The sequence below is a fragment of the Schistocerca cancellata genome, chromosome 12 (genome assembly GCF_023864275.1).
Source record: "Schistocerca cancellata isolate TAMUIC-IGC-003103 chromosome 12, iqSchCanc2.1, whole genome shotgun sequence".
Taxonomy (NCBI): domain Eukaryota; kingdom Metazoa; phylum Arthropoda; class Insecta; order Orthoptera; family Acrididae; genus Schistocerca; species Schistocerca cancellata.
Window position 1 is genome coordinate 149,017,734 of NC_064637.1, and position 72,089 is coordinate 149,089,822.

General features: G+C 46.3%; 3 protein-coding genes across 3 annotated transcripts in view; 1 reads left to right on the top strand and 2 right to left on the bottom strand.

The window, feature by feature from the left end:
• Window positions 1-366: 366 nt before the first annotated feature.
• Window positions 367-5,764, top strand: LOC126109538 (uncharacterized). The gene is made up of 2 exons (XM_049914556.1): window positions 367-436; window positions 5,439-5,764. The coding sequence occupies exons 1-2, from the start codon at window positions 367-369 to the stop codon at window positions 5,762-5,764; spliced, it is 396 nt and encodes a 131-aa protein (XP_049770513.1).
• A 10,665-nt stretch (window positions 5,765-16,429) lies between these two features.
• Window positions 16,430-30,046, bottom strand: LOC126109748 (epidermal growth factor-like protein). The gene is made up of 3 exons (XM_049914800.1): window positions 29,893-30,046; window positions 20,722-20,841; window positions 16,430-16,832 (listed from the first exon to the last, which is right to left on the bottom strand). Exons 1-3 carry the CDS (start codon window positions 30,012-30,014, stop codon window positions 16,664-16,666), a joined length of 411 nt encoding a protein of 136 aa, XP_049770757.1. The 5' UTR covers window positions 30,015-30,046; the 3' UTR covers window positions 16,430-16,663.
• Window positions 30,047-71,783: 41,737 nt separating this feature from the next.
• LOC126109742 (epidermal growth factor-like protein) overlaps window positions 71,784-72,089 on the bottom strand; it is a 16,448-nt gene continuing 16,142 nt past the window's right edge. The window contains exon 3 of the mRNA XM_049914797.1: window positions 71,784-72,089. This exon is cut by the window's right edge and continues 99 nt beyond it. Within this exon, the coding sequence (XP_049770754.1) occupies window positions 72,005-72,089 (85 nt within the window). The 3' untranslated portion in view covers window positions 71,784-72,004.

Genomic DNA, 72,089 nt, shown 5'->3' on the forward strand with positions numbered 1-72,089 from the left:
GGCCTTTTGTCTGTCATCCTCTGTTTCAGTACCATTTTGGTCACAGAGTGTCTGGACATTTTGTTTTGATCCACCTACCGCTTTGACATAAGACCAAAATTTCTTAGGATTTTCTGCCAAGTCTGCAAAGGGCTTTTCCGATGTAACTATCTTCAAAATCTACATGTGTCATCCACCTACAACTACTTACTATCTATCAGGTGTCGGAGTCCGAACAACAACAACAACAACAACTTACCAGCTGTCAGGTGCTGGAATCTGAACTACGAGCAGTGATGTCGTATGAAGAAGAAAGAAAGGAGAGGCTCAGGCTACTCAATCAGAATTCAGAGTCGAAAGTTTAGGTAGGCAACAGCACCTACTGACATGTTTCCAGACTACATGTACAGGCAGTTGGCACATGCTACACTGCACGACTCACCAAACATACAGACAGGTAAGTATGGTGAACTTTTCTAGCAGTGTGCATGCACCAATAAGCGTGCCTGCTGTATTCCCCACACAATGTGTGTCATGTATAAACATGGAGGCGTCCCTACAATCCTGAAGCTGTAGTGCAAGGCCTCAGGTATCTCCAATTTTCTTCCCTTGTGAACATTGAAGATCACCAGAGATGACTGAAGACGTGAGCAATATCTAAGGTTTTGCAAATGCATATTTTTGTGGTGTTTCTGAAACTATTCTGATTGCTGTGTTCATAGCGTCATAGATTGATTTTTCCTTCATGAAAGCCAAATTGACGCAGGCTAAAGCCCCAAAGGATTCTGTCTGACTACAAGGGATCGCACAGAAGCCTCTTCTAGACCTTAGCTAATGCATCTACAACACAAATCGGTATGCAAAATTATAGCTCGGAGGAGTCCCTGTACGCGGATTTTCTTGTTATTACTGTATTGGCTGTCTTCCGAACTGTCGGTACTCTGCAGCATTCTTCTTTGAATGAGGAAGCCCCTTCGGTACCCAATTCTCTTCAGAACTTAACGAAATGCCATTTCGTTCATCACAGTCGATGTTTTCTGAAAGCCTGAAACTGTGCTATTCATTTTCTGCTTAACACGGCGCATTTCGAGAATTTATTCTCATTATCCAGAGTATATATTTACTTAGATATTTTATGTCATGTTTGTGTTACTGCAGTCGGGCAGATTTCTTTTGTCCAACTTTTCGAAACATCGAATAAATTACCCATGTAACTTGCATTTGTTTGTAACAATAAATTATCGGAATGTATCGTGCTGACCATGAAAAATACATAACTGGTGCAGTGTTTTATTATTTAAATCATGAATGCAATTCCCGCTAAAGATCGTCTCAACGACAGACGAAAGCTGTTCCAGCATGCAATGTAGTACTCGAATCCCACAATACAGCATCTCATGTATTATTCCAAAAACATTAGAACCAATACATACATTACTTACGGAGGTATTCATGAAGATTACGTTATTTAGAGTACAAATAAGTACATCTATTTCGGTTATGTGCCGTTTATCGTCAGAAGCATCATGGCTTAGGATGCGAACAAAATCAAAAATCTCAGAAAATGCCACAAGAGTCTGGAGAGAATATTTTATCTTTCCTTCGCTTTACTATTCAATATCGAAAGAAAACCAGTATGTAACTAAGCCAAATAGAGAATATGGACGAAACTCCTCTTGATGTGCCGAGTAAAAGACCTTTTCCCATTAAGGGTGCTAAAACTGTAACTATAAAAACAAGTGGACATGAAAAAATGCACTACACCGTTGTCCTCTCCTGTTGTGTTGACGGTACTATAAACTTAATCCAACGATTATTTTCAAATGAAAAACAGTGCCAAAACCTTCTGTAATGCCGCCAGGTGGTGGTGTTCGCGTACATGACGAAGGTTGGATGGACGAGGGTGGTGTGAAGTTATGGATTAACAGTGTGTGGGAGAGAAAGAAAGGTGCTTTATTGAGGAAACGTTCTCTTCTTGTGATAGATCACTTCAGTAGTCATTTGAAAAATCCTGTGAAAAAGAAATTGAGTCAGGGAAATACAGAACTTGCTGTTATTCTGGGAGGACTCACTTCATAATTGCAACCTCTTGTTGTGTCGATACATAAACCACTGAAGTGTATATGAGGGAGGAATTGAACAAATGGATGATGGATGAAACTCAACATGAATTCACGTTGAAGGGAGCTTTAAAATGGCCTACGATCAAACAAATGTGTCAGTGCACAAAAAAAAAACAACTGTGGCTTAGAGTGAGAGAAGACATAATTGTTAAATCTTTGAAGAAGTGCGGCGTAAATAACGCTCTTAATGGCAGTGAAGACCATTTTATACACTGGAGAGCCAAATAAACTGGTACACCTGCCTAACATCGTGTACGGCCCCCGCCAGCATGCAGAAGTGTCGCAACACGACGTGGTATGGACTATGCTAATGTCTGAAGTAGTGTTGGAGGGAACTTACACCATGAATCCTGCAGGGCAGTCCATAAATACGTAAGAGGGGTGGCGATGTCTTCCGAACAGCACGTTGCAAGGCATCCCAGATATGCTCAATAATGTTCATGTCTGGGCAGTTTGGTGGCCAGTGGAAGTGTTTAAACTCAGAAGAGTATTCCTGGAGCCACTCTGTAGCAATTCCGGACGTGTGGGGTGTCGCATTGTCCTGCTGGAATTGCCCAAGTCTGTCGGAATGCACAATGGACATGAATGGATGCAAGAGATCAGACGAGATTCTTACGAACGTGTCGCTAGTCAGTGTCTTATCTAGGCGTTGAAGGGCGGTCCCACATCACGCCAACTGCATGCACCCCACACCATTACAGAGACTCTACCAGCTCAAACAGTCCTCTGATGACAGGCAGGGTCATGGATTCATGTGGTTGTCTCCATACCCGTACACGTCCATCCGCTCGATACAATTTGAAACGAGACCAGGCAGCTTGTTTCCAGTCACCAACAGTCCAATGTCAGTCCTGACGGGCCCAGGCGAGGTGTAAAGCTTTGTGTCATGCAGTCATCAAGGGTGCACGAGTGAGCCTCCGGCTCTGAAAGCCCATATCGATGACGTTTCGTTGAATTTTTCATACGCTGACACTTATTGATTTCCCAGCATTGAAATCTGCAGCAATTTGTGGAAGGGTTGCACTTCTGTCACACTGAATGTTTCTCTTGTGTCATCGCTAGTTCTGTTCTTGCAGGTACTTTTTCCGGCAGCAGCTGTTGTTCTTCGGACTAGGTCCTACCTCTGCGCCTAATTTTCCTTCCAGACAAATTGGATTAATTGTGAGTACTGTTACTTTTCTGGTATTTTTGTTTGTGGCATCTGCACATCTTTCAAATGTGGTAAGGGAACATCGGTTAATTGCGTGAGCTGCTTTTTTGTTTGTCTGTTTTTTCATTCACCCATTCGGCCTGTTCAAATGGTTGAAATGGCTCTGAGCACTATGCGACTTAACTTCTGAGGTCATCGGTCGCCTAGAACTTGGAACTAATATAACCCAACTCACCTAAGGACGTCACACACATCGATGCCCGAGGCAGGATTCGAACCTGCGTCCGTAGCGGTCGCTCGGCTCCAAACTGTAGCGCCTAGAACAGCACGGCCACTCCGCCCGGTGATCTGGCCTGTCTTTGAGCTTTGGCCGTTATAGATTGGCAGCAGAGCATCCCCGTGCCTATCTTTAAGAAGAAGGGAAATCCCGCTGAGTGCTCCAGCTACCGTCCAATTCGACTTCTCTGCCATGCCACGAAAATCTTTGAGCGTGTTCTGGACCAAAGGATCCGGGAGATCACAAGGAGTTCCAGCAACCAAGCTGGATTTGTGAAGAACTGCGGCACAACTGATGCGATTCATGCTGCAGGACTCTTAGTCGAGGAACAGTATGAGAAAGCCAAGCCGCTGCATCCAGCATTCCTGGATCTCGAAAAGGCCATTGGTCGGGTGTCACACAGTATCATCTGGCTAGCACATCGACAGCATGATGTGCTGGAGCAGCATATTAATTGGGTGCAGTTACTTTATGCACAACCGAAAAGTTACACTAGTGGCCATTAAAATTGCTACACCACGAAGATGACGTGCTACGGACGCGAAATTTAACCGACAGGAAGAAGATCCTGTGATATGCAAATGATTAGCTTTTCAGAGCATTCACACAAGGTTGGCGCCGGTGGCGGCACCTACAACGTGCTGACATGAGGGAAGTTTCCAACCGATTTCTCAAACACAAGCAGCAGTTGACCGGCGTTGCCTGGTGAAACGTTGTTGTGATGCCTCGTGTAAGGAGGAGAAACGCGTACCATCACGTTTCCGACTTTGATAAAGGTCGGATTGTAGCCTATCGCGATTGCGGTTTATCGTATCGCGACATTGCTGCTCGCGTTGGTCGAGACCCAATGACTGTTAGCAGAATATGGAGTCGGTGGGTTCGGGAGGGTAATACGGAACGCCGTGCTGGATCCCAGCGGCCTCGTATCACTACCAGTCGAGATGACTGGCATCTTATCCGCAAGGCTGTAACGGATCGTGCAGCCAAGTCTCGATCCCGGAGTCACGAGACGTTTGCAAGACAACAGCATCTGTGCGAACAGTTCGACGACGTTTGCAGGAGTATGGACTATCAGCTCGGAGACCACGGCTGCGGTTACCCTTGACCCTGCATCACAGACAGGAGCGTCTGCGATGGTGTACTCAACGACGAACCTGGGTGCACGAATGGCAAAATGTTATTTTTTCGGTCAATCCAGGATCCGTTTACAGCATCACGATGGTTCGCATCCGTGTTTGGCGACATCGCGGTGAACGCACATTGGAAGCGTGTATTCGTCATCGCCATACTGGAGTATCAGCCGGCGTGATGGTGTGGGGTGCCATTGGTTACACGTCTCGGTCACCTCTTGTTCGCATTGACGGCATTTTGAACAGTGGACGCTAAATTTCAGATGTGTTACGACCCGTGGCTCTACCCTTCATTCGATCCCTGCGAAACCCTACATTTCAGCAGGATAATTTACGACCGCATGTTGCCGGTCCTGTACGGGCCTTTCTGGATACGGAAAATGTTCGACTGCTGCTCTGGCCAGGATATTCTCCAGATCTCTCACTAATTGAAAACATCTTGTCAATGGTGGCCGAGCAACTGGCTCGTCACAATACGCCAGTCACTACTCTTGATGAACTGTGGTATCGTGTTGAAGCTGCATGGGGAGCTGTACCTGTACACGCCATCCAAGATCAGTTTGACGCAATGCCCAGGCATACCAAGGCTGTTATTACGGCCAGAGGTGGTTGTCCTGGGTACTGATTTCTCAGGATCTATGCACCCAAATTGCGTGAAAATGTAATGACATGTCAGTTCTAGTATATTTGTCCAATAAATACCCATTTATCATCTGCATTTCTTCTTGGCGCATCAATTTTAATGGCCAGTAGTGTAGTGTACGTCCGTACAACCTCAGGACTATCGAAGGACTTCCCCATCACAGTCGGCGTCCATCAAGGTTCTGCATTATCACCACTTCTGTTCATTCTCGTAGTGGGCACCATGACAGCTGACCCGCGGCTGCCATTACCACGGACCCTACTTTGTGCTGACGACGTGCTGCTGGCAGCAGAAAACGGGCTTGATCTGCAGAGCCTAACTCAAGAGTGGAGTGACCAGTTGGCGCAGCATGGTTTACGCCTTAATTTGAAGAACACGGAGTACATGACATCAGACACACACAAAATGGGAACCATCACGATTAATGGTGAAGATCTGACTCGTGTGAGGAAGTTTAAGTAACTTGGTTCCGCGGTCACCGTTGGTGGCTGACTGGCCGGCTACAGTCGAGACAGTGCGCCGCCTAAGTGCAATGGAAACGAAGATGGTAAGGCGGACAGCGGTCCTCACTAACTTAGAGTCGTCTTCGATCGTTTGGGCATGTTTTACGGTAGAGTGCTGCAACGCTCCATGTTTGACCGGTCACGGCTCGCCTGTTGACGTGGGGACCGAGCAGCTCGTGTCCGGCCCCATACGACTCGGCTCGGTCACGTACTCGCCCCATGTCTGATGTCCGGATTCCGGACACGCGGATAACGGAGCATGACCGGTCACCGCTGACGCCTCACCTCGCCTCGCCCCGGATCGCTGCTCTGTACTTTACTGTACAAATCCAACGCCCCTCTCTCTCTCTCTCTCTTTTAATACAAAAGTAACGTTTCCAAGAACGGGTACGTTACACAGCTAAATCCATAGAGCACTTTCTTTTATAATATTTACTCCCGTCTTCCTAACGTCCAGGAATTTTGTTGTAAATAAAACATTGATCACAAGAGACCAATCTGTGTTAATGTAATGAGATGTAAGCGTCAAATAGTGCACCTGATTATGCGAATCAGTCCACATATCAACTGTCGCAGCACATGTGTTATTAATAACTTCCGCAATAGCAGAAGGCATTATACTGTTTCGTATTGCATCAGCTTGTTCTTTGACATGTCTGCTTGTAGTAGAGGGATGTGGCATCGCATCTCCCACCTTAACTTTTCCATAATGCGCACCTAGATGTATTAATTCTTGGCCTAGTTCTCTGAAACCTTCACCGCAAACAGCATTAAAAGGTCTCACATCTTTAGCACACATTGCAACACACTTTGCTGTAATACTATTTTTTATTACTGCCGGTATTCCTGAAGGAGCTGTATCTTTGTGAGGTTTCTTGCAACTGTGTTTCTTTAAAAGAGTGGTTCAAGATTGGAAACACAATAATGTGGAGCAGTTTATGCACGATACGTACCCAGTAGACGCACTGTTTTCGTCTACAACCACCAAAAATATGCTCCGTACTTGGCTTTTTAGACCTTCCCGTCTCTTCAACGTGTAAACATTGATTTCAATCTTACGTCTTACTGCACTGGTTTCCTCGCACTGCATGATTGCAGAGAGAGAGAGAGAGAGAGACACCACAAATGAGAAGCCCGTACTGGCTGCAGTCTCACACGGATAATGACACGTGTAATGTGTTTGAAGTTGCGTGCTACGTATTCGGTCACGGCTTCTATGCTCGGTCACGAGAACTAGTGCGGGCAGCCTATCCAGTTAGGGTGTGCTCGCCCCATCTCGTATTTTGTGCTCGCTTACTCGGTCATGCAGGACTCTATTTTACGGGCTGGTGATGACTCTATTGCCAAGTCGGGTTACACACTTGAAGTCGTCGGCAGTAGACCAAAAGGACGAACTAGGGAACGTTGGGCTGATACAATTTGTAAAGACCTTGAATGCGTGAACATCCACCCAGATGCAGCCCGTGATTATATATATACCGGGTGATCAAAAAGTCAATATAAATTTGAAAACTGAATAAATCATGGAATAATGTAGATAGAGAGGTACAAATTGGCACACATGCTTGGAATGACATAAGGTTTTATTAGAACCAATAAAATACAAAAGTTCAAAACATGTCCGACAGATGGCGCTTCAACTGATCAGAATAGCAATAATTAGCATAACAAGGTAAGACAAATCAAAGGTGATGTTCTTTACAGGAAACGCTCAATATGTCCACCATCATTCCTCAACAATAGCTGTAGTCGAGGAATAATGTTGAGAACAGCACTGTAAAGCACGTCCGGAGTTATGGTGAGGCATTGGCGTCGGATGTTGTCTTTCAGCATCCCAAGAGATGCCGGTCGATCACGATACACTTGTCGGGCGCTGATAACCACGCAGTTGAGCGCCCCACAAACCAAACATCATCATCACGATACACTTGCGACTTCAGGTAACACCAAAGCCAATAATCGCACGGACTGAGGTGTGGGGACCTGGGAGGCCAAGCGTGACGAAAGTGGCGGCTGAGCACACGATCATCACCAAACGACGCGCGCAAGAGATCTTTCACGCGTCTAGCAATATGGGGTGGAGCGCCATCCTGCATAAACATCGTACGTTCCAGCAGGTGTTTATCAGCCAGACTGGGGACGATGCGATTCTGTAACACCCGTCACGGTAGCAGTTACAAAACCAGAATCACGCATTTCCTCGAAGAAAAAAAAAGGCCCGATAACGTTAGATGTGGTAAATGCAACCCATACCGTGACTTTCTCGTCGTGCAATGGAGTTTCCACGACAATTCTACGATTTTCGGTAGCCCAAATTCTGCAGTTGTGGGCGTTGACAAACCCTCGGTGTGTGAAATGAGCTTCGTCGGTCTACAACACGTTACTCAACCAATCGTCATCTTCCGCCATCTTTTGAAACGCCCACACCGCAAATGCCCTCCGCTTTACTAAATCGCCAGGTAACAGTTCATGATGCCGATTGATTTTGTACGGATAGCATCGGAGGGTACGCCTTAGTGCCAACCAAACAGTAGTGTACGGAATGCCGGTGTGACGTGCGACTGCACGAGCGCTGACTTTCCCGTGCATAGACGAACCCGCTACAGTCTCCGTTTCTTCCTGAACTGTCTCAGCAGCATTACGCCTTGTGCTCGATCGGCCACTACGGGGTCTATCGTCTAAACAACCCGTGACTTCGAACTTCGAAATCATTCTCGCCACAGCTGCATTTGTCAACGGACCTTTACCCGTTCGAATCCCCTTCCTATGGCGATATGATCGTAACGCTGAACTAGCACATTCCCCATTCTGATAAAACAGCTTCACTAAAAGCGCGTTTTCAGGTAACGTCAACATGCTGCGACTGTTGGCGCATCTGATTCTCTCTCTCATTACAGCTCCTTTTATACACTATTGTCATGCGCAGTCACTGACGTTTTGCTGTCCAGCGCCATCTGTCGGACATTTTGTGAACTTTTTTTTTTTTTTCCTAATAAAACCCCATGTCAATCCACGCATGTGTGTCAATTTTTACCTCTCTATCTACATTATTCCGTGGTTTATTAAGTTTTCAAATTTATACTGACTTTTTGATCACCTGGCGTATATACACTCCTGGAAATTGAAATAAGAACACCGTGAATTCATTGTCCCAGGAAGGGGAAACTTTATTGACACATTCCTGGGGTCAGATACATCACATGATCACACTGACAGAACCACAGGCACATAGACACAGGCAACAGAGCATGCACAATGTCGGCACTAGTACAGTGTATATCCACCTTTCGCAGCAATGCAGGCTGCTATTCTCCCATGGAGACGATCGTAGAGATGTTGGATGTAGTCCTGTGGAACGGCTTGCCATGCCATTTCCACCTGGCGCCTCATTGGACCAGCGTTCGTGCTGGACGTGCAGACCGCGTGAGACGACGCTTCATCCAGTCCCAAACATGCTCAATAGGGGACAGATCCGGAGATCTTGCTGGCCAGGGTAGTTGACTTACACCTTCTAGAGCACGTTGGGTGGCACGGGATACATGCGGACGTGCATTGTCCTGTTGGAACAGCAAGTTCCCTTGCCGGTCTAGGAATGGTAGAACGGTGGGTTCGATGACGGTTTGGATGTACCGTGCACTACTCAGTGTCCCCTCGACGATCACCAGTGGTGTACGGCCAGTGTAGGAGATCGCTCCCCACACCATGATGCCGGGTGTTGGCCCTGTGTGCCTCGGTCGTATGCAGTCCTGATTGTGGTGCTCACCTGCACGGCGCCAAACACGCATACGACCATCATTGGCACCAAGGCAGAAGCGACTCTCATCGCTGAAGACGACACGTCTCCATTCGTCCCTCCATTCACGCCTGTCGCGACACCACTGGAGGCGGGCTGCACGATGTTGGGGCGTGAGCGGAAGACGGCCTAACGGTGTGCGGGACCGTAGCCCAGCTTCATGGAGACGGTTGCGAATGGTCCTCGCCGATACCCCAGGAGCAACAGTGTCCCTAATTTGCTGGGAAGTGGCGCTGCGGTCCCCTACGGCACTGCGTAGGATCCTACGGTCTTGGCGTGCATCCGTGCGTCGCTGCGGTCCGGTCCCAGGTCGACGGGCACGTGCACCTTCCGCCGACCACTGGCGACAACATCGATGTACTGTGGAGACCTCACGCCCCACGTGTTGAGCAATTCGGCGGTACGTCCACCCGGCCTCCCGCATGCCCACTATACGCCCTCGCTCAAAGTCCGTCAACTGCACATACGGTTCACGTCCATGCTGTCGCGGCATGCTACCAGTGTTAAAGACTGCGATGGAGCTCCGTATGCCACGGCAAACTGGCTGACACTGACGGCGGCGGTGCACAAATGCTGCGCAGCTAGCGCCATTCGACGGCCAACACCGCGGTTCCTGGTGTGTCCGCTGTGCCGTGCGTGTGATCATTGCTTGTACAGCCCTCTCGCAGTGTCCGGGGCAAGTATGGTGGGTCTGACACACCGGTGTCAATGTGTTCTTTTTTCCATTTCCAGGAGTGTATATATCTATTGCAGCCTATGTCGGTCTGATCGTTTACTGGAGTATCATGAAAAAATCTGAAGTAAACTGGCCAAGAAGTTTTAGAGACTTTTGGTAACAACCTTAAACAACGATTTGTCTTTACATGGTACTATATACATAACTACCAGTGTTGCTATCACATGATCTTCATGGTATAAAAGAAAAATACATGTCATAGCATCTATGCATATGCTAATGTACATAATGCCTGTGTAATCTACAGTGATAAACATTTGCAGAATATAAAACTGCTATCACTGCACAGAAGTTGGTGTGACTCATTAAAAATCATGGATACAAGTCAGTGGGTTACGTCAGTGGGTTACATCACCTTTTCGTTCTTTTCCCTCCCTGTTTTCGAAGATACAGATAAGACCAGGGAGTCCCATTTCGTTATTGAGACCAGGAAGGCTCTTTTTGTAATCAGCTCTGTTTTTATCCGAAATCTGCCATCACAAGCAGCGTAATTAATAAAAAAGCAGTTTGGCTTACTTACCAATACGATGTCTAAAGAAGTACATACTTGGAACATTACTATGGTCAAAGGATAGTATATAAACCAAAAGGCAATTTAAAAATCAGTTTTGTACCTTCTGTACGTTATTAGTGAAGAAAGTTTTTTCATACAGGGTGTTACAAAAAGGTACGGCCAAACCTTCGGGAAACATTCCTCACACACAAATAAAGAAAAGATGTTATGTGGACATGTGTCCGGAAACGCTTAATTTCCATGTTAGAGCTCATTTTAGTTTCGTCAGTATGTACTGTACTCCCTCGATTCACCGCCAGTTGGCCCAATTGAAGGAAGGTAATGTTGACTTCGGTGCTTGTGTTCACATGCGACAGATTTTCTATGAACGTTTGGGCAGGCATTGTTGGTGATGTCTTGACTGAGCCCCATTTTCTTCCACCTACGCTCAATGGAGCACGTTATCATGATTTCATACGGGATACTCTACCTGTGCTGCTAGAACATGTGCCTTTACAAGTACGACACAACATGTGGTTCATTCACGATGGAGCTCCTGCACATTTCAGTCGAAGTGTTGGTACGCTTCTCAACAACAGATTCGGTGACCGATGGATTGGTAGAGGCGGACCAATTCCATGGCCTCCACGCTCTCCTGACCTCAACCCTCTTGACTTTCATTTATGGGGGCATTTCAAAGCTCTTGTCTACGCAACCCCGGTACCAAATGTAGAGACTCTTCGTGCTCGTATTGTGGACGGCTGTGATACAATACGCCATTCTCCAGGGCTGCATCAGCGCATCAGGGATTCAGGGATTCCATGCGACGGAGAGTGGATGCATGTATCCTCGCTAACAGAGGACATTTTGAACATTTCTTGTAACAAAGTGTTTGAAGTCACGCTGGTACGTTCTGTTGCTGTGTGTTTCCGTTCCATGATTAATGTGAAGAGAAGTAATAAAATGAGCTCTAACACGGAAAGTAAGCGTTTCCGGACACATGTCCACATAACATACACTCCTGGAAATTGAAATAAGAACACCGTGAATTCATTGTCCCAGGAAGGGGAAACTTTATTGACACATTCCTGGGGTCAGATACATCACATGATCACACTGACCGAACCACAGGCACATAGACACAGGCAACAGAGCATGCACAATGTCGGCACTAGTACAGTGTATATCCACCTTTCGCAGCAATGCAGGCTGCTATTCTCCCATGGAGACGATCGTAGAGATGCTGGATGTAGTCCTGTGGAACGGCTTGCCATGCCATTTCCACCTGGTGCCTCAGTTGGACCAGCGTTCGTGCTGGACGTGCAGACCGCGTGAGACGACGCTTCATCCAGTCCCAAACATGCTCAATGGGGGACAGATCCGGAGATCTTGCTGGCCAGGGTAGTTGCCTTACACCTTCTAGAGCACGTTGGGTGGCACGGGATACATGCGGACGTGCATTGTCCTGTTGGAACAGCAAGTTCCCTTGCCGGTCTAGGAATGGTAGAACGATGGGTTCGATGACGGTTTGGATGTACCGTGCACTATTCAGTGTCCCCTCGACGATCACCAGTGGTGTACGGCCAGTGTAGGAGATCGCTCCCCACACCATGATGCCGGTAGTTGGCCCTGTGTGCCTCGGTCGTATGCAGTCCTGATTGTGGCGCTCACCTGCACGGCGCCAAACACGCATACGACCATCATTGGCACCAAGGCAGAAGCGACTCTCATCGCTGAAGACGACACGTCTCCATTCGTCCCTCCATTCACGCCTGTCGCGACACCACTGGAGGCGGGATGCACGATGTTGGGGCGTGAGCGGAAGACGGCCTAACGGTGTGCGGGACCGTAGCCCAGCTTCATGGAGACAGTTGCGAATGGTCCTAGCCGATACCCCAGGAGCAACAGTGTCCATAATTTGCTGGGAAGTGGCGGTGCGGTCCCCTACGGCACTGCGTAGGATCCTACGGTCTTGGCGTGCATCCGTGCGTCGCTGCGGTCCGGTCCCAGGTCGACGGGCACGTGCACCTCTCGCCGACCACTGGCGACAACATCGATGTACTGTGGAGACCTCACGCCCCGCGTGTTGAGCAATTCGGCGGTACGTCCACCCGGCCTCCCGCATGCCCACTATACGCCCTCGCTCAAAGTCCGTCAACTGCACATACGGTTCACGTCCACGCTGTCGCGGCATGCTACCAGTGTTAAAGACTGCGATGGAGCTCCGTATGCCACGGCAAACTGGCTGACACTGACGGCGGCGGTGCACAAATGCTGCGCAGCTAGCGCCATTCGACGGCCAACACCGCGGTTCCTGGTGTGTCCGCTGTGCCGTGCGTGTGATCATTGCTTGTACAGCCCTCTCGCAGTGTCCGGGGCAAGTATGGTGGGTCTGACACACCGGTGTCAATGTGTTCTTTTTTCCATTTCCAGGAGTGTATATATCTATTGCAGCCTATGTCGGTCTGATCGTTTACTGGAGTATCATGAAAAAATCTGAAGTAAACTGGCCAAGAAGTTTTAGAGACTTTTGGTAACAACCTTAAACAACGATTTGTCTTTACATGGTACTATAGACATAACTACCAGTGTTGCTATTACACGATCTTCATGGTATAAAAGAAAAATTCATGTCATAGCATCTATGCATATGCTAATGTACATAATGCCTGTGTAATCTACAGTGATAAACATTTGCAGAATATAAAACTGCTATCACTGCACAGAAGTTGGTGTGACTCGTTAAAAATCATGGATACAAGTCAGTGGGTTACGTCAGTGGGTAACATCACCTTTTCGTTCTTTTCCCTCCCTGTTTTCGAAGATGCAGATAAGACTAGGGAGTCCCATTTTGTTATTGAGACCAGGAAGGCTCTTTTTGTAATCACCTCTGTTGTTATCCGAAATCTGCCATTACAAGCAGCGTAATTAATAAAAAAGCAGTTTGGCATACTTACCAATACGATGTCTAAAGAAGTACATACTTGGAACATTACTATGGTCAAAGGATAGTATATAAACCAAAAGGCAACTTAAAAATCAGTTTTGTACCTTCTGTGCGTTATTAGTGAAGAAAGTTTTTTCATACAGGGTGTTACAAAAAGGTACGGCCAAACTTTCGGGAAACATTCCTCACACACAAATAAAGAAAAGATGTTATGTGGACATGTGTCCGGAAACGCTTGATTTCCATGTTAGAGCTCATTTTAGTTTCGTCAGTATGTACTGTACTCCCTCGATTCACCGCCAGTTGGCCCAATTGAAGGAAGGTAATGTTGACTTCGGTGCTTGTGTTCACATGCGACAGATTTTCTATGAACGCTTGGGCAGGCATTGTTGGTGATGTCTTGACTGAGCCCCATTTTCTTCCACCTACGCTCAATGGAGCACGTTATCATGATTTCATACGGGATACTCTACCTGTGCTGCTAGAACATGTGCCTTTACAAGTACGACACAGCATGTGGTTCATGCACGATGGAGCTCCTGCACATTTCAGTCGATGTGTTCGTACGCTTCTCAACAACAGATTCGGTGACCGATGGATTGGTAGAGGCTGACCAATTCCATGGCCTCCATGCTCTCCTGACCTCAACCCTCTTGACTTTCATTTATGGGGGCATTTGAAAGCTCTTGTCTACGCAACCCCGGTACCAAATGTAGAGAATCTTCGTGCTCGTATTGTGGACGGCTGTGATACAATACGCCATTCTCCAGGGCTGCATCAGCGCATCAGGGATTCAGGGATTCCATGCGACGGAGGGTGGATGCATGTGTCCTCGCTAACAGAGGACATTTTGAACATTTCCTGTAACAAAGTGTTTGAAGTCACGCTGGTACGTTCTGTTGCTGTGTGTTTCCGTTCCATGATTAATGTGAAGAGAAGTAATAAAATGAGCTCTAACACGGAAAGTAAACGTTTCCGGACACATGTCCACATAACATACACTCCTGGAAATTGAAATAAGAACACCGTGAATTCATTGTCCCAGGAAGGGGAAACTTTATTGACACATTCCTGGGGTCAGATACATCACATGATCACACTGACAGAACCACAGGCACATAGACACAGGCAACAGAGCATGCACAATGTCGGCACTAGTACAGTGTATATCCACCTTTCGCAGCAATGCAGGCTGCTATTCTCCCATGGAGACGATCGTAGAGATGCTGGATGTAGTCCTGTGGAACGGCTTGCCATGCCATTTCCACCTGGCGCCTCAGTTGGACCAGCGTTCGTGCTGGACGTGCAGACCGCGTGAGACGACGCTTCATCCAGTCCCAAACATGCTCAATGGGGGACAGATCCGGAGATCTTGCTGGCCAGGGTAGTTGACTTACACCTTCTAGAGCACGTTGGGTGGCACGGGATACATGCGGACGTGCATTGTCCTGTTGGAACAGCAAGTTCCCTTGCCGGTCTAGAAATGGTAGAACGATGGGTTCGATGACGGTTTGGATATACCGTGCACTATTCAGTGTCCCCTCGACGATCACCAGTGGTGTACGGCCAGTGTAGGAGATCGCTCCCCACACCATGATGCCGGGTGTTGGCCCTGTGTGCCTCGGTCGTATGCAGTCCTGATTGTGGCGCTCACCTGCACGGCGCCAAACACGCATACGACCATCATTGGCACCAAGGCAGAAGCGACTCTCATCGCTGAAGACGACACGTCTCCATTCGTCCCTCCATTCACGCCTGTCGCGACACCACTGGAGGCGGGCTGCACGATCTTGGGGCGTGAGCGGAAGACGGCCTAACGGTGTGCGGGACCGTAGCCCAGCTTCATGGAGACAGTTGCGAATGGTCCTAGCCGATACCCCAGGAGCAACAGTGTCCATAATTTGCTGGGAAGTGGCGGTGCGGTCCCCTACGGCACTGCGTAGGATCCTACGGTCTTGGCGTGCATCCGTGCGTCGCTGCGGTCCGGTCCCAGGTCGACGGGCACGTGCACCTTCCGCCGACCACTACTGGCGACAACATCGATGTACTGTGGAGACCTCACGACCCACGTGTTGAGCAATTCGGCAGTACGTCCACCCGGCCTCCCGCATGCCCACTATACGCCCTCGCTCAAAGTCCGTCAACTGCACATACGGTTCACGTCCACGCTGTCGCGGCTTGCTACCAGTGTTAAAGACTGCGATGGAGCTCCGTATGCCACGGCAAACTGGCTGACACTGACGGCGGCGGTGCACAAATGCTGCGCAGCTAGCGCCATTCGACGGCCAACACCGCGGTTCCTGGTGTGTCCGCTGTGCCGTGCGTGTGATCATTGCTTGTACAGCCCTGTCGCAGTGTCCGGAGCAAGTATGGTGGGTCTGACACACCGGTGTCAATGTGTTCTTTTTTCCATTTCCAGGAGTGTATTTTCTTTCTTTATGTGTGAGGAATGTTTCCTGAAAGTTTGGCCGTACCTTTTTGTAACACCCTGTATACCCCAAAGTCTACCCGCAGAGTACCAATGCATTGATACTGAATCTACATCGTTCCCGGCCCCAAAGAGCAGATATCGTCATATGGGACAAAATCGAGCATAAAAAGGTGAGAGAAATAAGCAAATAGAAAGACAAATAATTTAATAATTAGTGTCATTTATTTATTTTGAAGGAATACATACAGTTATTTAGCTTTAATTATCCAGATACAGTGAGCTTCAGAGGCTTTGCTCCACCAAAAAGTGATACATTTGATGTTTACCTTGGGAAAAGAAGGTTTGTACTATCTGTGAAATGACACTCGTATCCTGATGCTTGGCACTTGTACTGACAAGAGGTAATCGCTGCTTCTGGAATCGGGTGCTGTGAAGTAGGAAGCCGGCTGTGTACGCTGTTAGTCACCCCACACGCAGGTGTTGATACGGATCGGGTCCTTCATGTAGTTCTCCCAGCACACGCACGTTTCTGGGGCCACACAATCCCCGTTGACACACCCATATTTGCACCTGGGCTCACATCTGACGGGAGCCTTTGCCTTCATCTCAGCTCGCGTTCTCGCGTCCCTGCACAGAAAGGAATGAGACTAAAATATGGGTACATATCAAGCACTAAAAGTAGCAGACAAGTTTTGTTTGTCTGGGTAACCAAATAACTGACAGTGGCCAGAGCAGAAAGGACTTAAAAATGCAAAGAGGAGTTCCTGGTATAGAGAAAGTTGTGAACGTCAAATACACTACTGGAAATGGAAAAAAGAACACATTGACACCGGTGTGTCAGACCCACCATACTTGCTCCGGACACTGCGAGAGGGCTGTACAAGCAATGATCACACGCGCGGCACAGCGGACACACCAGGAACCGCGGTGTTGGCCGTCGAATGGCGCTAGCTGCGCAGCATTTGTGCACCGCCGCCGTCAGTGTCAGCCAGTTTGCCGTGGCATACGGAGCTCCATCGCAGTCTTTAACACTGGTAGCATGCCGCGACAGCGTGGACGTGAACCGTATGTGCAGTTGACGGACTTTGAGCGAGGGCGTATAGTGGGCATGCGGGAGGCCGGGTGGACGTACCGCCGAATTGCTCAACACGTGGGGCGTGAGGTCTCCACAGTACATCGATGTTGTCGCCAGTGGTCGGCGGAAGGTGCACGTGCCCGTCGACCTGGGACCGGACCGCAGCGACGCACGGATGCACGCCAAGACCGTAGGATCCTACGCAGTGCCGTAGGGGACCGCACCGCCACTTCCCAGCAAATTAGGGACACTGTTGCTCCTGGGGTATCGGCGAGGACCATTCGCAACCGTCTCCATGAAGCTGGGCTACGGTCCCGCACACCGTTAGGCCGTCTTCCGCTCACGCCCCAATATCGTGCAGCCCGCCTCCAGTGGTGTCGCGACAGGCGTGAATGGAGGGACGAATGGAGACGTGTCGTCTTCAGCGATGAGAGTCGCTTCTGCCTAGGTGCCAATGATGGTCGTATGCGTGTTTGGCGCCGTGCAGGTGAGCGCCACAATCAGGACTGCATACGACCGAGGCACACAGGGCCAACACCCGGCATCATGGTGTGGGGAGCGATCTCCTACACTGGCCGTACACCACTGGTGATCGTCGAGGGGACACTGAATAGTGCACGGTACATCCAAACCGTCATCGAACCCATCGTTCTACCATTCCTAGACCGGCAAGGGAACTTGCTGTTCCAACAGGACAATGCACGTCCGCATGTATCCCGTGCCACCCTTCGTGCTCTAGAAGGTGTAAGTCAACTACCCTGGCCAGCAAGATCTCCGGATCTGTCCCCCATTGAGCATGTTTGGGACTGGATGAAGCGTCGTCTCACGCGGTCTGCACGTCCAGCACGAACGCTGGTCCAACTGAGGCGCCAGGTGGAAATGGCATGGCAAGCCGTTCCACAGGACTACATCCAGCATCTCTACGATCGTCTCCATGGGAGAATAGCAGCCTGCATTGCTGCGAAAGGTGGATATACACTGTACTAGTGCCGACATTGTGTATGCTCTGTTGCCTGTGCCTATGTGCCTGTGGTTCTGTCAGTGTGACCATGTGATGTATCTGACCCCAGGAATGTGTCAATAAAGTTTCCCCTTCCTGGGACAATGAATTCACAGTGTTCTTATTTCAATTTCCAGGAGTGTATAAATTTAAAGGTTGGATGATCCTTTCCTGAAACTGTTTGATTGAAGTATAGCCCTGTACTAGTGAGAGGAATGATCAAATGAAAACAATCGATTCACTTGGTTACTGGAAAATCATCGATTCATTCTGTTGTAGTTCAATGGATCAGTTGAATTATCCATTCATTCTTTTGAGTGATACCAGCCTATGGCAACAACAGAATGAAAACAAAAGATTGGGTGTATTTTCACGTAACAGTTAAATTATTCATTCATTCATTCCTTTATGTGAAGTCAGTCTACGGAAACAACCAAATGATAACAGTTGATTCTGTCAGATGGTGGAAAAAAATCAGCTTATTTGGTTTTGTTTAATGTTTTGATTGAATTTGATTGACTGTTTTGGTGATGGGCTGTAACGAATCCAGTTCGTCTTCAGATATCGTGTGAGTTACTGCACAGAAAAACTGGTTTGGTAGTTTTATAAAATTTTTGGAGGTAAGTTTTCAAAAATGTGCAATAATTATTGACACTAAGTAATTTATTAAATAAAAGAAACGTAGATCTTTATGTATTGCATCGTTTTTGCCTATGACTACAGTCCATTCTGTCGTTATATTGTGAATTCAAAGATGGCATGTCGGCTATACGCAATATGCGATATTTCGTAAAAGTCGCTTTGACTGTGCAAGTGCTGAGAACGAAGATTAGATTCTCGACTTATACAGACGGATGCTGCAAAACGAATCACAACTTTTCAAAACTTTCTTTTAAGGTTAATAACATTAACATGTTTGTTTTCGAAAAAAAATGTTTCTTTCTAGTATGGAGAAGTAATTCTTTTGAGACGTAATATATTTTATGTACATAAAAATTAGTTTATTCGCAATTTTACTTGATTCTCCACATTTTTACAACCCTATTCCATATTTCCCAACTGTTCCATATTAACCTGCAAGTGTAACTTTTCTTAACAAATTTTTTTGGTAGTAGGTTAATTTAAAGTCCATTAAAAGAAATAAAAAAAAAATTCAAAAACGTATCGCCAAATAGTTAAAGTATATGGTAAAGAGTGTTTGAGAGCTAAGAATGAGTGGAACTTGGAGATACATCTAGATAAGTAAATAGTATCCTGTAATATCCAAACTTCATCTAGAGAAACAGGCTGATCAACAAATGAACAACTGCATTTGAATGGCAGCCATTACCTGCTCTTCCAACTTGATGACAAAAATAGTGTCATCCGTCTCATTAAAGTTAATGTGTCTGATATAAAAATCTATTCCTACATTTGTATCTTATTACCAAATAAATTTCAGTTTCTCTCTTATGCACATTTCCATTTCAGTTTCTTTTTCTTATACAGGATGTCCCAGAAATGATGCGACAAACGTAGAGGGGTGTAGAGCATGTCTTGGGGAACAAATTGAGGGTAAGAAGAGTGTCCAGAGACGTCATCTACTGATGCTACAGAGGATCGACGGCCACCCCTTCAGCAGCCAATGTGACTTATTACATTGAAGGACCGTAGGCGGAACATCTCGCAATGTTGGTTGCTATCAGCTGATCGTGACTGGTTGCTACAATCGTCAGTGGAGAAGACGGAGCTAGCTAGTGCATAGATATGCCTTGTCTCCGATGAATGTGATACTCTGGTGCCTTGGTGGATGACAGTTTCGGACAAGGGCTTCCATCCACAGTATACCGAAGAACATGGAATCCTTAGCGGACTCCAGAAAACAACAAAAAGTGCGGATGGAAATCCTTGCCTGAAATCGTCGTCCACCAGGGTAACAGCACATTGCATTCGTTGGAGAAATAGCTTTTCTACACAGCAGCTAGCTCCATCTTTTCCATTGAAAATCATGGCAATCAATCGCTATCACCGAATAACGAACAACATTGCGAGATGTTCAGCCTACGGTCCATCAAGCTGGAGACACATTTGCTGTCGAAGGGCTTGCCTAGTGGTAGGCGCCAGCGCCTATAACGTCAATGCTCTGCAGCAGCGGAGGATGACGTTTCCAGACGCAGGTTCCTATTCTAGATTTGTTCCTTAAGACACCCACTGCAAGCCCTCGAAGTTCACAGCAACATTTCTGGGATACCATGTATACAGTTTAATTAAAACATATCTAATATCTACTAGTAGTACAAATTTATAGACACTAAACAAAAGTAAGATTCTTTAAAAAGTTCTTATTTCTTTTCTACTATCTTTTGATGGCTCACAGGATTTAAAAATGATGGAACAGCTCTGAAGCTTCATAATTTTGACAACCACTGACTTATCAATGGTAATGATCAGTCTGTACTCACTTGTAACCATCGCCGCAGTTACACCTGTTGTGACGATAGCATCCGCCTTTTGGACAGCCTCGAGGGCACCATGGCTTGCAGTTGAGCAGGTTACTCGTCGGCCGTGGATTCCGCAGCTTCCTGCAGCATGGAGGTACATGTTGCGTCTGAGGACATGTTTGCAACTTGCTGCTCTTTGTGTACACTGTCTGAGAAAGAAAAGGTGAGACACCCAGATGTGGAGAAATAAACAACATGAAACTTCACGCCCTGTGATGTTATTGCAATGTTTACAAAATCGAGTCAAATTTCCAAAGAGCTTGGGCGGACGTCCATTAATTATGTGAGCTGAAAGTGGGGTGAGGGGGGGGGGGCACTAGATCACATTTAAAAAGGGGGCAATGAAAATCTCATGTCAGTTTATTAATTCAGAGAATATACAGCAGCACTCCGTCTTCAGGCCACAAGTGGCCCATCGGGACCATCCGACCGCCGTATCATCCTCAGATGAAGACACGGATAGGAGGGGCGTGTGGTCAGCACACAGCTCTCCCGGTCGTTGCGATGGTTTTCTTTGCCTGGAGCCGCTACTACCCGGTCGAGTAGCTCCTCAATTGGCATCACGAGGCTGAGTGCACCCCCAGAGAATATACGGAAGGCCGGTAACGACAGGGTTGAATATTACCGAACTATTAGTTTAAGGGGTGGTTTAGTATCTTTTGGTTCAAAACATCGATTTTTTAAAAATTACCTTTTTGGGTCCATAAAAGTGTTTAGAACCCACACCTGAAACGGTTTTTCCGAATACGGAACGGAAATACACTGCTGGAAATTGAAATAAGAACACCGTGAATTCATTGTCCCAGGAAGGGGAAACTTTACTGACACATTCCTGGGGTCAGATACATCACATGATCACACTGACAGAACCACAGGCACATAGACACAGGCAACAGAGCATGCACAATGTCGGCACAAGTACAGTGTATATCCACCTTTCGCAGCAATGCAGGCTGCTATTCTCCCATGGAGACGATCGTAGAGATGCTGGATGTAGTCCTGTGGAACGGCTTGCCATGCCATTTCCACCTGGCGCCTCAGTTGGACCAGCGTTCGTGCTGGACGTGCAGACCGCGTGAGACGACGCTTCATCCAGTCCCAAACATGCTCAATGGGGGACAGATCCGGAGATCTTGCTGGCCAGGGTAGTTGACTTACACCTTCTAGAGCACGTTGGGTGGCACGGGATACATGCGGACGTGCATTGTCCTGTTGGAACAGCAAGTTCCCTTGCCGGTCTAGGAATGGTAGAACGATGGGTTCGATGACGGTTTGGATGTACCGTGCACTATTCAGTGTCCCCTCGACGATCACCAGTGGTGGACGGCCAGTGTAGGAGATCGCTCCCCACACCATGATGCCGGGTGTTGGCCCTGTGTGCCTCGGTCGTATGCAGTCCTGATTGTGGCGCTCACCTGCACGGCGCCAAACACGCATACGACCATCATTGGCACCAAGGCAGAAGCGACTCTCATCGCTGAAGACGACACGTCTCCATTCGTCCCTCCATTCACGCCTGTCGCGACACCACTAGAGGCGGGCTGCACGATGTTGGGGCGTGAGCGGAAGACGGCCTAACGGTGTGCGGGACCGTAGCCCAGCTTCATGGAGACGGTTGCGAATGGTCCTCGCCGATACCCCAGGAGCAACAGTGTCCCTAATTTGCTGGGAAGTGGCGGTGCGGTCCCCTACGGCACTGCGTAGGATCCTACGGTCTTGGCGTGCATCCGTGCGTCGCTGCGGTCCGGTCCCAGGTCGACGGGCACGTGCACCTTCCGCCGACCACTGGCGACAACATCGATGTACTGTGGAGACCTCACGCCCCACGTGTTGAGCAATTCGGCGGTACGTCCACCCGGCCTCCCGCATGCCCACTATACGCCCTCGCTCAAAGTCCGTCAAGTGCACATACGGTTCACGTCCACGCTGTCGCGGCATGCTACCAGTGTTAAAGACTGCGATGGAGCTCCGTATGCCACGGCAAACTGGCTGACACTGACGGCGGCGGTGCACCAATGCTGCGCAGCTAGCGCCATTCGACGGCCAACACCGCCGTTTCTGGTGTGTCCGCTGTGCCGTGCGTGTGATCATTGCTTGTACAGCCCTCTCGCAGTGTCCGGAGGAAGTATGGTGGGTCTGACACACCGGTGTCAATGTGTTCTTTTTTCCATTTCCAGGAGTGTATTTGTTATTCGCGGTTGAACAAAAAAATGCACCTTCCTGAAATCGGACTTTTTCACGCACCAGTATTTTTCGCGAATTTCGACTTTGTAACCGCGAAAAATTATTCTGTGTGCTTGCCCATGACTAAAGCTGATGAAGTGACCAAGGAGGTTACGACATACTATGGCTTGGCAATCAGACGGCATTCGGTGGAACAGATGAAGAAGGCAATTTGGGCAACGTATTTCCACAAGTGTTCGACGGATGACCACCCACAACACCGACGGCTGGGGAAACTAGCTGGGGCAAGTGGCGCATTGCAGAGGCTACCGGGCATCTGGACGAATATCAACACGACCAGCCGCTATCCAAAGAAGTTCAAAAAGTGATTCATCCGATCTACGAAGCCCTTTCGGAAGACGATTTATTGTACCGGTGCTTGGGAGGAAAGACACAAAATTCAAATGAAAGTTTGGACGCGTGTGTTTGGAAGTTAGCCCCCAAGCATTTGAATTTTGGTGCGAGGACTGTGGAGATTGCGACTTTCCTGGCAGCGAGCAGCGTCAACGAAGGGTAGTCAGCAATTCTGAAGACCATGACAACGATGGACGTCACCCTGGGACTCTATTCGACGCAGTTCGCCAATCATTCGGACGACCACCGGATTCAAGCGGCCGAAAACCGCTTGTCACCGGCCGTTCGAGCGGCTCTGGAGCAGCGCAGGATGGCCCAGATCGAGCAGAACGCCCTCTTTGAGGAAGAGGAAGGACTAGTTTCAAGGACCCGGAATAGCAGACTGAACGTAAGTTGCATAATATTGCATTTATATGTAGTCAAAACTGAACTTCAAACGTTTTTTTCTCGACATGATTTTTTTTTTATCGCGCGGTATGGTAACTTCAAATCTACTGAAGCGATTGGCATGATTCTTTGTTTCCTACGAAGCTAACTAAATTGTCTAGGAGTTGTAACACTTTTATTCCGATCCACCAACTATAAATATTTTTGCTTGGTCGACGAAAACGAAAAATCGATGAAAAAATCCTAATTTTTTTTCAAATAACCGCCATTTTTTTTGCTATGGTCCAAATAAATTAAGCGAGGTACAACTCCTAAAGAACCTTATATACTTCGCTAACGTCAACTCAACGTCAACTCTAACGTCAACCTGTGACATACCGCGCGTGGAGGTCTACATCGAAATTTTGTTTCGTTCCGACGGCACTTACGCCTTTGCTCTTCTACATTTCCGGTATCCTAAAATCAACTTGACTCGCTGTTTCGGCGATCCAACTGTTCGCCATCTTGAGGAAAATGCTGCTTCTGCTGATGAGTCCCGCTGAGAACTGACGCCAGGCTGATTTTTTTTCTTTATTGTAATTTCATTCCCCTGCCCCATATGGGCAGGGGAGGGCTGTCAGCAGCACAATCCGCCGCTCTTCAGCCGAGTGACACGACAACTAAAACACGAATAAAATAATACATACATAAGGAGATAAAAAGGGGAACATAAAACAAAGGGGAGAAAATGGAGGTAAAAATACACTGACACGTAGACGTTCATTGGGGACAGTTAAAAAAGTCACCAGAAAGTTAAAAAACACAGTTGGTGATTCTTTAAACACAGAGAAGACACTGGATGCGCATGCACAGGTTAAAGTTGGCCACAGTATTAAAAACACTCCGAAACAACACACTTAAAACCAACTTGGAGCACACACGACGAAGAATAAAACTACCAGGTGGGACCTGCCGAGGGAAAGGTCAGAGAGGATGGAAAAGGAGGGAAGAGCATGGGGCAGATGGGGAAGCGGCGGGATGAAGAGAGGAGGGGCAACCGTGGGTTCACGAAGAGGCAGGAGACACGTGGGGCGGGAGAGGAAAAGGGAAGACAGGGCAGGAGGGAGCGCAGAGACACTGAAAGAAGGCACAAGAGATGGAGGGGGAGTAGGAGGGGAAATCCGCTCAGAAGGAGGGAGGGGGGGGAGAGGGAGCCCTGAGGAGGAGGCAGGAAGAGGGGGTTACAGTTGGTAGGAAGGGGAGATGTCAGGGCGAAGCTCATCATCCAGGGGGGGTAGACGGTGGAAGTTGTGTTGGGAAAGGAGATGGAGGGTGTGGAGATGGAGAGAGGGAGGGACACAACGGTAAAGGCGCGGCAACTGGTTGGGAGTGGAGAGGAAGGGAGACACCAGGGCGTGAGGGGGATCAAGGCGGCGGACAATATATAGGGTGCGGATGTGTTCAAGGAAAAGGAGAAGGTGGGGGAAGGGGATGAGGTCATAGAGGATGCACGTGGGGGACGGAAGGCGGATGCGGAAGGCGAGGCGGAGTGCATGGCGTTCGAGGATTTGGAGGGCTGTATAGAACCGGGGAGGGGCGGAAATCCAAGCGATGCTGGCATAACAAAGGATGGGGCGGATCATGGATTTGTAGGTGTGGAGGACGGTGGATGGATGCAGACCCCACGTCCGCCCGGACAGGAGTTTCAGGAGGCGGAGGCGGTTGTGAGCTTTGTTTTGGATGGTTTGGAGATGGGGAGTCCCGGTGAGGTGGCGGTCGAGTGTGAGGCCAAGGTATTTGAGGGTAGGAGTGAGGTGGATAGGACGGCCATAAATGGTGAGGTAGAACGCCAAGCTGAAAAACGACGTCCTATATGGGCCACCGTTCAGTACACGGCGCATGCGCCGCCCATCATCACGGTTGCTGCCCTCCAAGACAGGGAGGTGGCGCCGCCCTTAGTGAAACACTGCTGGCAACGATATATCGCATTCAAGGCCGCACCGAAGAACGTTCAATATTGGTGCGAGATAATACGGGATTCCACGTCTTGCCAAGAGGAAACCCATTGTCTCTGTTGATTAAATTATCCGCGGATTTCAGTTAGGTCTCGCCCGACTAATTTTCACGATCTACCAGTCACAGACCCACAACTATACGCGAGTTAAACATTCGGTCGTTTCAGTGGTCTTCTTCGTAAGAAGTACTCGCCAAAAAAAAAAAAAAAAAAAAAAAAAAAAAAAAAAAAAAAAAAAAAAAAAAAAAAAAAAAACACGCCACGCGGAGTTGTTACTACGACCAGAAAGTTCACACGCTCATATCTCTCAAACTATTTAATTTAGAAACACCAAACTTTCATTAAAATGTTCGTAACTCCAGTCGCTTCAGTCACGATATGTGCGAACCGAAATTAGCTCACTATTTCCTCGTCTTACAGAGTATTTTTAAGGAGTGGTCTAACATCGTGTTACCCGTAGACCTCTCCCGAGGTACTCTCCTCTCTGCCCACTCCTCTTTTCGCGCGGGGACAGCTTAATTCTGATTGGCTGCTGAACTAAACGACCTATCAGAACGTTCCTTCCAGATAATTCTCGAGGCAAATCATATCTTATCCAATCACTAATTTGATAGTAATTAAAGTCAGCAAAACTTCAATTTCTTGTATTTGGTTTAATCAAAATAAACGAAGTGCGAAATATTCTTCAAATTGATAAATAAACTTATTCCGCCTCTAACTTCTTTCCTGTCTGCTTTTATACTAAAGCAAGCACACACAGACATACGTCACCTGAATTGTGCTTGCAACATAACTTTCCCACGGTTTGCTTGTACAAGGTTTTACACTACAGTCGATTAAAATTGCTACACCACGAAGATGACGTGCTACAGGCGCTAAATTTAACAGACAGGAAGAAGATCCTGTGATATGCAAATGATTAGCTTCTCGGAGCATTCACACAAGGTTGGCGCCGGTGGCGACACCTACAACGTGCTGACATGAGGAAAGTTTCCAACCGATTTCTCATACACAAACGGCAGTTGACCGGGGTTGCCTGGTGAAACGTTGCTGTGATGCCTCGTGTAAGCAGGAGAGATGCTTACCATCACGTTTCCGACTTTGATAAAGGTCGGATTGTAGCCTATCGCGATTACGGTTGATCGTATCGCGACATTGCTGCTCGCGTTGGTCGAGATCCAATGACTGTTAGCAGAATATGGAATCGGTCGGTTCAGGAGGGTAATACGGGACGCCGTGCTGGATCCCAACGGCCTCGTATCACTAACAGGCGAGATGACAGGCATCTTATCCGCATGGCTGTAACGGACCGTGCAGCCACGTCTCGATCCCTTAGTCAGCAGATGGGGATGTTTGCAAGACAACAACCATCTGCACGAACAGTTCGACGACGTTTGCAGTAGCATGGACTATCAGCTCGGAGACCGTGGCTGCGGTTACCCTTGACGCTGCATCACAGACAGGAGGGCTTGCGATGGTGTACTCAACGACGAACCTGGGTGCACGAATGGCAAAACGTCATATTTTGGGATGAATCCAGGTTATGTTTACAGCATGATGATGGCGCATACGTGTTTGGCGACATCACGGTGAACGTACACTGGATGCGTGTATTCGTCATCGCCATACTGGCGTGCCACCCGGCGTGATGGTATGGGGTGCCATTGGTTACACGTCTCGGTCCCCTCTTGTTCGCATCGACGGCACTTTGAACAGTGAACACACATTTCAGGTGTGTTACGACCCGTGGCTCTCCCTTTCATCCGATCCCTGCGAAACCCTACATTTCGGCAGGATAATGCACGACCGCATGTTGCAGGTCCTGTACGGGCCTTTCTGGATACGGAAAATGTTCGACTGCTTTCCTGGCCAGCACATTCTCCAGATCTCTCACCAGTTGAAAACGTCTGGTCAATGGTGGCCGAGCAACTGGCTCGTCACAATACGCCAGTCACTACTCTTGATGAACTGTGGTATCGTGTTGAAGCTGCAGGGGCAGCTGTACCTGTACACGCCATCCAAGCTCTGTTTGGCTCAATGCCCAGGCGTATCAAGGCCGTTATTACGGCCTGAGGTGGTTGTTGTGGGTACAGTTTTCTCAGGATCTATGCACCCAAATTGTTCATGTCAGTTCTAGTATAATATATTTGTCCAACGAGTACCCGTTTATCATCTGCATTTCTTCTTGGTGTAGCAATTTTAATGGCCAGTAGTGTACGAATACACACCCTCAATCATTCTCAAGCACTCACATGGCAAAATATAATCAAATAATAATTTTGATCGATTTTTGTATTACGTAATGCACAGTGACTATTGTTTTAAAAAGAAGATTTATAATTAATTGATTTTTATGCACTGATAACTTTGGAATGGCTTCAAATGATAATGAAAGTCAATCTATTATTGTTCCTAACTTGGTTTTAATAAATAAGCGTAGGTTTTAGGAGTTTTAGGCAATTCTCTTTATCTCCAGAACTATAATAAATAAAAATCTGAAATTTTGACAGCATCATTCCATTATTAAAAAAAGGTTGTGTACCAAATTTTAACAAAGTTGGATAATAACTAATATGGATTATTTAGATTCGTAGTGGGAAATAAACTTCGTATCGACTGAATGTTACGCTATGCAGTTTTCGTGGCATGCAGCGTCAGCTGTGCTATGAGCAAAGCCATGAAAAAATAAAATAAAATAATGAAAATAAATAAAAATATAGCCATCCTGCAGCCACCGTACAAGGCGGCTGCATGCCTCACTGCAACTAGTGTCATCTCGTAATAACTTGCTGCGTTACAAGGTGGTCAACTGAAGAGCCGAAACTGGTAGCCACACAATCAATGACATCAGAAGAACGGCTGTAGCTGTTTCACTTTCTTGTTGTTGTTGTTGTGGTCTTCAGTCCCGAGACTGGTTTGATGCAGCTCTCCATGCAACCCTATCCTGTGCAAGTATCTTCATCTCCCAGTACCTACTGCAACCTACATCCTTCTGAATCTGCTTAGTGTATTCATCTCTTGGTATCCCCCTACGATTTTTACCCTCCACGCTGCCCTCCAATGCTAAATTGGTGATCCCTTGATGCCTCAGAACATGTCCTACCAACCGATCCCTTCTTCTTGTCAAGCTGTGCCACAAACGTCTCTTCTCCCCAATCCTTTTCAATACTTCCTCATTAGTTATGTGATCTACCCATCTAATCTTCAGCATTCTTCGATAGCACCACATTTCGAAAGCTTCTATTCTCTTCTTGTCCAAACTATTTGCCGTCCATGCTTCACTTCCATACATGGCTACACTCCATACAACTACTTTCAGAAATGACTTCCCGACACTTAAATCTATACTCGATGTTAACAAATTTCTCTTCTTCAGAAACGCTTTCCTTGCCATTGCCAGTCTACATTTTATATCCTCTCTACTTCGACCATCATCAGTTATTTTGCTCCCCAAATAGCAAAACTTTACTACTTTAAGTGTCTCATTTCCTAATCTAATACCCTCAACATCACCCGACTTAATTCGACTACATTCTATTATCCTCGTTTTGCTTTTGTTGATGTTCATCTTATATCCTCCCTTCAAGACACCATCCATTCCGTTCAACTGCTCTTCCAAGTCTTTTGCTGTCTCTGACAGAATTACAGTGTCATCGGCGAACCTCAAAGTTTTTATTCCTTCTCCATGGATTTTAATACCTACTCCGAATGTTTCTTTTGTTTCCTTTACTGCTTGCTCAATATACAGATTGAATAGCATCGGGGAGAGGCTACAACCCTGTCTTACTCCCTTCCCAACCACTGCTTCCCTTTCATGTCCCTCGACTCTTATAACTGCCATCTGGTTTCTGTACAAATTGTAAATAGCCTTTCGCTCCCTATATTTCACCCCTGCCACCTTTAGAATTTGAAAGAGATTATTCCAGTCAACATTGTCAAAAGCTTTCTCTAAGTCTACAAATGCTATAAACGTAGGTTTGCCTTTCCTTAATCTTTCTTCTAAGATAAGTCGTAAGGTCAGTATTGCCTCACGTGTTCCAGTATTTCTACGGAATGCAAACTGATCTTCCCCGAGGTCGGCTTCTACTTCATTTTCTTACAGTTTGTAAAAGCTGTGGAATTCAGTCCGAAGAAAAGAAAACGTGAAACAGAGCCCTACCACTGCCGTGACGTACCCGTTTTCGTCGTAGCAGTCGATCGTACCGCTGACTGCAGGTCCAGGTACACCCCAGCCCGCTCTTTGAGCCGCGGCGCAGGCAGCCATGACGACGACGACGTAGACTACCAGCGACGACATGACGGCGAGTTCCAGTTCTGCTCAGCCGACTGATGTCGAACCTCTGAAACGAGAGGACAATGTGAGGCTTCTTTTATGCGGTGCGAAAGCGTTGACTAACGCCGGTTCCTCGAACTGAGCGGATACCGCAGATATAAACGTTTCTGCCCACACAACCCATCCTCCTGTCTGAGTTATCTACCGCAGCTCGCGGCCAGAACGAGGAAGTTCCGCACAGTCGCGGACCGAACGAAGTTCGTAGTGAAATATCGGAACAGGTAGTCGCTCACACGGAAGAGTTGCCGCTACCGGTACTATGCGGCAATAGCTCCGTATCCATTCATTTTCCTTCTGCGATTGTCCTGCGGAAATTGGGCCGTCGTCTACCTGTTGTTATTTTCCTTCTTCGCCAACCAGTAAACTCTCGATACTTTAAAGAACCGAACTCCCAGGTATATAAAAAAAGCTTCGAACTTCTACATCTACATGACTACTCTGCAATTCACATTTAAGTGCTTGGCAGAGGGTTCATCGAACCACAATCATACGATCTCTCTACCATTCCACTCCCGAACAGCGCGCGGGAAAAACGAACACCTAAACCTTTCTGTTCGAGCTCTGATTTCTCTTATTTTATTTTGATGATCATTCCTACCTATGTAGGCTGGGCTCAACAAAATATTTTTGCATTCGGAAGAGAAAGTTGGTGACTGAAATTTCGTAAATAGATCTCGCCGCGACGAAAAACGTCTTTGCTTTAATGACTTCCATCCCAACTCGCGTATCATATCTGCCACTCTCTCTCCCCTAATACAAAACGAGCTGCCCTTTTTTGCACCCTTTCGATGTCCCCCGTCAATCCCACCTGGTAAGGATCCCACACGCGCAGCAATATTCTAACAGAGGACGAACGAGTGTAGTGTAAGCTGTCTCTTTAGTGGACTTGTTGCATCTTCTAAGTGTCCTGCCAATGAAACGCAACCTTTGGCTTGCCTTCCCCACAATATTATCTATGTGGTCTTTCCAACTGAAGTTGTTCGTAATTTGAAGACCCAGGTACTTAGTTGAATTGACAGCCTCGAGAATTGTACTATTTATCGGGTAATCGAATTCCAACGGGTTTCTTTTGGAACTCATTTGGATCACCTCACACATTTCGTTATTTAGCGTCAACTGCCACCTGCCACACCATAGAGCAATTTTTTCTAAATCGCTTTGCAACTGATACTGGTCTTCGGATGACCTTACTAGACGGTAAATTACAGCATCATCTGCGAACAACCTAAGAGAACTGCTCAGATTGTCACCCAGGTCTTTTATATAGATCAGGAACAGCAGAGGTCCCAGGACGCTTCCCTGGGGAACACCTGATATCACTTCAGTTTTACTCGATGATTTGCCGTCTATTACTACGAACTGCGACCTTCCCGACAGGATATCACGAATCCAGTCGCACAACTGAGACGATACCTCATAGGCCCGCAGCTTCATTAGAAGTCGCTTGTGAGGAACGGTGTCAAAAGCTTTCCGGAAATCCAGAAATACGGAATCAACCTGAGATCCCCTGTCGATAGCGGCCCGTACTTCGTGCGAATAAAGAGCTAGCTGCACAAGAACGATGTTTTCTGAAACCATGCTGATTACGTATCAATAGATCGTTCCCTTCGAGGTGATTCATAATGTTTGAATACAGTATATGGTCCAAAACCCTACTGCAAACCGACGTCAATGATATAGGTCTGTAGTTCGATGTATTACTCCTACTACCCTTCTTAAACACAGGCGCGACCTGCGCAATTTTCCAATCTGTAGGTACAGATCTATTGGCGAGCGAGCGGTTGTGTATGATTGCTAAGTAGGGAGCTATTGTATCAGCGTAATCTGAAAGGAACCTAATCGGTAAACAATCTGGACCTGAAGACTTGCCCGTATCAAGAGATTTGAGTTGCTTTGCAGCCCCTAAGGTATCGACTTCCAAGGAACTCATGCTAGCAGCTGTTCGTGTTTCAAATTCTAGAATGTTCCATTCGTCTTCCCTGGTGAAGGAATTTCGGAAAACTGCGTTCAATAACTCCGCTTTAGAGGCACAGTCGTCGGTAACAGTACCATCGGCACTGCGCAGCGAAGGTGCGTCTTGCCGCTTGTGTACTTTACATACGACCAGAATTTCTTCGGATTTTCTACAAAATTTCGAGACAATGTTTTGCTGTGGAACCTATTAAAGGCATCTCGCATTGAAGTCCGTGCCAAATTTCGCGCGTCTGTAAATTTTAGGCAATCTTCGGGATTTCACGTTCTTCTGAACTTTGCATGCTTTTTCCGTTGCCTCTGCAACAGCGTTCAGACCTGTTTTTCGTGCCAGGGGTGATCAGTTCCATCTTTTACCAATTTATGAGGTACGAATCTCTCAATTGCTGTTGCTAATTACTTTACGAACGAGTTAATGTGTGGTGTCACAGCAAGGCACCACACTTGTTAGGTTGTAGGCTTCAAATCGGCCGCGGTCCGTCAGTACACATCGTACCAGCGAGTCGCCACTGCCGATGCTAGCAGACCGAGCGCCGCCACTCGGCTGGTCTTCAGAGACAAGCTTGATCACTGCCCAGTTCTACCGTCGACTTAGTAGGAATGGTTCACTTGTTATAGCTTCAGAGATCTCATTTGCAGAGACGCTAGTTAGCATCTCCTTCAGCTAAGTCAGTAGCTACAGGGTGTCCAGAAAAGGGCTCCCTGATTTCAAAATTAAATATCTCGAAAACAAAGATCGATAGAGGAATGCAGTAAGCGGTATGTTTATTGTGAAAGCTGTAAGAAGTTTATACAGCAGTTTGAAATAATAGTTACAAAAGCTGCTAACAGATGACGCTGTACGCTGTACAGCTCATATCAGCATACGTAAGTGAAATAATCGTATGAAAACAATCTTTGCAAACAATCACATCACAATGTTTTCAAAATGTTCGCCATTGGCACTACAGAGGTGGCGCAAACGAAGAATGAAATTCGCCATCACATTTCGTAGTGTCTCAACCGAAATAGGATTCACATGCCACAGAGATCGCCGATTCAAGCTCGTCCAGCGTGGCGGGATGCTTCGGGTAGACCATGTCTTTCACTGTGCCCCACAAAAAAAAAAAGTCACAGGGAGTCAAATCCGGCGAATATGGAGGCCAATCCATGCCTGCACCAGTAAATTTGGGATATTCCAAAGCAATGACTCGATTCCCGAAGTATTCCTCAAGAAAGCGAAACACTTGTTCGGTCCGATTTGGTCGGGCTCCATCTTGCATAAACCATTCAGTACCTGGTCGATCCTCTAACGCTTGCTGTGTGGCGACAGATTGTTCCAAAATTGCAACGTAAAGTGCACCGGTGACCGTTTCTCGAATGAAAAAAGGGCCAATAATGCCTCTGCTGCATACTGCAGCCCACACAGTAACTTTAGGAGAATACAGGGGTTTCGCTTCACACCAACATGGCTTTTCGGAACCCCAAAATCGCCAGTTCTGCTTATTCACGTATCCAGTCAGGTGGAAGTGTGCTTCATCTGTAAACCAGATGCAGCCAACATCGCCGGCCGCGGTGGTCTCGCGGTTCTAGCCGCTCAGTCCGGAACCGCGCGACTGCTACGGTCGCAGGTTCGAATCCTGCCTCGGGTATGGATGTGTGTGGTGTCCTTAGGTTAGTTAGGTTCAAGTTGTTCTAAGTTCTAGGGGACTGATGACCACAGATGTTAAGTCCCATAGTGCTCAGAGCCAGCCAGCAGCGAACATCAAATCCTTCACTATCAATCATTGTGGGCATCTGATTAGCAAAGGCAACCCTTTGTTGCACAGCTCGTACGGGTATGGCCTGGTGCGTTTGAATTTTGAATGGAAACATGTGTAGGCTCTTTCTCAGTATTTTCTGCGTGCTGGAACGCTTCAAACCAGTCTCAGATGCAATTCTACGGACGGATGACATTGGATTTCGCTGAATAATCCCAGAAACTGTGGCGATATTTTCAGGCGTAACTGCGGTTTGCTTGCGGCCGACATGCCCCACTAGATCATCAGTTACGCCGCCTGTTCGTCGAAATTTTGCGAAGAGCGTACGAATGGTTTTTGCATCGGGTCCTTTTGGAACATTAAATCGTGCTTGTAAACTTCACCTTGTTACCGTAGAACTTTCTTCTAACCTGTGGTACTCTAGCACCAGAAAAGCGCGTTGTTCAATGGAGTACATGGTTTTAATCTCTTCCTTCGGTACGCTAACCTCCTTTCACGTTTCAATAGTGGAACTGATCGCTCTGGGCTTCGGATCATTATTTATACTAGGCATTACGTACGGCGATTGCAGCGCCATCTGTTAGCAGCTTTTGTAACTATTATTTCAAACTGCTGTATAAACTTCTTACAGCTTTCACAATAAACATACCGTTTACTGCATTCCTCTATCGATCTTTGTTTTCGAGATATTTAATTTTGAAATCAGGGAGTCCTTTTCTGGACACCCTGTACGGCCTAGCCAGGCGCCACATACAGTTTATGCACTGGCAATTGATCTATATGTGTGAAGCAATCAGAATTGTAAAGCAGTATTCGCAGTTCAGTCTATAATTGCACTTGTAAATATTATTGTACGAAGTCAAGATCGACGTTCATCGCTGATGCTGAATTAAAGCTAGTATTTAATTGCATTCCTGTCTACTAACTTCTAATCACCTAAGATGTTACCGATACATCCTGTCAAGTACAGTTCATCGATCCTCACGTCAGCGTACTTAATCGACGTGTGCAGTAATGGCCACCCCTTGCGATCAGACTAAGAGTCAAATTGCGTGCCTCAGCCAGGTCACCTTTTTTCCATGAGGCCCATAGTTCCGCCTCATACATAACATGATGTGTTGAATACTCGACGTTCATCACGTAAGCGAGAAAAAAAAGTTTGGAAAAGCATTGAAATTATGGTTCAGATTTGTTGGAAGTCGCTATCTGCTCTCATTATGAAGCAGTGGATAAGTGTAATTTGGGTAATCTGATCTCCGTTTTAAGCAAAAACAAGTTTTCCACCCACCTCAATGATTATGACGTTATGCTTCCTCAACTGTGCGTCGTATTGAAGAACCGAAAAAACTGGTACACCTACCTAATATACAGGGTTATTACAAATGATTGAAGCGATTTCACAGCTCTACAATAACTTTATTATTTGAGATATTTTCACAATGCTTTGCACACACACACAAAAACTCAAAAAGTTTTTTTAGGCATTCACAAATGTTCGATATGTGACCCTTTAGTGATTCGGCAGACATCAAGCCGATAATCAAGTTCCTCCCACACTCGGCGCAACATGTCCCCATCAATGAGTTCGAAAGCGAGCTCGCAGTTCTGGCACGTTTCTTGGTAGAGGAGGTTTAAACACTGAATCTTTCACATTACCCCACAGAAAGAAATCGCATGGGGTTAAGTCGGGAGAGCGTGGAGGCCATGACATGAATTGCTGATCGTGATCTCCACCACGACCGATCCATCGGTTTTCCAATCTCCTGTTTAAGAAATGCCGAACATCATGATGGAAGTGCGGTGGAGCACCATCCTGTTGAAAGATGAAGTCGGCGCTGTCGGTCTCCAGTTGTGGCCTGAGCCAATTTTCCAGCATGTCCAGATACACGTGTTCTGCAACGTTTTTTTTCGCAGAAGAGAAAGGGGCCGTAAACTTTAAACCGTGAGATTGCACAAAACACGTTAACTTTTGGTGAATTGCGAATTTGCTGCACGAATGCGTGAGGATTCTCTACCGCCCAGATTCACACATAGTGTCTGTTCACTTCACCATTAAGAAAATGTGTTGCCTCATCACTGAAAACAAGTTTCGCACTGAACGCATCCTCTTCCACGAGCTGTTGGAACCGCGCCGAAAATTCAAAGCGTTTGACTTTGTCATCGGGTGTCAGGGCTTGTAGCAATTGTAAACGGTAAGGCTTCTGCTTTAGCCTTTTCCGTAAGATTTTCCAAACCGTCGGCTGTGGTACGTTTAGCTCCCTGCTTGCTTTATTCGTCGACTTCTGCGGGCTACGCGTGCAACTTGCCCGCACGCGTTCAACCGTGTCTTCGCTCACTGCAGGCCGACCCGTTGATTTCCCCTTACAGAGGCATCCAGAAGCTTTAAACTGCGCATACCATCGCCGAATGGAGTTAGCAGCTGGTGGATCTTTGTTGAACTTCGTCCTGAAGTGTCGTTGCACTGTTATGACTGACTGATGTGAGTGCATTTCAAGCACGACATACGCTTTCTCGGCTCCTGTCGCCATTTTGTCTCACTGCGCTCTCGAGCGCTCTGGCGGCAGAAACCTGAAGTGCGGCTTCAGCCGAACAAAACTTTGTGAGTTTTTCTACGCATCTGTAGTGTGTCGTGACCATATGTCAATGAATGGAGCTTTTTTTTTTTTTGTCATCAGTCTACTGACTGGTTTGATGCGGCCCGCCACGAATTCCTTTCCTGTGCTAGCCTCTTCATCTCAGAGTAGCACTTGTAACCTACGTCCTCAATTATTTGCTTGACGTATTCCAATCTCTGTCTTCCTCTACAGTTTTTGCCCTCTACAACTCCCTCTAGTACCATGGAAGTCATTCCCTCATGTCTTAGCAGATGTCCTATTATCCTGTCCCTTCTCCTTATCAGTGTTTTCCACATATTCCTTTCCTCTCCGATTCTGCATAGAACCTCCTCATTCCTTACCTTATCAGTCCACCTAATTTAAAACATTCGTCTATAGCACCACATCTCAAATGCTTCGATTCTCTGCTGTTCCGGTTTTCCCACAGTCCATGTTTCACTACCATAGAATGCTGTACTCCAGACGTACATCCTCAGAAATTTCTTCCTCAAATTAAGGCCTGTATTTGATATTAGTAGACTTCTCTTGGCCAGAAATGCCTTTTTTGCCATAGCGAGTCTGCTTTTGATGTCCTCCTTGCTCCGTCCGTCATTGGTTATTTTACTGCCTAGGTAGCAGAATTCCTTAACTTCATTGACTTCGTGACCATCAATCTTGATGTTAAGTTTCTCGCTGTTCTCATTTCTACTACTTCTCATTACCTTCATCTTTCTCCGATTTACTCTCAAACCATACTGCGTACTCATTAGACTGTTCATTCCGTTCAGCAGATCATTTAATTCTTCTTCACTTTCACTCAGGATAGCAATGTCATCAGCGAATCGTATCATTGATATCCTTTCACCTTGTATTTTAATTCCACTCCTGAACCTTTCTTTTATTTCCATCATTGCTTCCTGGATGTACAGATTGAAGAGTAGGGGCGAAAGGCTACAGCCTTGTCTTACACCCTTCTTAATACGAGCACTTCGTTCTTGATCGTCCACTCTTATTATTCCCTCTTGGTTGTTGTACATATTGTTTATGACCCGTCTCTCCCTATAGCTTACCCCTACTTTTTTCAGAATCTCGAACAGCTTGCACCATTTTATATTGTCGAACGCTTTTTCCAGGTCGACAAATCCTATGAAAGTGTCTTGATTTTTCTTTAGCCTTGCTTCCATTATTAGCCGTAACGTCAGAATTGCCTCTCTCGTCCCTACAGTGAATTTATGAAATCGCTTCAATCATTTGTAGTAGCCCTGTAGTGTAGGGCCCACGCGAGCACGCAGAAGTGCCGCAACGCGACGTGTCATGGATTCGATTAATGCCTGAAGCAGTGCTGGAGGAAAGTGACACCATGAACCCTGTAGTTTTGTCCATAAATCCGTAAGAGTACGAGGGGCTGGAGATCTCTTCTGAACAGCGCGTTGCAAGGCATCCCAGATATGCTCAGTAATGTTCATGTTTGGGGAGTCTGGTGGCCAGCGGGAGTGTTAGAAAGGAGCCATTCTGTAGTAGTTTTGGACGTGTGGGGTGTCGCATTGTCCTGCTGGAAATGCCCAGACACGAATGGTTGCAGGTGATCAGACAGGACGCTTACGAACGTGTCACCTGTCAGGGTCGTATCTAGACGCACCAGGGGTCTGTAACACCACGCTTAAACTCACTTATCTCTTGACAGCCGATCTAACAACTGTGCCAGGCACTTGTTTCTTATATAGGCGTTGCTGACCGTAGCGCCGTATTCTGCCTGTTTACATATCTCTGTATTTGAGTACGCATGCCTACACCAGTTTCTTTGGCGCTTCAGTGTGGAGGCTATGTATACAGGGTGTTCGGAAATTCCCCTCACAAAAAAGTAGGACTTGTGAAGGGGACCGCAGCGATGTCGGAGATCTGATGTTTTACCGGATTCCTGATATACGAGGGCAGTTCAATAAGTAATGCAACACATTTTTTTTTCTGAAACAGGGGTTATTTTATTCAGCATTGAAATACACCAGGTTATTCCCCAATCTTTTAGCTACACAACACTATTTTTCAACGTAATCTCCATTCAATGCTACGGCCTTACGCCACCTTGAAATGAGGGCCTGTATGCCTGCACTGTACCATTCCACTGGTCGATGTCGGAGCCAACGTCGTACTGCATCAGTAACTTCTTCATTATCCGCGTAGTGCCTCCCACGGATTGCGTCCTTCATTGGGCCAAACATACGGAAATCCGACGGTGCGAGATCGGGGCTGTAGGGTGCATGAGGAAGAACAGTCCACTGAAGTTTTGTGAGCTCCTCTCGGGTGCGAAGACTTGTGTGAGGTCTTGCGTTGTCATGAAGAAGGAGAAGTTCGTTCAGATTTTTGTGAACAATTGTGACAGCACTACCAACAGAGATGTCAAGTTGAGCACTGAGTTGTTTGATGGTGATCCGTCGATCATCTCGAACGAGTGTGTTCGCACGCTCCGCCATTGCAGGAGTCACAGCTGTGCACGGCCGGCCCGCACGCGGGAGATCAGACAGTCTTGCTTGACCTTGCGGCGATGATGACACACGCTTTGCCCAACGACTCACCGTGCTTTTGTCCACTGCCAGATCACCGTAGACATTCTGCAAGCGCCTATGAATATCCGAGATGCCCTGGTTTTCCGCCAAAAGAAACTCGATCACTGCCCGTTGTTTGCAACGCATATCCGTTACAGACGCCACTTTAACAGCTCCGTACAGCGCTTCCACCTGTCGGAAGTGAATGAAACTATACGAGACGAAGCGGGAATGTTTGAAAATATTCCACAAGAAATTTCCGGTTTTTTTCAACCAAAATTGGCCGAGAAAAAAAAAGTGTTGCATTACTTATTGAACTGCCCTCGTATATGGTACACTCGTGAAATGGTCATACAAGAAAATCACTACTTCATCGCTACCTCGCAGATGGTGTGTCCCACCGCTCGTGCACCGAGTATAACACCACGTTCAAACTCACTTAATTCTTGTAAACGTAGGCTTCCGCGACCGTTGTCACAGTCAATAAAATTCTTCTGGGTTTGAGGCCGCATTGTCATCTGTAAAATTCCGACGTTTCGGCGACTGTTGCAAGGCGCCTTCCTCAGAGTTAGCAACACACCCTGATGAAGCCGCCTTGCAACAGTCGCCGAAACGTCGGAATTTTACACATGACAATGCGGCGTCAAAACCAGAAGAATTTTATTGACTGTCACTTAAATCTTGGTAAGCTGCCATAGTAGCAACAGTAACCGATATAAGAACTGCGCCAGACTCTTATTGTCTTATATAGGTGTTGCCGACCGCAGCGCCGTATTCTGCCTGTTTACATATCTCTGTATTTGAATACGCATGGCTATACCAGTCTCTTTGGCGCTGCAGTGTGTTGGTGCATAAGTTCGTAGCGTTTTTCCGCAAGTTCAACAGATACACAAACACAGACTTTAGTCATCACTAATATATTCTGCTTCGCTATTTACAACAGGCAGTCAGCCCTGGCGTAACTTTTCGATTCCGCGACTGTAGAAATCGCGTGGTTTTGAGGCGAAGAACTGTTCGAGACATCTTCGGAGCACGTTTTCATCCGGAAAGGAAGTTCCTTGAAGGGTATTCGATAGAGAGCGGAAAAATTAAAAAAAATCTGAGGGAGCAAGATCAGCTCAAAAACCGGGTGCGAAGTGACTTCCCAACCAAACTCCTGTATAGTGTTTTTTTATCAGTCTAGCAGAATGCGAGCGGGCATTATCGTGGAGTAGCATCACTTCACGCAGTTTTCCTGGTCGTTCTTGGACTCCGTGTGCAAGACGTTTCAGTTGTTGTTGTTGTTGTTGTTATGGTCTTCAGTCCTGAGACTGGTTTGATGCAGCTCTCCATGCTACTCTATCCTGTGCAAGCTTCTTCATCTCCCAGTACCTACTGCAGCCTACATACTTCTGAATCTGCTTAGTGTATTCATCTCTTGGTCTACCTCTACGATTTTTACCCTCCACGTTGCCCTAAAATACTAAATTGGTGATCCCTTGATGCCTCAGAATGTGTCCTACCAACCGATCCCTTCTTCTAGTCAAGTTGTGCCACAATCTCCTTTTCTCCCCAAACCTATTCAATACCTCCTCATTAGTTATGTGATCTACCCATCTAATCTTCAGCATTCTTCTGTAGCATTACATTTCGAAAGCTTCTATTCTCTTATTGTCCAAACTATTTATCGTCCATGTTTCACTTCCATACATGGCTACACTCCAAACAAATACTTTCAGAAACGACTTCCTGACACTTAAATCTATACTCGATGTTAACAAATTTCTCTTCTTCAGAAACGCTTTCCTTGCCACTACAATTCTACATTTTATATTCTCACTACTTCGACCATCATCAGTTATTTTGCTCCCCAAATAGCAAAACTCATCTACTACTTTAACTGTCTCATTTCCTAATATAATTCCCGCAGCATCACCCGATTTAATTCGACTACATTCCATTATCCTCGTTTTGCTTTTGTTGATGTTCATCTTATATCCTTCTTTCAAGACACTATCCATTTCGTTCAACTGCTCTTTCAAGTCCTTTGCTGTCTCTGATACAATTACAATGTCATCGGCGAACCTCAAAGTTTTTATTTCTTCTCCATGGATTTTAATACCTACTCCGAATGTTTCTAATGTTTCCTTCACTGCTTGCTCAATATAGAGATTTAATAACATCAGGGATAGGCAACAGCCCTGTCTCATCCCCTTCCCAACCACTGCTTCCTTTTCATGCCCCTCGACTGTTATAACTGCCATCTGGTCTCTCTACAAATTGTAAATAGCCTTTCGCTCCCTGTGTTTTACGCCTGCCACCTTTAGAATTTGGAAGAGAGTATTCCAGTCAACATTGTCAAAAGCTTTCTCTAAGTCTACAAATGCTAGAAACGTAGGTTTGCCCTTCCTTAATTTAGCTTCTAAGATGAGGCGTAGGGTCTGTATTGCCTCACGTGTTCCAACATTTCTACGGAATCCAAACTGATCTTCCCCAAGGTCGGCTTCTACTAGTTTTTCCATTCTTCTGTAAAGAATTCGCGTTAGTATTTTGCAGCTGTGAGTTATTAAACTGATAGTTCGGTAATTTTCACATCTGTCAACAGCTACTTTTTGTGGGATTGGACTTATTATATTCTTCTTGAAGTCTGAGGGAATTTCGCCGTCTCATACATCTACAGGGCTATTACAAATGATTGAAGCGATTTCATAAATTCACTGTAGCTCCATTCATTGACATATGGTCACGACACGCTACAGATACGTAGAAAAACTCATAAAGTTTTGTTCGGCTGAAGCCGCACGTCAGGTTTCTGCCGCCAGAGCGCTCGAGAGCGCAGTGAGACAAAATGGCGACAGGAGCCGAGAAAGCGTATGTCGTGCTTGAAATGCACTCACATCAGTCAGTCATAACAGTGCAACGACACTTCAGGACGAAGTTCAACAAAGATCCACCAACTGCTAACTCCATTCGGCGATGGTATGCGCAGTTTAAAGCTTCTGGATGCCTCTGTAAGGGGAAATCAACGGGTCGGCCTGCAGTGAGCGAAGAAACGGTTGAACGCGTGCGGGCAAGTTTCACGCGTAGCCCGCGGAAGTCGACGAATAAAGCAAGCAGGGAGCTAAACTTACCACAGCCGACGGTATGGAAAATCTTACGGAAAAGGCTAAAGCAGAAGCCTTACCGTTTACAATTGCTACAAGCCCTGACACCCGATGACAAAGTCAAACGCTTTGAATTTTCGGCGCGGTTGCAACAGCTCATGGAAGACGATGCGTTCAGTGCGAAACTTGTTTTCAGTGATGAAGCAACATTTTTTCTTAATGGTGAAGTGAACAGACACAATGTGCGAATCTGGGCGGTAGAGAATCCTCACGCATTCGTGCAGCAAATTTGCAATTCACAAAAAGTTAACGTGTTTTGTGCAATCTCACGGTTTAAAGTTTACGGCCCCTTTTTCTTCTGCGAAAAAAACGTTGCAGGACACGTGTATCTGGACATGCTGGAAAATTGGCTCATGCCACAACTGGAGACCGACAGCGCCGACTTCATCTTTCAACAGGATGGTGCTCCACCGCACTTCCATCATGATGTTCGGCATTTCTTAAACAGGAGATTGGAAAACCGATGGATCGGTTATGGTGGAGATCATGATCAGCAATTCATGTCATGGCCTCCACGCTCTCCCGACTTAACCCCATGCGATTTCTTTCTGTGGGGTTATGTGAAAGATTCAGTGCTTAAACCACCTCTACCAAGAAACGTGCCAGAAATGCGAGTTCGCATCAACGATGCTTTCGAACTCATTGATGGGGACATGCTGCGCCGAGTGTGGGAGGAACTTGATTATCGGCTTGATGTCTGCCGAATCACTAAAGGGGCACATATCGAACATTTGTGAATGCCTAAAGAAACTTTTTGAGTTTTTGTATGTGTGTGCAAGGAATTGTGAAAATATCTCAAATAATAAAGTTATTGTAGAGCTGTTAAATCTCTTCAATCATTTATAATAACCCTGTAGTTATCGACAGTAAATATCAGCAGTCGTGGTTACACCTCGGGGAAGCAATTCGTAGTATGCCACCACACATTCGCTGTTCCACCAGACGCATAACATGTCTGTGTACGGGGAGTTTCTGCTTCGTCTGAGCTGAACGATTCCTTTATTTTCCTTACGTTAACACAAAGACGTCATTTCTCGTCGCCAGTAGCGATACAGCTTAGGAATGGCCAATACTGTTGACGATACGATTGGCGACGAGTAAGCAGAGCTGCCCATATGGCCACCCGCTGATTTTGGCTTAGAGCATGCGGTACCCATACACACCACATTTTAACCTTCCTCATTGCATATGTATCTAGCTGCAATGCTCACAGTTCATAACATATGCCGGCCGCTGTGGCCGAGCGGTTCTAGGTGCTTCAGTCCGGAACCGCGCTGCTGCGACGGTCGCAGGTTCGAATCCTGCCTCGGCGTGGATGTGTGTGATGTCCTTAGCTCAGTTAAGTTTAAGTGGTTCTAAGTCTAGTGGACTGATGACCTCAGATGTTGTCCCATAGGGCTCACAGCCATTTGAACCCTTTTACATCACATATGCCAATACTGGAGTGCAGTGACGTGCATGTCTGTGGATTAATGCTTTTAAGCGATCTTTATCAAAACCGGAAGGCCTTCCTGATCGTATAGTGTCACTAACGTCAAAACGATCCTCCTCAAAACGAGGGAATCGTTTTCTTGTCGTGCTCTGTCCTATTGCATTATCCCCACACAGGACACAAATGTTTCTGACAATCTCCGCTTCTGTCACGCCTCTATTGAACTCAAACGGAAGAATGTTTCGAAATTGTTCCTATTTCTACATTTGGCTCCGCATTTTCTAGCGGCTACAGCTCCAGTCACTATATCCAGATGACAAAGTGACAATATGTAAACTCAAGTAGCAATGTCAACTACAAATAAAAAATGACAATAAATAAACTCATACCAACAGGAATACCGACACGCAAAGCAAAAACGCTACGATATATTGCACCAATCTAGTAATTTTCTAGGTACATTCAATGGTATATGTGGTGGTGGTGGTTGTTGTTGTTGTCTTCAGTCGTGAGACTGGTTTGATGCAGCTCTCCATGCTACTCTATCCTGTGCAAGATTCTTCATCTCCCAGTACCTACTGCAACCTACATCCTTTTGAAACTGCTTAGTGTATTCATCTCATGGTCTCCCTCTACGATTTTTACCCTCCACGCTGCCCTCCAATGCTAAATTTGTGGTCCCTTGGTGCCTCAGAACATGTCCTACCAACCGGTCCCTTCTTCTAGTCAAGTTGTGCCACAAACTCCTCTTCTCCCCAATTCTATTCAATACCTCCTCATTAGTTATGTGATCTACCCATCTAATCTTCAGCATTCTTCTGTAGCATCACATTTCGAAAGCTTCTATTCTCTTCTTGTCTAAACTGTTTATCGTCCATTTTTCTCTTCCATACATGGCTACAGTCGAGAGAAATACCTTCGCAAAAGACTTCCTGACACTTAAATCTATACTCGATGTTAACAAATTTCTCTTCTTCAGAAACGCTTTCCTTGCCTTTGCCAGTCTACATTTTATATCCTCTCTGCTTCGATCATCATCAATTATTTTGCTGCCCAAATAGCAAAACTCCTTTACTACTTTAAGTGTCTCATTTCCTAATCTAATTCCCTCATCACCACCTGATTTATGTGATTACTGCCTGAAAAATGTGTTGCTAATAGAGTCAGTAGTAAAGATCTATTGAATTAAAAAGCCGTACCTGATTCTGAAATTTTTCTGCATAAATATCGGAAATGTAGTAATGGATTAACTTTTTTCCTTTCATCACGTGGTGGCGTTATCAGCAAGGAAAAGCTATGTGAAGATTTGAAATTAAGTGCAAAATTTATTGGAAGTCGCTAAATACTCTTATGTTCAGTTACTGGGTGAACAGAGTATGGATAATGTGCGCGTAGAGAGTTACACTGCCTCATGACATAAAGGGTGTTCGGAAATTCCCGTTACAAACTTCTAGAATTTATTGAGGGAAGTGAGTACATAATGCACTCACGCTCATAAATTAAGGATAATTGCAGAATGTGGGGCCACACAATGTGGCTCTACACAAAACTGGAGCTTATAGCATAGAGACATAGGGAACACACACGAAACAGATCTGTAAGTCCGCAGTATTGGTGATAAGTTGAGAAAACCGTCCCGAAACACATGTGCTACAAAACGCCATTTTTTCCTGCGCATGTACCCCGACATCAATATGGAACCATGCACACGTTCACAGACCGCACAACGGGTTGGCATACTCTGGATCAGGTGGTCGAGCAGCTGCTGGGGTATAGCCTCCCACTCTTGCACCAGTGCCTGTCGGAGCTCCTGAAGTGTCGTGGGGGTTTGAAGACGTGCAGCGATACGTCGACCGAGAGCATCCCAGTCGTGCTCGATGGGGTTTAGATCTGGAGAACAGGCAGGCCACTCCATTCGCCTGATATCTTCTGTTTCAAGGTACTCCACCACGATGGCAGCTCGGTGGGTCCGTGCGTTATCATCCATCAGGAGGAAGGTGAACCCACTGCACCCCTGAAAAGGCGGACATACTGGTGCAAAATGACGTCCCGATACACCTGAGCTGTTACAGTTCCTCTGTCAAAGACATGCAGGGGTGTACGTGCACCAATCATAATCTCACCCCACACCATCAAACCACGTCCTCCATACAGGTCCCTTTCAAGGAAATTAAGGGGTTGTATCTGGTTCCTGATTCACGCTAGATGAATATCCGGCGAGAATCACTATACCTGGACTCGTCCGTGAACATAACCTTGACACCAGGCTTTACGGGCTCTCCTGTGACCAGGGGTCAGTGCAATGCACGTTGCAAGTCTCCAGGCGAATAAACGATGTCTGTTCAGTGGTCTTTAGACTGTGTCTGGAGAACAACTGTTCCAGTGGTTGCGGTAAGGTCTCGAGCAAGGCTACCTGCAGTACTCCGTGGCCGTCTGTGGGCACTGATGGTGAGGTATCGGTCTTCTTGTGGTCTTGTACACTGTGGACGTCCCGTACTGTAGCGCCTGGATACGTTTCCTGTCTGCTGGTACCGTTGCCATAATCTTGAGATCACACTTTGTGGCACACGGAGGGCCCGTGCTACAACCTGCTGTGTTTGACCAGTCTCCAGTCGCCCCAGTGTTCTACCCCTCATAACGTCATCAATGTGTGTTCTTTGAGCCATTTTCAACACAGAGTCACTATTAACACGTCTGAAAACGTCTGCACACTTACTCGCTGCACCGTACTCTGACATGCCCTAACACATCTCTGCGTATGTGGACTGCTGCCAGCGCCACCGTACGACGACCGCAGGTCAAACGCACTTCGTGGTCGTACCCCGAGGTGATTTAAACCCGCAAACCGCCACCAGAGCGTTGGTTCAGCATGTATCAGCATTATTCTTAATTTATGATCATGAATGTATTTTGAATAGAAACCCATGTTTGGGAACTTAACCGTTTCCGTTCTGCGACGGTTTAAATCCCGATGTGTGATGTCCCCATGTGTGCTGCTGCTGCTGCTGCTGCTGCTGCTGCTGCTGATGCTGATGACGACGACGTTTGGTTTGTGTGGCGCTCAAATGCACGATCATCAGCGCCCGTACAAAGTCCCAATTTTTACACAGTCAAATTTTTTCACATTCCAATCTAACCCCTGTCACGAATGATGATGATGATGAAAACACAAACGCCTTGTCCCTGGGAAGAGAAAATCCCCAACAGGGCCGGGAATCGAACCCGGGACCCCGTAATCCATGAACAGCAACATGTCTGCCTAGGGAAAGAGAAAATTCTCAGAGTGACCTGTCCTAGTATGCAGCAGGGTAGCCAATATGACATTTGTCAAGTCAAACGGTCGCCAGACGATGTGACATAACTTATACCCTGGAAAGTTTAATTTGCAAGGTACCGGTGGAAGATCTGCTGGCGCAACTTCTGGGCGCTGCACTAGAAACTGAAAAGAGACCAGGTGCGATGGATAGTGTGTACCAGAACATGCTTCGGACGTACAATGTCAGTGAACAACGTTAGTGGTAACCACATCGAGCCGCTGTTGTAACGCATCGGTACTGTTCTCTACGTACAGTACGTTGGGTTCTTTTTTATTTTGGAGTAGTATACAAACGCGATATTTAAGTATTAATACAAACAAACGTGCATAAGTGCTAAGTGGGCGTTTCTTTATGTTGCCTTTAGAATTGCTACCTAGTAACTGTACTGCGTCACCCATAATTCCATTCCTCGAGCAGAAGCAGATCAGGTACCCATCTGAAATTCAAACGTCGTAGAACGGATAGAGTACGTTTCCGGACATGGGTTCCTATTCAGCATATAATGTACTCCCCTTTCCAAGTCCTAGTTTTTTGTGAGGGGAATTTCCGAACACACTGAATACACAGTTTCCATACTGAAGCGCCAAAGAAACTGATACAGGCATGCGTATTCAAATACAGGGATATGTAAACAGGCAGAATACGGCACTGCGGTCGGCAAAGCCTATACAAGACAACAAGTGTCTGGCGCAGTTGTTAGGTCGGTTACCGCTGCTACAATGGCAGGTTATCAAGATTTAAGTAAATTTGAACGTGGTTTTATAGTCAGCGCACGAGCGACGAGGTAGCGATGAAGTGGGGAGTTTCCCGTACCCTTTCACGACTGGACCGCGAATGTCAGGAATCCGGTAAAACATCAGATGAAACTTCCTGGCCCGACCGAGAGTCGAACTCGGTATCTTTGCCTTTCGCGGGCAAGTGCTCTACCGACTGAGCTGCCCAAGCGCGATTCACGCCCCCGTCCTCACAGCTTTACTTCCGCCAGTATCTCGTCTCTGAAAACATCAGATCTCCGACATCGCTTCCGCTAGGAGAAAGAGCTTGCAAGAACGGAACAAATGACGACTGAAGAGAGTCGTTCAACGTGACGGAAGTGCAACCCATCCACAAATTGCTGCAGATTTCAGTGCTGGGCCATCAAGAAGTGTCAGTGTGGTGTCACCGCCAGACACCACACTTGCTAGGTGATAGCATTTAAATCGGCCGCGGTCCGGTAGTATACGTCGGACCCGCGTGTCGCCACTGTCAGTGATTGCAGACCGAGCGCCGCCACGCGGCAGGTCTAGAGAGACGTACTAGCACTCGCCCCAGTTGTACATCCGACTTTGCTAGCGATGCTACATTGACAAATACGCTCTCATTTGCCGAGACGATAGTTAGCATAGCCTTCAGCTACGTCATTTGCTACGACCTAGCAAGGCGCCATAGCATTTGATAATTAATATTGTGAAGGCTGTACAGTAACAAGAGCGATGTTCACCAATTGTGGATTAAAGTTAAGTATTCTACCATTTACTCTTGTTTTGCTAGTGTTATTTCTCTGACCTGTTCCAGACCTCACGCCAGCCTGCGTGAGCTTAATCGCGTGCCTTTCGGCTTCCTCCAAACTCCGTGAATTGGCTCCTGCCAATTCACAACAGTCAGCGTGCGAACCATTCAACGAAACCATCATCGATATGGGCTTTCGGAGCCGAAGGCCCACTCGTGTACCCTCAATGACTGCACAATGCAAGGCTTTACGCCTCGCCTGGGCCCGTCAATATCGACATTGGACTGTTGATGACTAGAGAGATGTTGCCTGGTCGGACAAGTCTTGTTTCAAATCGTATCGAGCAGATGGACGCCTACAGAAATGGATGCCACGAACCCTGCGTGTCAGCAGGGGTTGTTCAAGCTGGTGGAGGCTCTGTAATGGTGCGAGGTGTGTGCAACTGGACTGATACGGGACCCCTGATACAGCTCTGACAGCTGGCACGTACGGAAGCATCCTGTCTGATCACCTGCGTCCATTCATGTCCATTGCGCAATTCCAGCAGGGCAATGCGTCACCCCCACACGTCCAGGATTCCTAGAGAGTCATCCAAGAACGTTCTTCTCAGTTTAAACACTTCCGCTGGCGACCATCTTCCCAGACATGAACATTACTGAGCATATCTGGAATGCCTTGGAACGTGATGTTCACCCCTTCGTACTCTTGCGGCTTTATGGAGAACCCTGCGGGATTCTTGGTGTCAGTTCCCTCCAGCACTACTTCAGACACCAGTTGAGGCCGTGCTACGTCGTGTTGCGGCACTTCTGCGCGTTCGCGGGGGCCCTATACGATATTAGGCAGGTGTACGAGTTTCTTTGGCTCTTCAGTGTAACTTAATATCTTTCGTCGTGTGTCACGTCTTTAACATGAGATTGTACCTCTGAAGTAGGTAGATTACAGCAGAACTTTAAAATTTTCAACTCGGTCAATAGTTCTATGAAATACTTAAAATCAAATTTTTGTTGCCTCTGCAAGCCGTTTGATAGGTAAACCGCAATCAGGTACAGATGACCCTGGGGCGAGTTAGCCGTTTAGATTTCATGTCTACAAGCTCTCACGTAGCGTTCAGTCTATGCATGGAAGAAGCAATGACAGAAATTAAAAAAAAAAATTAAAAAATACAAAAAAAAATTGGAGAATGGGATTAAAAGTCAGAGTGAAAGGGTTATAGTGATAAGATTCGGTGATGACTTTGCTGTCCCTCAGTGAACGGGGATAAGAATTATAAGAGTTACTGAATATAATGAACAGTCTAATGAGTGCAGGATAAGGTCTGAGGGTAAACCGAAAAAAGAGAAAAATAATTAGAAGTAGTGGAAATGAATCTTAATATCAAAGCTACGACGTTATGGAATTCTGCTTCCTTGGGAGCGAAATAGTCCACGACGGACGAAGCCACGAGGACATAAAAAGCAGACTAGCACAGACAAAAAGGCCATTCTTGGCTAAGAAAAGTCTACTAGGATCAAACATAGGTCTTAATTTGAGGAAGAAATTTCTGGGAATGTACGTTTGGAGCACAGCACTGTATGGGCGTGAATCATAGACTGTGGCAATATATTGTTATTTTTACTGTATTTTATGGGTTTATGGATAAGATTAGCGTGTATTCTAGGTTTTCAAATGATCTATGGAAATGTCCATTGAAACTAAACTCGCCTTGTGTGTAAGTTTTATCGTGTGGTAATATAATTGTAACGAGGTGTGGCAAATTTCTCGTTGCGTGCTCTTGAGTCCATTGAAAGTCACCGTGTTTATTTGCAGGTTCTTTCACCAATTTCCCCAGAGTCTCTCCGACTCCACGTGAGTCTCACCTAATTATTTATCAGAGGTGACCACTCGTTCATTTCCTCCTTGGATACAACTTTTATTGTCGCTTTGTAATTCATAATATTCACGATTATACAGGATGACAATTATTGAACTATATGAAAAAAAACGTAAATTAGTTACAAAATACGGTGTGCACACACTTTATGCAACATGTAAACGTCACTACAGATATTCGGATTCAGGTTATGACATGTTCGATATGCCTGCCATCATTAGCGATGATGTGGCGCAGACGTATAGCGAAATTCTACATGACCCGCAGAGGTACCGGAACATCGAAGTTGTCGATGACCTTCTGAATGGCTGTTTTCAGTTCAGAAATGGTTTTGGGGTTACTGCTATACACCTTGTCTTTAATACAGCCCTACAAAAATAAGTCGCGAGTGCTCAGATCCGGAGAATATGGGGGCCAATCGAGGCCCATGCCAGTGGCCTCTGGGTACCCCAGAGCCAGAATGCGGTCCCCAAAGTGCTCCTCCAGGACATCAAACAATCTCCTGCTTCGATGGGGTCGAGCTCATTCTTGGATAAACCACATCTTGTCGAAATCAGGGTAACTTTGGATAATCATCTTCCGAAACCTTCACATACACTGTTCGATAGTCACGGTGCCATCGAGGAATATTGCAGCGATTATTCTGCGACTAAACATTGCACACCACACAGTCACCTGTTGAGGGTGAAGATACTTCTCGATCGCGAAATGAGGATTCTCAGTCCCCCAAATGCACCAATTTTGCTTATTGACGAACACATCGTAATGAAACTGGGCTTCATCACTAAGCCAAGCCATAACAATTCGCATCATGCCGCACGGCCAACCGTGGAATTTGAACGTCCTAATACAAACCGTTCAGAAGGTACGACGAATTTATTTCATATAGTTCAGTATCTGACACCCTGTAAGTTCTCTTCGTATTTATCAGAGAAAGAACAAATTCGGAGACATTAACATTACATTCAAGTACGTAGGCAACAAACAGTATGTAGGCAACAAACAGTATGTAGGCAACAAACAGTATGTAGGCAACAAAAAGTACAGAGGCAACAAAAAGTACAGAGGCAACAAAAAGTAGAGAGGCAACAAAAAGTACAGAGGCAACAAAAAGTACAGAGGCAACAAAAAGTACAGAGGCAACAAAAAGTACAGAGGCAACAAAAAGTACAGAGGCTACAAAAAGTACAGAGGTTACAAAAAGTACAGAGGCTACAAAAAGTACAGAGGCAACAAAATGTACAGAGGCAACAAAAAGTACAGAGGCAACAAAAAGTACAGAGGCAACAAAAAGCACAGAGGCAACAAAAAGCACAGAGGCAACAAAAAGCATAGAGGCAACAAAAAGCACAGAGGCAACAAAAAGCACAGAGGCAACAAAAAGCACAGAAGCAACAAAAAGCACAGAGGCAACAAAAAGTACAGATGCAACAAAAAGTAGAGAGACAACAAAAAGTAGAGAGACAACAAAAAGTAGAGAGACAACAAAAAGTAGAGAGACAACAAAAAGTAGAGAGACAACAAAAAGTAGAGAGACAACAAAAAGTAGAGAGACAACAAAAAGTAGAGAGACAACAAAAAGTAGAGAGACAACAAAAAGTAGAGAGACAACAAAAAGTAGAAAGATAACAAAAAATACAGATATAACAAAAAATACATAGATAATAAAAATCAGAGATAATAAAATGATAATGTTCACTTTTCTCATGCGAGAAGTAACGTCTTTGGTACCTACACACTGTATGGTATTTGATAGAGTTATTTCTGTAATAAAATGTGATATTACAGCAGAATCAGAACAGAAGTGAATCGAAGTCTTTGAGATGTGGTGCTATAGAAAATTGAAAATCAGGTGGACTGATGAGGTAAGGGATGAGGAGATTCTTCACGGAATCTCGGCAAAGAAAGGAATGTATAGAGAACACTGACAAGAAGAAGGAACAGGATGGTAGGACATGTGTTATGGCATCAGGGAGTAACTGTAAAGGAAGACAGAGACAGGAATCCATCCAGCAAATAATTGAGGATGTAGATTGCAAGTGCTACTGTGAGGTGAAGAGGTTAGCGTGGGAGAGGAATTCATGGCGGCCCGCATCAAACTAGTCAAAAGAACGAAAAAATAGTCCCGCATTAAGAGGTATCGACAGGGGATATGACATAATCAAAGAAACCATTTTTCGACGTGCCCATGATGGAACCATGGAATGAAACAGACTGACTTGCTGGTATATCGAAGTGGAGTGTCCGGTATCTGTACAAGGCATGGTGTGCGACTCACAACCAATCACTACACAGCTTTGATTCTCTTCTGATCCAGTCTTCACACTGTCCATGATTCACTTCTGTACAATTCTGGTTCCAAACGTACATTTTCAGAAATTTCCTCCTCAAACTGATGCCTATATTTGACACTAGCTGACCTCTTCTGACCAGGGGTACACCCCTTTGCCTGTGATAGACTACTTTTTATTCTCCCCTTGCTTCGTCTGTCTGAATAGTGGAACTGGAAAAGGTTCTCAGTTCCAAATCACCCATCTTTCAGGAAAATCAAAAACCAACGGATCTCTTTCTGTAAATAACTTATTTGTATCCAAGAATTTTTTCCCGAGGGCATCCAGCTTTACTGTATGATTAAATGATGATGGCGTCCTCTTGGGTAAAATATTCCGGAGGTAAAATAGTCCCCCATTCGGATCTCCGGGCGGGGACTACTCAAGAGGATGTCGTTATCAGGAGAAAGAAAACTGGCGTTCTACGGATCGGAGCGTGGAATGTCAGATCCCTTAATCGGGCAGCTAGGTTAGAAAATTTAAAAAGGGAAATGGTTAGGTTAAAGTTAGATATAGTGGGAATTAGTGAAGTTCGGTGGCAGGAGGAACAAGACTTTTGGTCAGGCGAATACAGGGTTATAAATACAAAGTCAAATAGGGGTAATGCAGGAGTAGGTTTAATAATGAATAGGAAAATAGGAATGCGGGTAAGGTACTACAAACAGCATAGTGAACGCATTATTGTGGCCAAGATAGATACGAAGCCCACACCTACTACAGTAGTACAAGTTTATATGCCAACTAGCTCTGCAGATGATGAAGAAATTGAAAAAATGTATGATGAAATAAAAGAAATTATTCAGATAGTGAAGGGAGATGAAAATTTAATAGTCATGGGTGACTGGAATCCGAGTGTAGGAAAAGGGAGAGAAGGAAACGTAGTAGGTGAATATGGATTGGGGCTAAGAAATGAAAGAGGAAGCCGCCTGGTAGAATTTTGCACAGAGCACAACTTAATCATAGCTAACACTTGGTTTAAGAATCATGATAGAAGGTTGTATACATGGAAGAAGCCTGGAGATACTGAAAGGTATCAGATAGATTATACTGTATAATGGTAAGACAGAGATTTAGGAACCAGGTTTTAAATTGTAAGACATTTCCAGGGGCAGATATGGACTCTGACCACAATCTATTGGTTATGACCTGTAGATTAAAACTGAAGAAACTGCAAAAAGTTGGGAATTTAAGGAGATGGGACCTGGATAAACTGAAAGAACCAGAGGTTGTACAGAGTTTCAGGGAGAGCATAAGGGAACAATTGACAGGAATGGGGGAAAGAAATACAGTAGAAGAAGAATGGGTAGCTTTGAGGGATGAAGTAGTGAAGGCAGCAGAGGATCAAGTAGGTAAAAAGACGAGGGCTAGTAGAAATCCTTGGGTAACAGAAGAGATATTGAATTTAATTGATGAAAGGACAAAATATAAAAATGCAGTAAATGAAGCACGCAAAAAGGAACACAAACGTCTCAAAAATAAGATCGACAGGAAGTGCAAAATGGCTAAGCAGGGATGGCTAGAGGACAAATGTAAAGATGTAAAGGCTTATCTCACTAGGGGTAAGATAGATACTGCCTACAGGAAAATTAAAGAGACCTTTGGAGATAAGAGAACCACTTGTATGAACATCAAGAGCTCAGATGGAAACCCAGTTCTAAGCAAAGAAGGGAAAGCAGAAAGGTGGAAGGAGTATATAGAGGGTCTATACAAGGGCGATGCATTTGAGGTCAATATTATGGAAATGGAAGAGGATGTAGATGAAGATGAAATGGGAGTTACGATACTGCGTGAAGAGTTTGACAGAGCACTGAAAGACCTGAGTCGAAACAAGGCCCCCGGAGTAGACAACATTCCATTGGAACTACTGACGGCCTTGGGAGAGCCAGTCCTGACAAAACTCTACCATCTGGTGAGCAAGGTGTACGAAACAGGCGAAATACCCTCAGACTTCAAGAAGAATATAATAATTCCAATCCCAAAGAAAGCAGGTGTTGACAGATGTGAAAATTACCGAACAATCAGTTTAATAAGCCACAGCTGCAAAGTACTGACACGAACTCTTTACAGACGAATGGAAAAACTAGTAGAAGCCGACCTCGGGGAAGATCAGTTTGGATTCCGTAGAAATACTGGAACACGTGAGGCAATACTGACCTTACGAATTATCTTAGAAGAAAGATTAAGGAAAGGCAAACCTATGTTTCAGGCATTTGTAGACTTAGAGAAAGCTTTTGACAATGTTGACTGGAATACTCTCTTTCAAATTCTAAAGGTGGCAGGGGTAAAATACAGGGAGCGAAAGGCTATTTACAATTTGTACAGAAACCAGATGGCAGTTATAAGAGTCGAGGGGCATGAAAAGGAAGCAGTGGTTGGGAAGGGAGTGAGACAGGGTTGTAGCCTATCCCCGATGTTATTCAATCTGTATATTGAGCAAGCAGTGAAGGAAACAAAAGAAAAATTCGGAGTAGGAATTAAAATCCATGGAGAAGAAATAAAAACTTTGAGGTTCGCCGATGAAATTGTAATTCTGTCAGAGACAGCAAAGGACTTGGAAGAGCAGTTGAACGGAATGGATGGTGTCTTGAAGGGAGGATATAAGATGAACATCAACAAAAGCAAAACGAGGATAATGGAATGTAGTCGAATTAAGTCGGGTGATGCTGAGGGAATTAGATTAGGAAATGAGACACTTAAAGTAGTAAAGGAGTTTTGCTATTTGGGGAGCAAAATAACTGATGATGGTGGAAGTAGAGAAGATATAAAATGTAGACTGGCAATGGCAAGGAAAGCGTTTCTGAAGAAGAGAAATTTGTTAACATCGAGTATAGATTTAAGTGTCAGGAAGTCATTTCTGAAAGTATTTGTATGGAGTGTAGCCATGTATGGAAGTGAATCATGAATGGTAAATAGTTTGGACAAGAAGAGAATAGAAGCTTTTGAAATGTGGTGCTACAGAAGAATGCTGAAGATTAGATAGGTAGATCACGTAACTAATGAGGAGGTATTGAATAGGATTGGGGAGAAGAGAAGTTTGTGGCACAACTTGACCAGAAGAAGGGATTGGTTGGTAGGACATGTTCTGAGGCATCAAGGGATCACCAATTTAGTATTGGAGGTCAGCGTGGAGGGTAAAAATCGTAGTGGGAGACCAAGAGATGAATACACTAAGCAGATTCAGAAGGATGTAGGTTGCAGTAGGTACTGGGAGATGAAGAATCTTGCACAGGATAGAGTAGCATGGAGAGCTGCATCAAACCAGTCTCAGGACTGAAGACCACAACAACAACAACAATACAAACCGTTCAGAAGGTACGACGAATTTATTTCATATAGTTCAGTAACTGACACCCTGTAAGTTCTCTTCGTATTTATCAGAGCAAGAACAAATTCGGAGACATTAACATTACATTCAAGTACAGACACAACAAAAAGTACAGAGACAACAAAAAGTACAGAGACAACAAAAAGTACAGAGACAACAAAAAGTAAAGAGACAACAAGAAGTACAGAGACAACAAAAGGTACAGAGACAACAAAAAATACAGAGACAACAAAAAATACAGAGACAACAAAAAATACAGAGACAACAAAAAATACAGAGACAACAAAAAATACATTGATAAAAAATACAGAGATAACAAAAAATACAGACATAACAAAATGATAATGTTCACTTTTCTCATGCAAGAAGTAACGTCTTTGGTACCTACACACTGTATGGTATTTGATAGAGTTATTTCTGTAATAAAATGTGATATTACAGCAGAATCAGAACAGAAGTGAATCGAAGTCTTTGAGATGTGGTACTACAGAAAATTGAAAATCAGGTGGTCTCATGAGGTAAGGGATGAGGAGATTCTTCATGGAATCTCGGCAAAGAAAGGAATGTATAGAAAACACTGACAGGTAGAAGGAACAGGATGGTAGGACATGTGTTATGGCATCAGGGAGTAACTGTAAAGGAAGACAGAGACAGGAATGCATCCAGCAAATAATTGAGGATGTAGATTCCAAGTGCTACTGTGAGGTGAAGAGGTTAGCGTGGGAGAGGAATTCATGGCGGCCCGCATCAAACTAGTAAAAAGATCGGAAAAAAAGTCCCGCATTAAGAGGTATCGACAGAGGATATGACAATCAAAGAAACCATCTTTCGACGTGCCCATAATGGCACCATGGAATGCAACAGACTGACTTGCTGGTATATCAAAGTGGAGTGTCCGGTATCTGTACAAGGCATGGTGTGCGACTCACAACCAATCACTACACAGCTTTGATTCTCTTCTGATCCAGTCTTCACACTGTCCATGATTCACTTCTGTACAATTCTGGTCCCAAACGTACATTTTCAGAAATTTCCTCCTCAAACTGATGCCTATATTTGACACTAGCTGACCTCTTCTGACCAGGGGTACACCTCTTTGCCTGTGATAGACTACTTTTTATTCTCCCCTTGCTTCGTCTGTCTGAAGAGTGGAACTGGAAAAGGTTCTCAGTTCCGAATCACCCATCTTTCAGGAAAAACAAAAACCAACGGATCTCTTTCTGTAAATAACTTATTTGTATCCAAGAAATTCGGACGTTATTCTGATACCACAAAGTTACGCTGCCTACGTCATCATTGCAAAAAATAATGAGTTACTTAAGAAATACGTAAGTTATAGGAGGTGTTTGTGATACCAGATAACTGCCAATATGAAAATTTTTATTTCAAGTGCCAAGGCACTTAGTTGTGTTTCTGATAATAAAAAACTAAACTCCTTCCGAACAGGCCATGAAGGCCCAACGGTACCGACCGGCCGCCGTGTCACTCTCAGCCCTCAGGCGTCGCTGGATGCGGATATGGAGGGGCACGTGGTCAGCACATCGCTCTCCTGGTCGTATGTCAGTTTACGAGACCGCAGCCGCTGCTTCTCATATAAATTAAAGCGCCAAAGAAATTGGTATAAACATGCCTATTCAAATACAAACATACACTCCTGGAAATGGAAAAAAGAACACATTGACACCGGTGTGTCAGACCCACCATACTTGCTCCGGACACTGCGAGAGGGCTGTACAAGCAATGATCACAGGCACGGCACAGCAGACACACCAGGAACCGCGGTGTTGGCCGTCGAATGGCGCTAGCTGCGCAGCATTTGTGCACCGCCGCCGTCAGTGTCAGCCAGTTTGCCATGGCGTACGGAGCTCCATCGCAGTCTTTAACACTGGTAGCATGCCGCGACAGCGTGGACGTCAACCGTATGTGCAGTTGACGGACTTTGAGCGAGGGCGTATAGTGGGCATGCGGGAGGCCGGGTGGACGTACCGCCGAATTGCTCAACACGTGGGGCGTGAGGTCTCCACAGTACATCGATGTTGTCGCCAGTGGTCGGCGGAAGGTGCACGTGCCCGTCGACCTGGGACCGGACCGCAGCGACGCACGGATGCACACCAAGACCGTAGGATCCTACGCAGTGCCGTAGGGGACCGCACCGCCACTTCGCAGCAAATTAGGGACACTGTTGCTCCTGGGGTATCGGCGAGGACCATTCGCAACCGTCTCCATGAAGCTGGGCTACGGTCCCGCACACCGTTAGGCCGTCTTCCGCTCACGCCCCAACATCGTGCAGCCCGCCTCCAGTGGTGTCGCGACAGGCGTGAATGGAGGGACGAATGGAGACGTGTCGTCTTCAGCGATGAGAGTCGCTTCTGCCTTGGTGCCAATGATGGTCGTATGCGTGTTTGGCGCCGTGCAGGTGAGCGCCACAATCAGGACTGCATACGACCGAGGCACACAGGGCCAACACCCGGCGTCGTGGTGTGGGGAGCGATCTCCTACACTGGCCGTACACCACTGGTGATCGTCGAGGGGACACTGAATAGTGCACGGTACATCCAAACCGTCATCGAACCCATCGTTCTACCATTCCTAGACCGGCAAGGGAACTTGCTGTTCCAACAGGACAATGCACGTCCGCATGTATCCCGTGCCACCCAACGTGCTCTAGAAGGTGTAAGTCAACTACCCTGGCCAGCAAGATCTCCGGATCTGTCCCCCATTGAGCATGTTTGGGACTGGATGAAGCGTCGTCTCACGCGGTCTGCACGTCCAGCACGAACGCTGGTCCAACTGAGGCGCCAGGTGGAAATGGCATGGCAAGCCGTTCCACAGGACTACATCCAGCATCTCTACGATCGTCTCCATGGGAGAATAGCAGCCTGCATTGCTGCGAAAGGTGGATATACACTGTACTAGTGCCGACATTGTGCATGCTCTGTTGCCGGTGTCTATGTGCCTATGGTTCTGTCAGTGGCCCGCATCTCGTGGTCGTTCGGTAGCGTTCTCGCTTCCCACGCCCGGGTTCCCGGGTTCGATTCCCGGCGGGGTCAGGGATTTTCTCTGCCTCGTGATGGCTGGGTGTTGTGTGCTGTCCTTAGGTTAGTTAGGTTTAAGTAGTTCTAAGTTCTAGGGGACTTATGACCACAGCAGTTGTGTCCCATAGTGCTCAGAGCCATTTGAGCCATTTTTCTGTCAGTGTGATCATGTGATGTATCTGACCCCAGGAATGTGTCAATAAAGTTTCCCCTTCCTGGGACAATGAATTCACGGTGTTCTTATTTCAATTTCCAGGAGTGTATTTAAACGGGCAGAATACGGCGCTGCGGTCGGCAACGCCTATATAAGACAAGTGTCTGGCGCAGTTGGTAGATCGATTACTGCTGCTACAATGGGAGGTTATCAAGATTCAAGTGAGTTTGAACGTGGTGTTACAGACGGCGCACTAGCGATGAGACACGGCATCTGCAAGCTGGCAATGAAGTGGGGATTTTCCGTACGACCGTTTTACGAGTGTACCGTGAATATCAGGATTTGGTATAACATCTCATCTCCGGCATCGCTGTAGTCGGAAAAGGATCCTGCAAGAGCGGGACGAACGACGACTGAAGAGAATCATTCAACGAGACGGAAGTGCAACCTTTTGCAAATTGCTGCAAATTTCAATGCTGGGCCAGCGACAAGTGTCAGCGTGCGAACCATTCAACGAAACATCATCGATATGGGCTTTCCGAGCCGAAGGCCCACTCGTGTAGCCGGCCGGATTGGCCGAGCGGTTAAAAGCGCTACAGTCTGGAACCGCACGACCGCTACGGTCGCTGGTTCGAATCCTGCCTCGGGCATGGATGTGTGTGACGTCCTTAGGTTAGTTAGGTTTAAGTAGTTCTAAGTTCTAGGGGACTTATGACCACAGCAGTTGAGTCCCATAGTGCTCAGAGCCATTTGAACCCACTCGTGTACCCTCGATGACCACATAACACAAAGTTTTACGTCTCGCCTGTGCCCGTCAACATCAACATTGGACTGTTGATGACTGGAAACATGTTGCCTCGTCGGATGAGTGTCTTTTCAAATTATATCGCGCGGATACATGTTACGGGCATGAAGACAACCTTATGGATCCATGGACCCTGCATGCCAACAGGGGATTATTCAAGTTAGTGGAGGCTGTAACGCTGTGGGGCGTGTGCAGTTGAAGTGCCATGAGACCCCTGATTTGTCTAGATACGACTCTTGCAGGTGACACGTACGTAAGCATCCTGTCTGATCACCTGCATCCATTCTTGTCCATTGTATATTCCGATGGACTGGATCAATTTCAGCAGGACAATGCGAAACCCGACACGTCCATAATTGGTACAGAGTGCCTCCCGGGACATAGCTCTGAGTTTAAACACTCCCCCTGGCCACGGAGCTCCCAAGACATGAACATTACCGAGCATATCTGGGATGCTTTGCAATGTGCTGCTCAGAAGAGATCTCCACCTCCTCATACTCTTATGGATTTATGGACCGCCCTGCAGGGTTCATGATGTCAGTTGCCTCCAACACTACTTCGGACGTCAGTCGAGTCCATGCCACGTCGTGTTGCGGCACTTCTGCTGCTGGGAGGGGGGGGGGGTTACAAGTTTCTTTGGCCTTTCGGTGTGTGTATGTGTAGATATATACATATATCTGGATAGGAATAGGGTGTCGAAAAGGCTGTGGTAATGTACAATGTGTTTGCTCTCCTGTGGGCCAGTGTGTTGTACGGGTTGCATCGGGATGCATCCAAGGAGGTATACAACTGGCTGGACACAGCTACCAGCGGCTGCACACCCATATCAATAGTTTTGTCACCATGAGTGACGGCCAGGAAGTATGCCAACTAAATATGTGGATAGAGCCATTTCTATGGTAGATTTTACCTTGAACTGTACTAGACAAAAAAACTGATATTTTGACTTCTGTACCCTCATCAGATGAAGTGATCTGAAAGCACACGTATTTTCTAATTACACACTACTGGCCATTAAAATTGCTACACCACGAAGATGACGTGCTACAGACGCGAAATTTAACCGACAGGAAGAAGATGCTGTGATATGCAAATGATTAGCTTTTCAGAGCATTCGCGCAAGGTTGGCGCCGGTGGCGACACCTACAACGTGCTGACAGGAGGAAAGTTTCCAACTGATTTCTCAAACACAAACAGCAGTTGACCGGCGTTGCCCGGTGAAATGTCGTTGTGATGCCTCGTGTAAGGAGGAGAAATGCGTGCCATCACGTTTCCGACTTTGATAAAGGTCGGATTGTAGCCTATCGCTATTGCGGTTGCGGTTTATCGTATCGCGACATTGCTGATCGCTTTGATCGAGATCCAATGACTGTTAGTAGAATATGGAATCGGTGGGTTCAGGAGGGTAATACGGAACGCCGTGCTGGATCCCAACGCCCTCGTATCACTAGCAGTCGAGATGGCAGGCATCTTATCCATATAGCTGGAACGGATCGTGCAGCCACGTCTCGATCCCTGAGTCAACAGATGGGGACGTTTGCAAGACAACAACCATCTGCACGAACAGTTCGACGACGTTTGCAGCAGCACGGACTATCGGCTCGGAGACCGTGGCTGCGGTTACCCTTGACGCTGCATCACAGGCAGGAGTGCCTGCGATGGTGTACTCAACGACGATCCTGGGTGCACGAATGGCAAAACGTCATTTATTCGGATGAATCCAGGTTCTGTTTACAGCATCATGATGGTCGCATCCGTGTTCGGCGACATCGTGGTGAACGCACATTGGAAGCGTGTATTCGTCATCGCCATACTGACGTATCACCCGGTGTGATGGTATGGGGTGGCATTGGTTACTCGTCTTGTTCGCATTGACGGAACTTTGAACAGTGGACGTTACATTTCAGATGTGTTACGACCCGTGGCTCTACCCTTCATCGATCGCTGCGAAACCCTACATTTCAGCACGATAATGCACGACCGCATGTTGCAGGTCCTGTACGGGTCTTTCTGGACACAGAAAATGTTCGACTGCTGCCCTGGCCAACACATTCTCCAGATGTCTCACCAAATGAAAACGTCTGGTCAATGGTGGCGGAGCAACTGGCTGGTAACAATACGCCAGTCACTGCTCTTGATGAACTGTGGTATCGTGTTGAAGCTGCATGGGCAGCTGTACCTGTACACGCCATACAAGCTCTGTTTGACTCAGTGCCCAGGCGTACTAAGGCCGTTATTACGGCCAGTGGTGGTTGTTCTGGGTACTGATTTCTCAGGATGTATGCACCCAAATTTCGTGAAAACGTGATCACATGTCAGTTCTAGTATAATACATTTGTCCAATGAATACCCGTTTATCATCTCTATTTCCTCTTGGTGTAGCAATTTTAATGGCCAGTAGTGTATTAAAAAAAACACCTCAGTTCATACATTCGTACAGAAATAGACTGTGTAAGTTCTTCTGGTTCACCTGGTACTGGAAGTGAGATTGTAGCCACCAGGGGTACAAACAGCAGCTGTTTCTTACTTCCATTTCAACGCATTACAATGCCTACATTTCGCATCTGTTGTCCCTAAGATGACTAATCGATGAGTAAAATAGTCAGTTAATAAATATTAACCACATGCGGCTTCACCAAAAGTCTCCCACTTTCCTTATGTAAAGGCAAGACTCTATTTGTTGTACAGCCTTTAAATGATGCCGTCGTTGGGAGTGTTCAAACAACTTGGAACGTTTAAGAGACACGTGAGGCTCCGCGTCTAACATGCGACGGGCTTGTGACTGTTCAAAATGGTTCAAATGGCTCTGAGCACTATGGGACTCAACTGCTGAGGTCATTAGTCCCCTAGAACTTAGAACTAGTTAAACCTAACTAACCTAAGGACATCACAAACATCCATGCCCGAGGCAGGATTCGAACCTGCGACCGTAGCGGTCTTGCGGTTCCAGACTGCAGCGCCTTTAACCGCACGGCCACTTCGGCCGGCTCTTGTGACTGTTATAATGCCTCTGTAGCTCTTAACGCGGCCTGACGTACTGCATCCAAGTTCCGGAGGTCATGAGACTGCATTTTTGCTGGATTCGAGTAACTTCCGCAGCTTGAGCTCTCTTAGAACTTTCCGCTAAATCAGACTTACATTTGCGAGGCTTGTAGTAACAGTTTTAAATAGGGTTCTCTGACTTAACGCCCGATTTTGTTATCGTATCTCCACAGACATTCTCCAACTGTGCCAGGCGGGGTAAAAAGCAAATCATAAACCGCGCGCACAATAGCATTTGATTCGCACTGTCACGGAATCAAATACAAACACAGAGAGTCGCCGACAATCGCGCAAGTGTCCCCTGCATACCACTCACCTATATCATATTTAAAAATGTTAATAATAGTAAAAAAGAGATAACACAACTTCCTGTAGTAGTCTACGATCCATACCACATTTGATCGGAATTGTTCAGCGGTAGGCCGGCCGTTGTGACCGAGCGGTTTCTAGGCGCTTCAGTCCGGAACCGCGCTGCTGCTACGGTCACAGGTTCGAATCCTGCCTCGGGCATGGATGTGTGTGATGTCCTTAGGTTAGTTAGGTTTAAGGAGTTCTAAGTTCTAGGGGACTGATGACCTCAGCAGTTGAGTCCCATAGTACACAGAGCCATTTGAACAATTTTTTCAGCGGTAGATTCAGGAAAACATAATAGACAGAGATATTTTCGATTTAATGATATTGGTATTATTGTGTAAGCATTGTTCTGATTACACTGAATCATATTACGTTTCACACATGATCAATAAAAGGATTTTGGGAAGTGTAGTAAATTTCAAAAGTGATACAGTAAATAGTTTTATGAAAGACTAAATATTTTTCCCTAGGTCGCGTAATAGCTTTCAATCAATAAAAGCATTACACACTTTGTGAAGCAGCGTACGTTCTTCGTCAGGGCACAAGCTGTCTCATACCAAATTTCAACGAAATCGTTTCAGCGGGTTAGTCGCAAAAACGTAACAGACGGAGTAAATTCGCATTTATAATATTAGTATGAAAGTATGGAAATGTGTAGTTTGAACACGTTGAGGACTATAGAAGCATTGTATTTTAGCTGTCAACCGCGGCTGCGCTTACAGGTCAGAAAAATGAATGAGATGTGCGTACGGCTTTATTGGCCAGCAGAATCCGGTCGGTATTTTAGGACGCTTGGTGCATTTATTTCTATTTGACATCACTTCGGCCACTTACGCGTCGATGATGATAAAATGATGATGAGGATCACACACACACACACACACACACACACACACACACACAGAGAGAGAGAGAGAGAGAGAGAGAGAGAGCGGGGGGGGGGGGGCTGAGGTGAGCAGAAAAAATCCGGTGTAGCCGGGAATGGAACTAGGGACCACATGATCGTGATTCAGCACGCCTACCCACACGACCAACAAACGTTGACGCAAAATTGCATGTGTGTCAGAAGTTATAAGGGATGTGTAACGCTGAGCGGCTAAAACACAACAGGCTTGTGGCTGATATTAGTATGGAAGTATGGATTAAACACTTAGAACATTGTGTATGCATTGTATTCGTTACGTTTTTTTTATTTTAATAAAGTACAAAAGTCAAAGAGTAAATATCAAAGAGTCATTTGTTCCATATTTCGCGTTATATTCTACAAATCAACAAAAAATATTGTACTACAGAGTTTATAAAGTACCCTACGTTCTTCCTCGGAGTTAAGCTATCTCCATACCAAGTTTCACCAATATGGCTTCACCGGTTTAGTCGTGAAAGCGTAACAGAGTTACATTCGCATTTGTAATATTGTGTACTAGTTTATTAGTGTTAGTATTGATGTATGTAAGTATGGCGTGTGTATGTGTCAGAGAAATCATTTGACTGTGTCTGTCACGATAACCTAATTTATCAGCTAGGTCAGATAGGGTGCCCAGTACGCAAAATCTGGATCACTGACTCCTTCCTTACAGGACGACAGTTATTCACAAACAGCGGAGAAAAGTCCAACCAGGGACGGCAGATTGCGGCAAGAGTGCCTCAAGGCTCGGTTTTAAGTCCCATCCTTTACACCATATACATGAATAACATTCCTAGGCAGATCGGCGAAGAGACTGCTTTCTCTGCCAATGATGCCGCCATATACAGAAGTAGTTTCAGCCGGCCGGTGCGGCCGAGCGGTTCTAGGCGCTTCGGTCTGGAAGCGCGCGACCGCTGCAGTCGCAGGTGCGAATCCTGCCTCAGGCATGGAAGTGTGTGATGTCCTTAGGTTAGTTACATTTCATTAGTTCTAAGTTCTAGTGGACTGATGACCTCAGATGTTAAGTCCCATAGTGCTCAGAGCCATTTGAACCAGTCGCAGCCTCCTCGATATAGGCCGCCACCTATAACAACACCTCGACAGAATTACACAGTAGTGTAATCGGTGGAAGGTAAAAATCAACCCCACGAAATGCCAGGCAATCTACACTCCTGGAAATTGAAATAAGAACACCGTGAATTCATTGTCCCAGGAAGGGGAAACTTTATTGACACATTCCTGGGGTCAGATACATCACATGATCACACTGACAGAACCACAGGCACATAGACACAGGCAACAGAGCATGCACAATGTCGGCACTAGTACAGTGTATATCCACCTTTCGCAGCAATGCTGGCTGCTATTCTCCCATGGAGACGATCGTAGAGATGCTGGATGTAGTCCTGTGGAACGGCTTGCCATGCCATTTCCACCTGGCGCCTCAGTTGGACCAGCGTTCGTGCTGGACGTGCAGACCGCGTGAGACGACGCTTCATCCAGTCCCAAACATGCTCAATGGGGGACAGATCCGGAGATCTTGCTGGCCAGGGTAGTTGACTTACACCTTCTAGAGCACGTTGGGTGGCACGGGATACATGCGGACGTGCATTGTCCTGTTGGAACAGCAAGTTCCCTTGCCGGTCTAGGAATGGTAGAACGATGGGTTCGATGACGGTTTGGATGTACCGTGCACTATTCAGTGTCCCCTCGACGATCACCAGTGGTGTACGGCCAGTGTAGGAGATCGCTCCTCACACCATGATGCCGGGTGTTGGCCCTGTGTGCCTCGGACGTATGCAGTCCTGATTGTGGCGCTCACCTGCACGGCGCCAAACACGCATACGACCATCGTTGGCACCAAGGCAGAAGCGACTCTCATCGCTGAAGACGACACGTCTCCATTCGTCCCTCCATTCACGCCTGTCGCGACACCACTGGAGGCGGGCTGCACGATGTTGGGGCGTGAGCGGAAGACGGCCTAACGGTGTGCGGGACCGTAGCCCAGCTTCATGGAGACGGTTGCGAATGGTCCTCGCTGATACCCCAGGAGCAACAGTGTCCCTAATTTGCTGGGAAGTGGCGGTGCGGTCGCCTACGGCACTGCGTAGGATCCTACGGTCTTGGCGTGCATCCGTGCGTCGCTGCGGTCCGGTCCCAGGTCGACGGGCACGTGCACCTTCCGCCGACCACTGGCGACAACATCGATGTACTGTGGAGACCTCACGCCCCACGTGTTGAGCACTTCGGCGGTACGTCCACCCGGCCTCCCACATGCCCACTATACGCCCTCGCTCAAAGTCCGTCAACTGCACATACGGTTCACGTCCACGCTGTCGCGGCATGCTACAAGTGTTAAAGACTGCGATGGAGCTCCGTATGCCACGGCAAACTGGCTGACACTGACGGCGGCGGTGCACAAATGCCGCGCAGCTAGCGCCATTCGACGGCCAACACCGCGGTTCCTGGTGTGTCCGCTGTGCCGTGCGTGTGATCATTGCTTGTACAGCCCTCTCGCAGTGTCCGGAGCAAGTATGATGGGTCTGACACACCGGTGTCAATGTGTTCTTTTTTCCATTTCCAGGAGTGTATTTCTCCTTCACGCCCAAAATCTGATGATGGTTCTGTAGAAAGAACCGAAACCGGTTACCTATATCATTAAAACATACATGAGTGATCAAGACTGAACTTTAGTCAAAAATATAACAATTAATTGATCACTGCTTACCGAAAATGTTTACCAAAATTGTGCAAAATCTAACTCCCTGATCGCCAACTCACCATTCACTGCAGAGAACTGACCTGGAGAAACTCAGCAATTTAATTCTGTCTTGAAATATATCGACACCTAATGTAGAACAGGCATCTCACCACTGCAGTAAACAACGGCTGCTCACTCCTCCACAGGTTATATCCCCTGCTGAAAGGTGACGGATTAACCGTACAGTGCAAACTTGTCCTCTGGCGCCAGCTCATACTTCTGGTCATCTTGTATGGCTCGGAGGTATGCTCGACGGTGTCAGACACAGCACTAACCCGACTGCAACGTCTCCAGAACAAAGTTTTCTGTGTCATTGCAGGCACACATAAGAGACATTCTAGGCCAACCCATCATTTACATACTTATTCAGGACAAATCCAGAAAATTTTACGAGACAACAACAAACTTCACCAAACATTCTCATTCAAAATTTAGGACACGAACCACCAGAAGCTTTTTACAAATGCCCAAAGTTAATCCTTCTACATCACTTTATGGACGAATAACACACAAACAAAACACCACACATGTTACAGCGTAAAGTCAACCGCCGGCACGTCAGTCGGGAACGACAAAGAGGAGGCTGTGAGAAGGTCAGCCAATCCTATGCTGACAGAACCCTCTTCAGGACGACAACGCGACAGCAGGGGCCCCTATGTGAGGAGGACATGAGTGCCACGATCGAGTGGTGACGGCCCAGTTCAATGGCAGCTTCAGGACTGGTGATTTGCATAGCAGCGTCAACGCTGGATCACTTCGCTTATACTCTCTATGTAGCACAGATTTGGGACTGTTTATACTGAAGATTGATTATTTTGTATGTCGCCCTTTGTTTGCGACACATCTGCATAATTTTCAAAGTATTGTAAATTCCCTTTTGTAATAAAACTCATTATTACTACTGGTTTGATTGTCTTGCGATCCGAGTAAGCAGCCTTCAAAGACACCAGACAACACATGCTTACACACTGAAAACACACAAACACAACCCCAATCCCTCATGTTCACCAATTTTCCTAGCGCATTCTAAAGTCAGACGGCCACAGCCAAGTGGACCCTCATACACAACATAAACAATCATAGCCTTCTGAGACGCCCTCCTTAATTGCGCAGGACAGAACAGGTAGCTGGATTTGTGGAAAGGCCAAAAGGGGGCTGTCAGTTACACCCAAACACATATAACTTTATTTAGTTGTCCAAACAACACAGAAAAAATTTTTGAACGTAGTTATCGGCTGAATAGGCCACACTACTTTATGCCTTCAGGGCACAACCACTTAAATTTTAAAACGGCTGAAAGCCATTAAGTTAAAATTCACACTGAAAACAAAATATTTAGAAAGCAGAAAGCCTCACGTAAATAAATTCTGTAACTTGGCTGAAGGCCCAACAAATCTAACACTTGGAAGGCGAACAAGTTTAATTTAAAGACGGCTGAAGGCCCATGACTTAAGACTGCAGGTAAAATTAATTAAAAAAAAAACACATACACACACACACACACACACACACACACACACACACACACACACACAGCAGAAGACCTTATCTTCAATTAGTCTGAGGGCTCCACACAGTCTGATACTTGAAAGACAAGAACTTTAATTTAAAAACCGCTGAAGGCCGATGACAAAACAACTAAAATAATTTTTAGTAGGCGGAAGGCCCAGAGATTTATCTTTAAGCAATATTTTATACACGCTGAAATCGCAAACAATGCAAGGCTTGACAAGTAAGGAACTTTCAATTTTAAAGCGGCTGAAGCGCCATTATTTAAAACCCAACGAAGAGAATACAAATTCAAACCATAGTCTATGAGCCACTAAAATACACAATCAAACACCAATAAGAAAAGGCAGTACAGCCAGCGGTGCTCAGAAGTTTCCAGGAGTCGTTCTGCACTTGAAATATTAACGTTCTTTCAGGGAAGACAGGTAGACGGCCCAACTATATTCGATCCGCCGGCAATCCAACCAAGAGACAGTCACCGGACCGACGACTTGCTTTCCACCCAACTAGTACACAAGGAACTCCAAAGGCAAAACGTAAAAGGCGTGGCCGCCCACAACCAAGTATGCATAAGCTGTCAAAACTACACACACGTGTTGGGCAGCGACAACACGTTGAGGAAAGGACACTGACTGAATTTTACGTTAGCGGCCAAGGCAGGTAACCGGAACGCTAACGGCCACGAGGCAGAAAATACCGCTTGTGCACTTGGACTTCAGATAACCAAAATACAGTTAAACTCCAGCGGATGGTGGCCAAACTTTCGCCATCTCGAACACTCGCTGTTGCTCGCGGGAATACCCCCAACAACCAATCATGAACAGACTGGCTTCGGTAATTAAATTACCACTCAACTTTGATGTCCTGGGTCGGTGAGCCACGAACCCCGTAACAATCGGAACACCTCCCACACAGCCTGACACTGTGCGGAGAGACCGGCTGACACCGACTCAAAGGAAGGCCTCGGCGCTTGTTCGTGACGTCACGTCAGCTAGGCGCGGCGAACGCCAGGTCTGTTGCAGGCAAACTCATAATGGTGGTGTCTCCCTCTCTGACACAGGAAAATGTGAAACTATTGGCGGTAGTTGACCAACACACAATGTTCCGAGAAATTTCTGGAATCATTTAATTGTGCAATTCATTACACTTCTTAACAAATAGTGTACTGCTGACTGGGTGTTGTGTGATGTCCTTAGGTTAGTTAGGTATAAGTACTTCTAAGTTCTAGGGGATTGATGACCATACATGTTAAGTCCCATAGTGCTCAGAGCCATTTGAACCATTTTTTTTGTACTCCTGAACTTAAATTTCCACCTGTTTTTAGGATTGACATACAAAACCAACTTCATGGTCTAGCAGCAACAGAATTCGTGCTTCTTTACCTTATTTGTATATCTGAGGAAGTTACGTTTGTACTGGGTTGCTTTTACAAGAAATTGTGAACATTTTGGTGCTCTTCTTTAGGTATCTTGGTTGACTATGGGGTGAGGAGCACTGAATGTTAATGAAATATCTTGCGCTTGTACACGTTGGGGGAGGGGGTGGGGGACAGGAGAAGAGGCAAAAGACAGATACTTGTTTTATCAAAAAAATTTTTTTTATCTTATGAAGTTTCTCCTTTCAGTTGCAAGTGGGGAATATTTATCTTTTCTAATGTGCATGTTTAAAAAAAGCTCAGCAGTATTCTCCATGTATGAAGCTATTTGCTACCTGTTAAGAATTCCTTTCGTTGAAAACGACTGTAATCTAATGACGCCGGCCACGGTGGCCGAGCGGTTCTAGGCGCTTCAGTCCGTAGCCGCGCGACTCCTACGGTCGGAGGTTCGAATCCTGCCTCGGGCATGGATGTGTGTGATGTCCTAGCACTCGCCCAGGTTTAAATAGTTCTAAGTTCTAGGGGACTGATGACCTCAGATTTCAAGTCCCATAGTGCTCAGAGCTATTTGAACCAACCAATCTAATGACTGGCAACAGTTGGACATTTACACATGTAAATTAGTTCACATTTCCAGTGACGATGTCAAACGAAAATAAATAAATAAATAAAAGAAACGAGTTAATTGTAAGGGGTTTGGGGTAAGTTTCGATAACAAAATGGATGAAGTAAATTAGTTACTTGAACGTAAAATTTCCGAAGCTTGCAATGGGGCAAAGCATCTTCTCATATTGGTGTACGTTTGTTTCGACAGGATTCAGTAATACAGAACTATGATCTTCATTTGTAGCTTTACGATAGTAAGAAAATCTTTCATCTGAATAAAACTTGAGAATTCAAAACAATACCAAACATTTTGTCCAAAAATAAGAGATTTATAGTGATAAGTGTGGTGTCACCGCTAGACACCACACTTGCTAGGTGGTAGCTTTAAATCGGCCGCGGTCCATTAGTACATGTCGGACCCGCGTGTCGCCACTGTCAGTGATCGCAGACCGAGCGCCACCACACGGCAGGTCTAGAGAGACGTACTAGGACTCGCCCCAATTGTACGACGACGTTGGTAGCGACTACACTGACGAAGCCTTTCTCTCATTTGCCGAGAGATAGTTAGAATAGCCTTCGGCTAAGTCCATGGCTACGACCTAGCAAGGCGCCATTAACCATATCTGAGAGTCTCACTTGTATCATCAAGAATGCTGTATACAAATGATGGATTAAAGTTAAGTATTCCAGCAGCTACGTACTTTTCTGTATAGCACTCATTACGTATCCTGTTTCAGACCTAAAGCAAGCCGGCGTGTGTAAACGCGTGCCTTTCGGTTACCCGTCTCTGTGGACTGGCTGTCTTGTCAGTCCACTACAATAAGCACGGCCAGGCGTTTCTGCCTGCAACAGACCTGGCGTTCGCCGTGCCCAGCTGACGTGACGTCACCGACAAACGCCGAGGCCTTCCTTTGAGTCGGTGTTGGCCCCGCCCACTGCGCCGCGCGGACATTTCCTGCCTGATCCACACCAACCGACCGACTGCCGCACACCGGCTACCCGGGAACTATAAGCACCAGGTGCGAATATCGATACACACCGCTGCTGCCACACGTAGGAAGATGAAGAACCACGGCATAACCGCAATAACCGCGGGAAACCAAACGCAGAGTAACAGTCAAAGTTGAAACCAACAGGTAAGCCGGGGCCACCTCATGCATGTTCCACAGGTCCTAAACCTATCGAGCGGTTTCGACCAAACTTGGCACAGACAAACCTTATTGCCGGGGAAGAAGTGCCGTGTGGATAAGAACGAGGTAGTTCCAGTTGGGTTGAGGGTGCTACAGAGGCGGACAGATAGGAGATCTACAGTGTGAGGGGGATGAGGAGATGGTGGGAGGAGGGAGGGGGAGACGTGGGGGCTCAGAGGGGAGGGGGGAGACGTGCGGGCAGGTGAAGCTGTGGGTAAAAGGCTAGTGAATAAACAAAAACAATGTGAGTAGTCAGTAAACTTTAATTATTCATTTACACTGAATTTCAGAGGTTTTGTTTTGTCACGCTGTAAAGCCTTTGTGTTTAACGGTGATTTGAGCTATAGTTCTGAAATGAAGCACGTAAGCACACGTGTCAGACCCTTGTACTCTGTTGTTTTCACCGTCTTTGTCGTCAGGTGCTGTAAGGCGAGAAGCCAGTGGCGAGTTGGTTCACATTCCCCGTTCAGTCGCCGCCGCCCGTCACACCCCAGAAGCACTTGTTGCTGATGCCCGTCATCATGCCGTACCCCGGCCAGCAGCGACACATC

Bases quoted from the DNA above. Each gene is read 5' to 3' on its own strand.
- LOC126109538 (XM_049914556.1), top strand. From the start codon at position 367: ATGTTTCCAGACTACATGTACAGGCAGTTGGCACATGCTACACTGCAC. The intron at 437-5,438 runs GTAAGTATGGTG...GTACAACCTCAG, and splicing joins CTCACCAAACATACAGACAG to GACTATCGAAGGACTTCCCC.
- LOC126109748 (XM_049914800.1), bottom strand. From the start codon at position 30,014: ATGTCGTCGCTGGTAGTCTACGTCGTCGTCGTCATGGCTGCCTGCGCC. The intron at 20,842-29,892 runs GTACGTCACGGC...TCCATGCTGCAG, and splicing joins GACTGCTACGACGAAAACGG to GAAGCTGCGGAATCCACGGC. The intron at 16,833-20,721 runs GTGAGTACAGAC...CTTTCTGTGCAG, and splicing joins AACTGCGGCGATGGTTACAA to GGACGCGAGAACGCGAGCTG.